Source organism: Podarcis bocagei (assembly GCF_964188305.1).
Source record: "Podarcis bocagei genome assembly, chromosome: 8".
Taxonomy (NCBI): domain Eukaryota; kingdom Metazoa; phylum Chordata; class Lepidosauria; order Squamata; family Lacertidae; genus Podarcis; species Podarcis bocagei.
In genome coordinates this window covers 90,905,258-90,977,346 of record NC_138133.1, presented here as the reverse complement: position 1 = coordinate 90,977,346, position 72,089 = coordinate 90,905,258, and the positions used below count along the sequence as shown (strand labels likewise).

The window sequence follows — 72,089 nt, the reverse complement described above, 5'->3', positions numbered from 1 at the left end:
CAGTAGGTGAACTCTCAAAACTTTCAAGCCATGGGGAGCAGGGCTTCCCTCTGTGTTATGTACTGTGTTGAATAGGATCCAAACTGCAGCAGTCTGATTGGTCCTAGAACAATAGGATTCAGAATGCAGCAGTCTGATTGGTCCTAGAACAATGCAGCAGTATGATTGGTTGGCAGGAACCACCCAATCCTGCTCCAGATAGAAGTGAATCCACAACCTGATTGGCTTACAGTAGAATTCCGGAATTAGCCAATCATGTGCAGCCCATTGTGTAAATAATGTATATAAAGCAGATACTGTGAGGGGACTTCCATTCATTCTTCCTCACCACTATGAGCTGAATAAAGAGCATGAAATCACTTTGCGACTCTGAGTATATTTCACTCTGCCTGGATTTTGGGGAGGCAGTTATGGAAACAAGATGGGTTTATTTATTTCTTTAATACTTTTATATCCCACCTTTCCCCCCAAGGAGCTCAAGGCAGTGCACATGGCTCCTCTTCCTCCCCATTTTCTCCTCACCTGTGAGGTAAAGGTAAAGGGACCGACTCTGGGGTTGAGGCGCTCATCTCGCTTTATTGGCCGAGGGAGCCGGCGTACAGCATCCTGGTCATGTGGCCAGCATGACTAAGCCGCTTCTAAGCAGCGCACGGAAACACCGTTTACCTTCCCGCCCGAGTGGTACCTATTTATCTACTTGCACTTCGTGCTTTCGAACTGCTAGGTGGGCAGGAGCAGGGACCGAGCAACGGGAGCTCACCCCGTCGCGGGGATTCGAACTGCCAACCTTCCGATCGGCAAGTCCTAGGCTCTGTGGTTTAATCCACAGCGCCACCCGCGTCCCCACCTGTGAGGTAGGTTAGTCCAAAAGCAAATTACAGTGGTACCTCAGGTTACAAACGCTTCCGGTTACAAGCGCTTCAGGTTACAGACTCCGCTAACCTGGAAGTAGTACCTCGGGTTAAGAACTTTACCTCAGGATGTGAACAAAAATTGTGCGGCGGCGCGGCGGCAACGGTAGGCCCCATTAGCTAAAGTGGTACCTCAGGTTAAGAACAGTTTCAGGTTAAGAACGGACCTCCGGAACAAATTAAGTTCTTAACCAGAGGTACCACTGTACTGGCCTGAGGTCACTCAGTGAACTTCATGGCTGAGGGGCGATTCGAACCCTGGTCTCCCATGTTTTGGTCCAACACTCTAACCACTACATCCCCTGTCTGTTGAATATTTCCGCTGCAATCTCGCAGCCGTTCCAAATTCTGAGTCTAGAAATTCAGCGAATTTCTCCGAATTCTTCTCTGGGTCAGTCAAAATCTAACCCTCCGTATCTCCACCATATTGGCCTGGTTTCCTAACTTCTTGATTCCCTTCCTCCTTTCCTTTGGGAGATGGATGGTTCAGTCAAGGAGACTACAAGCATCTCTCCCGAGCGCAAAATAAACACACAAACACATCTGCATCCCTCATTTCCCCAAGGGAATTCCGTCAAGGGAGGGGAGGAGGTGGACCGGTTCCCATCTCTCCCTCCGCCAAGCCAAATTGCTTTGTTTGACAGAGATGGGTCAGTCAGTCACCACTAATCTTCGGACACTTTTAGTGTCACTCTAATGACAGCCAGGCTCCCGGCGGCGATAGCAATAAAAGCCTCTTAAATCTGGCTGCCCTGAGCCGGGGCTCTTCCTTCCCTCAGGAAATGACATCCTGACAAGAATCGGACGTGAACTCTCCCATCTCTGAGGCACATTAAGACCTTCTCAGGAAGCTCTCTGAAGGCTTCGCTTCCCCCTCAATTTCCCCACCGCTGGCGCTGCCCATCAAAGGCCATTTTAGACAGGAACCAAAGAGATCCTCTCAGGAATGGGTCAGTCGGATTCGAAACCTGCTGGATCAGAGATTCCCAGAGGACCGGAGTAAATATATGAACTATTTGAAAAGCAATTGTAATCAACGCTAGCAGGATTGCGAGAAGTTTTGTAAGGAGGGCTATGCGAAATATTGGAGAGAAACCTACGATAAGATTCGTGAAGGAGTATTAAATGTAATACTGAAAAGAATGAAATGCAGATTAAGTGATAAAGACTGGAAAGTCTTCAGATGCAGTTGATGGAAGTCCAACAAATTGTATAAGATAAGAAAGTATGTTACAGTGGTACCTCGGGTTGCATACGCTCAGCGGCGTAGCGTGGGTTATCAGCACCCGGGGCAAGGCAAGTAATTTGCGCCCCCAACCCGGGGCAAGGCAAGTAATTTGCGCCCCCTAACCATGGTCATTAATACTGACGGTGACTACTGCCCTCCGTGGTGTTGTTTTTGCAATTAAAGGACCCCCTGCCTCAAATAAAGCATCTTGGGGATTGGGGACTGGGATTTGCCAAGGGAGCTGTAAATTGCAGTTCAGTGGCGGGTCAGGGGGAGAGGGTCCCTTCCGCGTCTGGGTGCCGTGGCCCCTTTGCGCCAAGACGCGCGTCTTTGGGCGTCGCGGCGCAGCCTTCTCGGTCTCCCTCCCCGGGCCGGCTAGTCCTCACGCGGCTTCTTTCTGGCGCAGGGAGGGGGCTTCTTTCTGGCGCGGGGAGGGGGCGGCTCTGGGGCCAGTGCGTCGGCCGGCCTCCGGTGCGGGTGGGGGTGGGGGCCGTCGGGGCGGGTGGGCGGTCTTGGCGCGCAGGCACTAGAGCGCCGCCGATGGCGCGTTTGGCGGGCTGCGCGCGTCCAGACAGCGACCCGAGCCTGGGCGGTGTGGCGCTTGGTGCCGGAGCCTCCGCCCGCAGCGCCCCGTCGGGAGACCCGGCCGGAAGGAGCCTCGAGCCGGCTGTTGGACGCAGTTGAAGCTTCCTCGAGGAGGGCCGGCCAAACGCGCCCCTCCAAATGTCGCGCCCAGTGCGGCCGGCACCCCTGGCACCCCCCACGCTACGCCACTGCATACGCTTCAGGTTACATACGCTTCAGGTTACAGACTCCGCTAACCCAGAAATAGTACCTCAGGTTAAGAACTTTGCTTCAGGATGAGAACAGAAATCGCACAGTGGTGGCGCAGCGGCAGTAGGAGGCCCCATTAGCTAAAGTGGTGCTTCAGGTTAAGAACAGTTTCAGGTTAAGTACGGACCTCCGGAACGAATTAAGTACTTAACCCGAGGTACCACTTTATATGATTTTTGGAAATTATTTGTAAAAATCAATAAAAATATTAATAAAAAAAGGAAAGGATCAGCCGCGAGACTTTGCTTGCCATTCACGTTCCTGACTCCACTGCTTCCTCCCTTGCCCAGAACCAAGGCGCCATTTCATTTTCCTGGTCACAAGCTGCGCCCGCATGTATGACCTTTGCTCCTCTCCATGCCTGGCCTGCAACATGAAGCGCAGAGGGGCCCCAAAGGCAGGGCTGTACCAGTTGGATTTCAGCGTCTTGTGCCGTGGAATGTCTTCGAATCTACCTGCCAGCTCCAGGCTTCCTCTGGTCTCCAATCCAGGCTGATGTTCACTTCTGGGTTTCCAGGTGTGACAGCCAACATCTCATTAAACAATATTCTCTACTCACATTTTCAAAAGTCAGTATTTATATTCGTACAGTCGTTGTTGTTTAGTTGTTTAGTCGTGTCCGACTCTTCATGACCCCATGGACACCAGGCACTCCTGTCTTCCACTGCCTCCCGCAGTTTGGTCAAACTCATGGTGGTAGCTTCCAGAACACTGTCCCACCATCTCGTCCTCTGTCGTCCCCTTCTCCTTGCGCCCTCCATCTTTCCCAACATCAGGGTCTTTTCCAGGGAGTCTTCTCTTCTCATGAGATGGCCAAAGTTTTGGAGCCTCAGCTTCAGGATCTGTCCAGCCATACCTCGGGTTAAAGACACTTCAGGTTGAGCGTTTTCAGGTTGCGTTCCTCAGTGACCCAGAAGTAACAGAACAGGTTACTTCCGGGTTTTGCCGCTCGTGCATGCACAGATGCTCAAAATGACATCATGCGCATGTGCAGAAGCGACAAATCGTGATCTGCGCACGTGCAGACATGGATTGCGTTCTGCTCAGGATGCAAATGGGGCTCCGGAACGAATCCTGTTCATATCCAGAGGTACCACTGTATTTCATATAATCAGATAGAATCATTAGTTGTTGAAGGGGGCTGAATCTGTGGTTAGAATGTTGGACTAGGACTTGAGAGACAAGGGTTCAGATCACCACTTGACCATGAAGTTCACTGGGTGAAGGTAAACGGCGTTTCCGTGCGCTGCTCTGGTTCGCCAGAAGCAGCTTAGTCCTGCTGGCCACATACCGTATTTTTTGCTCTATAAGACTCACTTTTTCCCTCCTAAAAAGTAAGGGGAAATGTGTGTGCGTCTTATGGAGCGAATGCAGGCTGCGCAGCTATCCCAGAAGCCAGAACAGCAAGAGGGATTGCTGCTTTCACTGCGCAGTGATCCCTCTTGCTGTTCTGGCTTCTGAGATTCAAAATATTTTTTTCCTTGTTTTCCTCCTCCAAAAACTAGGTTCGTCTTGTGGTCTGGTGCGTCTTATAGAGCGAAAAATACGGTGCCTGGAAGCTGTACATCGGCTCCCTCGGCCAATAAAGCGAGATGAGCACCGCAACCCCAGAGTCATCTGCGAATGGACCTAACGGTCATGGGTCCCTTTACCATTTTAAGGTGCTTCTGGACAATTTTTAAAAAAATGTTTTATTGCAAATTTCAAATCATAGTGTTTTGGTTCAAGTACTGGTTTGGAAAGGTCTCCAACATCCTTAAATTTAGCTGTATAAATAAACCAAAAGAACTGCTCAAACAAGTTTCACAAGAGGACTTTATAAACATTCGGTTTGGATGGATTTATCACAGAGCGGGATTATAGTGACAGGCTCCATTCCTGACCTATGTATTTAGTTTGAGGATCCATAGAGACACATCTCACATGCAAGAGAGAGAGCAGGGAACTCTCTGCATGATCAGGAACCCTGAGGGGGAAAGCGGGAAATGTTGACAGTGGAGCATGAGATTGGCAGGTTGTTTTCTCCCTGCCTTCTCGATCCCTTGCAGGAAACTGACACATTCCAGAGCTAAAAAGGAAACTTGAGGAGATAATTTCCAGGTAAGGACAAACCCACAGAGTCTTTTTGGTGCTTGACGAAGGTAAGTTTTCCTTCCTTCGTCATGAAAGCGAGGGGGTGAGGATTCTTAATTTTATTTTGCTTGTACGGAATGGTGGAAATCACCAGAAAAAGAGGTCAGCTTCGCTCCTTTTGCCAGCCTAGCGGCAAGAAGCAGCTGTTTATGCTGAGCTGTGCAACTTTCCTACTGGTTCTGAGAATTCCATGTTTTTTTGGGGAAAGGGAACAAACACCCAAAAATAAATCTCTGGTAGAGATGTAAAAATGAAAGAAAACACAGTGCTCCCCTCCCAAATTCATTCCACCCATGAGAGGCACAAATACAAGATGTGTGACACCTGGCTTGAGAGCAGTACATGTGAAAAGGATCTAGGAGTCTTGGTTGACCACAAACTTGACATGAGCCAACAGTGTGACGCGGCAGCTAAAAAAGCCAATGCAATTCTGGGCTGCATCAATAGGAGTATAGCATCTAGATCAAGGGAAGTAATAGTGCCACTGTATTCTGCTCTGGTCAGACCTCACCTGGAGTACTGTGTCCAGTTCTGGGCACCACAATTCAAGAAGGACACTGACAAACTGGAACGTTTCCAGAGGAGGGCAACCAAAATGGTCAAAGGCCTGGAAACGATGCCTTATGAGGAATGGCTAAGGGAGCTGGGCATGTTTAGCCTGGAGAAGAGGAGGTTAAGGGGTGATATGATAGCCATGTTCAAATATATAAAAGGATGTCACATAGAGGAGGGAGAAAGGTTGTTTTCTGCTGCTCCAGAGAAGCGGACACGGAGCAATGGATCCAAACTACAAGAAAGAAGATTCCACCTAAACATTAGGAAGAACTTCCTGACAGTAAGAGCTGTTTGACAGTGGAATTTGCTGCCCAGGAGTGTGGTGGAGTCTCCTACTTTGGAGGTCTTTAAGCAGAGGCTTGACAACCATATGTCAGGAGTGCTCTGATGGTGTTTCCTGCTTGGCAGGGGGTTGGACTCGATGGCCCTTGTGGTCTCTTCCAACTCTAGGATTCTATGATTCTATGATTCAGTCCCTTCATGCTGAGAATGCAGGACTGACGTACAGCCTTGAGAAGAGCCTGCAGGATGAGGCCATCAGCCCATCTCATCAAGAATCCTGTTCTCACAGAGGCCAACCAGATGCCTGCGGGAAACCGGCAGGCAGGATTCGAACACAAGACCACTCTTTTCTCTTGCGTTTTCCAGCAACGGATATTCGGAACCAGCAGCAGACTATGGGATCTCAAATTTCAGTGGGGCCCCGTGAGATGCTAGAATTCGGTGCCCCTTGCCTCTTATGCTGCATTCTTTTTTTAAAAAAAATAATGTTTATTAAAGTTTCACAAACAATAAAAAGTTTCAAAATTTAAACATAAGAAAAACTTCAAGAATAAAAACATACAAGAACAAAACATATAAAAAATACACAATAAAAAACAATTAGCAAAAGAAAGGAAGGAAGAAAAGAAAGAAAAGAAAAACCAAAAAGCAGAACAGAAAATAGATTAATATTTTCATCTCTTATACTTCATTCACTAGTTTCTTGACCTCCTCACACCTCCCATTTTGTATTCCAGTTCAAATATTAAATTCAGCAAATCCTTACCCTCTAGCATTTATCCTTTATCAGTCCCCATTTACATTTTCTTAAAAATCTTTTTACCAATACCACTTCTTTTCAATCAAACATCATTTTAACATTCCTTAATTTTACAGTGCTTCTGCAAGTAGTCTTTAAATTTCTTCCTGTATTCCTCCACCGACTCTTCTCCCTGGTCACGAATTCTTCCGGTCATTTCTGCCAATTCCATGTAGTCCATCACTTTCTTTCTTTTTTTTTTTTTTTTGCAAGTAAATTTTTATTCAGAATTTGTAAAAGAAAAAAGAAAAAAGGACAAACAAATACAAAAATAAACATTTTAACATAAATTATTCATCCTATTTTCATGCTATACATGTAGTCCATCACTTTCATCTGCCATTCTTCCAGTGTGGGTAGCTCCTGGGTCTTCCAATACTTCGCGATGAGTAGTCTTGCTGCTGTTGTTGCACTTATGCTGCATTCTAAATCACTGCAGCACTGGCACCCAGTGTGGCAAAACCAGTTGCGCTGCCCTAAAACTGCCCCTGTCAGAACCATCGCCGCCTCCAGCTGTGGAGGCGGAGAATAGCCATCATGTCTAGTAGGCATCGATAGCCCTCTCCTTCAAGAATTTTGAAGCCATCTAGGTTGGTGGCATTGCAACTCCAGTGTGGGAGACAATATGCCGCTGAACGGAGCCGGCTCTGTCATCAGGCAAACTGAGGTGGCTGCCTCAGGCGGCAGAAGCCACCAAGGCGGCAGACCTGTGGCTGTCCAGCTGTCTCTGCCACCGGCACAGAATCACCACCGATTTTGGTCGAAATCATGCCAGAAATCATGGAAGCGGCAGGGTGGGCAGAGAAGCAATGCCAGTGGCAACAGGCCTGGTGACTGTGATGGCCTGGGACTCAGAACCAGAGGAGTCTCAGTCCGCACCAGATCCTTTGCCTCAGGCGGCATCGGAACCAAGTCTGGGGCCTGATCCTGAAGAGTCCCAGTCTGTGCAGGTTCCGCTGCAACAAACACCAGCTGGGCCGAGGAGTCAGGGGCCTGATCCTGCCCTGGCTCCAGATGTGGGGATGACCTCGTTGCCTTCAGCTGGGCCATCACTTACAGCTGCTCCACTACCGGTTAGGTCAGGGGAGACTGAGGCGGCCTCTGGGTCTAGTAACCCAGGCTTCCTCAACCTCGGCTCTCCAGATGTTTTTGGCCTACAACTCCCATGATCCCTAGCTAGCAGGACCAGTGGTCAGGGATGATGGGAATTGTAGTCTCAAAACATCTGGAGGGCCGAGGTTGAGGAAGCCTGTAATAACCCACCGACGTCTCCCAAGCTGCAGAGACTGAGGTCTGAGAGAAAGAGAGACCTGAGTACTCGCAGGAGTAGTGCTCGCCTTCGGGTGAAACAGGGAGGTGAGCAGCCGGGGGATCAGGACCGGCCGTTACCCCGCTGTGGGACCCCGCCCCCGGTTGCAGGAGCAACATTGCTGTTTACCAGAACCTGCCTGAGACCTTGTGCCTGACCTTGCCTGGTTTCCTGCCTTGGCCCTGTCGGACTGACTCCTCGCAGAACCCTTGAATACGGGACCGGATCTGGACCGCATTGCTCAGGTCCAGCACAGTGACACCAGCAGGAGCAGCAGGGCAAGGAAAGGCAGTACTCGAGATAAGGGAGAAGAGGTGGTGGAAGAAGACTGGAAGAAATTTAAAGACTACTTGCAGAAATACTGTAAAATTAATGAATGTTAAAGGGATGTTGGATTGAAAATAAGCGGTATTGGTAAAAAGATCAACAAGAATATGTAAATACGGATTGACAATGGTTGAAAATATATAGTTATAATAGGTTAATATATTGAGTAAAGATAAATGACAGAGGGTAAGGATTTGCTGAATTAACCATGTGAACTGGAATACAAAAAAGGGGGGTGTTATGAGGTCAGGAAACAAGTAAATGAAATATAAGATATGAAAATATTGATTTCTTTTTAACTTTTTTTACTTTTTATGTATTTTGTCTTTGTATTTTTGTATCTCTTTTTCTTTTATTATTGCTATTCTTTTTTATTTCCTATTTTTAATTTTGTAACCTTTTATTGTCTGTAAAATTTCAATAAATATCATTTTTTTTAAAAAAAAAAAAGGAAAGGCAGTACTTCCTGATTTCCCTCGAGTAGCAAAACAGGATGCCTCTGAATACGAGTTCCTGGGAATTTCCGGGGAGAGGGGTCTTGTGTTCGAATCCTGCTTGCTGGTTTCCCACAGGCACCTGGTTGGCCCATGTGAGAACAGAATGCTGGACTAGATAGGCCATTGGCCTCATCCTGCAGGCTCATCTTAGGTTCTTATGCACCCGAGGTGGAGGTTTTATGGAGTCAATGTACCTCTGAATGCAGATCAAAAGGAGCAGATAACAGCCAAGCTTGCTAGGTTCATAGCTGGGGCAATCAGAATAAGGGCCACTAACTGACTGCTGATTCAGGACTTTAAATTGTGCATTTATACAGTGGTGCCTCGCAAGACGAAAAGAATCCGTTCCGCGAGTCTCTTTGTCTTGCGGTTTTTTCGTCTTGCGAAGCAAGCCCATTAGCGGATTAGCGGATTAGCGCTATTAGCGTCTTAGCGGGCTTAGCGGATCAGCTGATAAGCGGTTTAGCGGCTTAACAGATCAGCTGATAAGTGGCTTAGCGGATCAGCTGATAAGTGGCTTAGCGGATCAGCTGATAAGCGGCTTAGCGGCTTAGGATCAGCTGATAAGCGGCTTAGCGGCTTGGGAAAAGGGGGGGGGAACCCGCAGGAACTCGCAAGACATTTTCGTCTTGCGAAGCAAGCCCATAGGAAATTCGTTTTGCGAAGCACCTCCAAAACGGAAAACCCTTTTGTCTAGCGGGTTTTCCGTCTTGCGAAGCATTCGTCTTGCGGGGCACCACTGTATCATATTTCCCTTTCTGCGTATTCTGTTTCATTGTTGCTATGGCCATTGGCTAATGCAAATAAAGTTTTTATCTATCTACCTACCTCTGAATGGCAGGTGCAGGGAACAAGAGTTTCCCTGAGGTGTGTGGTTGGCCTTGCGGGAAGGCTTTGGCCCTGATCCATGAGGACTTTTCTTGCCAACTTAAATCAGAGCTCTTTGCATTGGGCTGCAGCCTCCCCAAGTTCCTTCCCCCCCTCCCAGCCAGATTCAAAAGCGCTTCGCTCTCCTTCCTTCCCTTCTTATATTTCTCTTTCTTAGGCAGCCAGTAAAAAGAGAGAGAGAGAAAGAAAAGGGACGCCATCAAACCCTCTTCCTATTAGAGGGAAGTAAAGGAACGAAGGAAGTTTAAAGGCAGAGCCAAGGAGTTTAAATTGGAGTTTTATGGATATTTCTCTCCTCCTTTTGCAAGCGCATTAAACTTTTCTTTTGTCGAGAAATAGTGAGAGGACATAAGTAGGAGCGCACAGAGGGAGCGGGAGAGATTGGCAAGGGGGGAAAATCCATATAAACTCTCAGATATTCATGTGTGACATACGACTCGGGGGAGGCGAGACGCGGCTCTGATTTGCTTAATGCTGACAGTTCTTTCTTCTTATTGGAAAGAAAACACAGCAGGGGAGCCAAAACGTGCCGTGGAAAGGTCCGCGGCAGGTGCATTTTCAGTCGGTGGCAGTAACGCCGCAGGGCAGGCATTTGCAAAAGGCACATATTTTGGGGTGGGGGTGGGGAATTGGGAGGGGAAAGGGGTGATCTCAATCTCTCGCCCGTACCTGCACACTCACACAGAGTTCTTTGCCAGTCCCCCAGAAACCGCAGCTGCAAATCAGTGCAAATCACTTTCGGGTGGAAAGTGCAACAAGATGGCACGGAAGGGCACATTGTTGTTCTTTAGTCGTTTAGTCATGTCCGACTCTTCGTGACCCCCTGGACCAGAGCACGCCAGGCCCTCCTGTCTTCCACTGCCTCCCGCAGTTTGGTCAAACTCATGCTGGTAGCTTCAAGAACACTGTCCCACCATCTTGTCCTCTGTCGTCCCCTTCGCCTTGTGCCATCCATCTTTCCCAACACCAGGGTCTTTTCCAGGGTGTCTTCTCTTCTCATGAGGTGGCCAAAGTCTTGGAGCCTCAGCTTCAGGATCTGTCCTTCCAGTGAGCACTCAGGGCTGATTTCCTTCAGAATGGAGAGGTTTGATCTTCTTGCAGTCCATGGGACTCTCAAGAGTCTCCTCCTGCACCAGAATTTAAAAGCATCCATTCTTCAGCAATCAGCCTTCTTTATGGTCCAGCTCTCACTTCCATACATCACTACTGGGAAAACCATGGCTTGAACTACACGGACTTTTGTTGGCAAGGTGATGTCTCTGCTTTTTAAGATGCTGTCTAGGTTTGTCATTGCTTTTCTACCAAGAAGCAGTGATCCATGAAGGGGAAGGGCACATTACCTGTTGGTAAGGGCTAGAAAAGCTGAGAGGCAGTAAGGGAGAGGATACAGTACTGAAAAGGGGGGCAACGGCCACCCTCAGCTTCCCCACAGCCTCTCTTCTCGCCCTCTGCCCATTCGGGATTTGCAGACTGCTGGGCCCAAATAATTCAGGCTTCTTCACACAGCACATAGTTAAAACGATGAAACTCTCTCCCATAAGGTAAAGGGACCCCTGACCATTAGGTCCACTTGTGGCCGACTCTGGGGTTGTGGCGCTCATCTCGCTTTACTGGCCGAGGGAGCCGGCATACAGCTTCCGGGTCTTGTGGCCTGCATGACTAAGCCGCTTCTGGCGAACCAGAGCAGCGCACGGAAACGCCGTTTACCTTCCCGCCGGAGCGGTACCTATTTATCTACTTGTACCTTGACGTGCTTTCGAACTGCTAGGTTGGCAGGAACAGGGACCGAGCAACGGGAGTTCACCCTGTCATGGGGATTCGAACCGCCGAACTTCTGATTGGCAAGCCCTAGGCTCTGTGGTTAGACCACAGCGCCACCTGCGTCCCTTTGAGACTCCTTAGGGTAGTGATAAAGCGGGATATCAAATCCAAACTCCTCCTCTTCCTCCTCCTCCTCTTCTTGCTTGCTGCTGCTCCAGAGGGCAGGACCCGAACCGATGGACTCAAATCGCAAGAAAGGAGATTCTGAGTAACCACTAGGAAGTGCTTTCTGTTCTGCAGTGAAACCGACGCCCTTGGCTCTCCTTCGCTGGAGGTTTTCCAACAGAGTTGGGATGGCCATCTGTCAGGGATTCTTCAGCTGCGACTCCTCCATTACAGCGGGTTGGGCTAGATGACCTCTGAGGGTCCCTTTCCACCTCTACAATTCTGTGATTCTAAGTATTCCAGCAGATCACGAGGAGCCCTGGCCTGATTATGTCAAGGGCCTGCATCCTATGCTTTGCACCGGGCAAGCGTGAGTATTTCCTCCACGCGGCTGAGCCAAGCCAGCCTCTCAAAAGGCCTTCGGGCTTTTTCTGGGAGCCTCTGTCCCACTGCCCCTCCTTCTCCCCCTCCCCAATTCCAGCTGAATGGCTAGAATTCCTGACCTGCGGCTGGCAATATCTCCCCCTCGGTTCATGGAGCTGCTGGGAAAGCTGCTGTCTCAGCAGAGCGCCACCTCGGGAGATGAGCACGGAGTGAGACCCAGTCTCTGCCAGGCCGAGAGCTGGCTGGTTAAGTTAGTTAATCACATCTGTGTATCCCCTTCCCCCAAGAGATGTTGAAGAGCCCTGGGGGGGGGGGAGGCTGGATCCTCTTGATTCTGCAAACTCAGGAGGCACTGCCAGTTTTGGGTTCCGTCAAGAAGAGGCAGCAAGAGAGAGAATGAGGTGGGTAGACAGAGCAGGCTTCGAAGTGTCACCGAGGGCTCTGCGAATCCTCCTGCAGCTGCCTGGCTGCCCCATAGAAACGTAGGAAGCTGCCTTATGCTGAGACTGCCTCCCACACTGACAGGCAGCACCTCTCCAGGGTTGCAGCCAGGGGGCTTTCCCCAGTCTTTCCTGGAGACGCCAGCATAGAACCTTCTGCATGTTCACGGAGAAATCTGAGGGCTCATTTGGACAAAAAATAAGGACCACAGCCAGGAATACCAGAGCAAAACAGCAGCCAGTAGGCTTGGTCTTTACTGAAGACTGTCTCGCGACAGGACTCCCACCTGCCACAAGATGGAAGCCCCGAACAAAAGAAGACCCCAACTTTTATTAGCTGCTAATCCCCATGTTAAGGTAAAAGGTAAAGGGACCCCTGACCATTAGGTCCAGTCGTGACTGACTCTGGGGTTGTGGCGCTCATCTCACTTTATTGGCCGAGGGAGCCGGCGTACAGCTTCCGGGTCATGTGGCCAGCAGGACTAAGCCGCTTCTGGCGAACCAGAGCAGTGCACAGAAATGCCGTTTACCTACCCGCCGGAGTGGTACCTATTTATCTACTTGCACTTTGACGTGCTTTCGAACTGCTAGGTTGGCAGGAGCAGGGACCGAGCAACGGGAACTCGCCCCGTCGCGGGGATTCGAACCACCGACCTTCTGCTCGGCAAGTCCTAGGCTCTGTGGTTTAACCCACAGCGCCGCCTGTGTCCTTTTAAAACTTAAAAACTACATGGGCGCTAAACCCACCACCCTCACCCCACCAGGCCTCCTGTCCCCAGAGCCCCCAGATGTGGTTTGTCACCGTACAACAAGTTCCTGCTCCTGTGAAAGGGAAGGATTTGAACAAGCAATAGAGAGAGAGACAGAGAGAGTCATTCTTGTCAAAGAGAATAAAGGGGGAAAGTTGCAAGAGTTTTCGCCACAGGATTTGGCCAGCCTGTGTTCTTCTTTCAGTCTTCTCCAGCCTCTGGAACTGTTGTTTCTCCTTCATCTCTGCGGCATCGACCCTCCCGTTTCCCACAATGCCTCCTGAACGTCTCTCGTTGCCTCTCGACTGCACTTTCCAGGGCCACTCTTGGTTTGATCCTCTATTGACAGATTGCTTTCTCCCTTTGCTTCCCTTTCAAAAAAAAAGAGGGGGGGGGTCCTCTCTTCTCCTTTGCTTAGCTTTCATTGCACCCCACCCCACCCTCCCACAAGGTCGCCGATGGTGGAACCGGGGCCCAATTATTATTATTAAGTCCCCTTGAAAGCGCATCCTTCGTTCATTGCAGCGGTTGGAGCTGTCGGAATATTAACGAGATCTTTTGCGGCGCTTAGGAATCCAGCCGGGATGGAGAAGGAAGTGTGGCTGTGTGTGTGTGTTTGTGTGAAAAGAGTCCTATGAATTATGAATGGCTTTTATAGACGAATGTGAGAAAGGAGCGTTCCTCCTCATCTCCTCCCTGAAATCGCAAATACGTAGGAGCATCGTGTGGGGAAAGGCGAGCCAAACAGAACAGGTGAGCATCTCCTGATTTCAAAGCCAGCTGGCATTTTGGAGGGCAGGCAGGGCTGGGCTGAGGCTGGTATGAATAATAATAATAATAATAATAATAATAATAATAATAATAATAATAATAATAATTTATTTGTACCCCGCCCATCTGGCTGGGTTTCCCCAGCCACTCTGGGCAGCTTCCAACAGAGATTAAAAAGACATTAAATACATTACAGTGGTATCTCAGGTTACATACGCTTCAGGTTACAGATTCCGCTAACCCAGAAATAGTGCTTCAGGTTAAGAACTTTGCTTCAGGACGCAAATTGGGCTCCGGTGGCGCGGCAGCATTAGGAGGCCCCATTAGCTAAAGCGGTGCTTCAGGTTAAGAACAGTTTCAGGTTAAGTATGGACCTCCGGAACAAATTAAGTACTTAACCTGAGGTACCACTGTAATGCCAATGAGCACCACTTTCCTTCATCTACAGAATTAATAGTAACAATACTTTATTGTTTATATTCCGCCCATCTGACTGGGTTGCCTCAGCTTCCCACAAATTCTTCTTCTTCTTCTTTGGCAATCCCTCGTGGCCAAGTAAGATTGTCTTCCATGAACACGATCTTAACAGTGAGTCTGTAAGTTCTGGATCCACACGTCCTTCCACATAGGTTTCTGGGCGGGAGTTGATCACGGTGTGGATTTGCCAAGCGTGCCTTCCTCTTAGCTGGTTTCTCCCTTTCGTCCTGAGTTCGAGTGTCTTCAAAGTCTGTGATACCTTTGCTAAAGGCTGTTCTCCAACTGGAGCACTCGCAGGCCAGTGTTTCCCAGTTGTCGGTGTTTAAAACCTCCAACATTAAGAACCTCCTTTTACAGGGCTGCCTTCGGATGTCTTCTAAAGGCCAGATCGTTGTTTATCTCCTTGACATCTGCTGGGAGGGCGTTCCACAGGGCGGGCGCCACCACCAAGAAGGCCCTCTGCCTGGTTCCCTGTAACCTCACTTCTTGCAGTGAGGGAACCGCCAAAAGGCCCTCAGACCTGGACCTCAGTGTCCGGGCAGAACGATGAGGGTGGAGACGCTCCTTCAGGTATACAGAGCTTATCCACACCTAACTTTCCTCTGCTCTTTCCAGGCACGGTCTGTGCTTTTAAGCTCTGTATCTGAGCACCCCCCACTTTTTGCTCCGTCTGTGGATTTCCCCACAAAACCCCACTCTTTAAACCTCAATTGGAGCAAAGGCCAGTCCATGGAGAACCCAAATTGACATTTGCTCCAATTGAGCACTAAAGAGCAGGTTTTTGTGGGGAAAGCTCAGTAGGGGAGAGGGACCACTAAGGCACGACATCTTTAAGGGCAGACCTGTGCCTGGAAAAAGTGGGGTGAAATAAGTGTGAAGTCCTTCTTTTCAGTGCTATATTTCTACAAAAAGAGGTGCCAGAATCCTCCGTGAATGCCTTCCCTGTTCTCTTAAAATGGCAGGATGAGAGCCACACACCCTGCCTCCAAGATGGAGCAATCTTGTTTTCTCCTGCTCTGTAAGACCCGATCCAATGGATCTGCGTTCCAAGAAAGGAGATTCCACCTCCAGGATAAGTTCACACTAATGTGCTGATGAATTTTCATGCAAACTGGTGTGGAGAACTGAGCTTGAGGGTGGAAAAAGGAGGAGAGAAACTGAAATTGACTGGGTCTCCTAAACCTGAAGGAAGCAGAGAGTCGTGAGGTCTAATAGCCACTGATGAAAGCTGCCCCTGGGAAGGTCGAGCAGCGCAACCAGCCTTGCCAAAGAACAAAGGGGAAGATGTGCTTGCCATGCTTTTTCTGGGCACTGGTCAGTGCTGAGAAGCCATCCCTTTGTCCTTTCAGTGAAGGAGATCACACCTGGGATACGTTCGGTGCCCAGAGGGGGAACCACAGTTGTCCTTCTTCAGGGAAATCAAGGGCCCACGGGACCTTCTGCTGCGTCAAGTGCTGAGAAGGAGAGACTCAGGTCAACCGCAAGGGATGCTGACACAGGCATGGCCAGGTGGTCAGGGGGCTGACCAGGTGCACTGGAAGGGGTGACACAGCAGTCCCTCGAAGGGCAGGCTGTCGTGTCCCACCAGTGAAGGTTCCAGTTACGAGCCATTTCACGGGATTCATCAACTGGATATCCGAATGAGGACTTCAAAGTCACCACTTTCTATCCCCAAAGGCCCCATGCAAAATATTAAGTGGCTGCATTTTTCAGCGCACTTATATTTAAGGCTGCTGCAATCTTATGTGCACACTCTAGGGGGACAAGTCCCTTTGAAATCCATGCCATTTAATCCTCTTTTGTCGTTTGGCATTTACACTGCCTTCACTTTATGCCTTAACGCTTCGCTGAATGGTCCTGAATCTGTTTCTCTCTTTTGGAAATGTTAGGTGCAATTTGTTTATTTGGAGCATTTGTGCCCTGTTCTTCTGCCAAAAAGGCTCCCAGAGTGGCTTATGTTGTTGTTGTTGTTTAGTCGTGTCCGCCTCTTCGTGACCCCCTGGACCAGAGCACGCCAGGCACTCCTGTCTTCCACTGCCTCCCGCAGTTTGGTCAGACTCATGCTGGTAGCTTTGAGAACACTGTCCCACCATCTCGTCCTCTGCCATCCCCTTCTCCTTGTGCCCTCCATCTTTCCCAACATCAGAGTCTTTTCCAGGGAGTCTTCTCTTCTCCTGAGGTGGCCAAAGTCTTGTAGCCTCAGCTTCAGGATCTGTCCTTCCAGTGAGCACTCAGGGCTGATTTCCTTCAGAATGGAGAAGTTTGATCTTCTTGCAGTCCATGGGAGTCTCCATGGGAGCATCCATTCTTCAGCGGTCAGACTTCTGTTGCTTATGTACAATCCATTAAAACAGGACCATCCCTGCCTGCGGGATTATGTTAAAAATAAAAAGCACAACATGCAAAGGAAAGGAGACAGGGAGGAAAGAGGAAAAACACAAACTCATGCACCAGTGCCTAAACAGTTGTTTTTATAATAACCACCTGCTATAGGCACTGTTCCGGAATAGGAGATGCCAGATGGAGCTGGTATTCACCAAAGCTGATGGAATGAGCCTTCCTCATATCTCCCAGATTACACAATTAATTACGCAATTTTAATTACACAAATGTACATTCCTGACCAGACTTTCCAAGTGATGTCAGGATTATTGTTCTGTGCATAGAGCTGAGGTTGGGGGCGGATCCCTCTCATTTCCTCTCCCAAAATTGTTCTCATCAAACAATGTCAAATATTTGATATTTAACATGCATATTATTTCATCCAATGCAGTATGATTTCAACACGATATATTTAGTATTATTTGACATTTGAAAGTATTAATGGACAGCTGATGTAATTGCATTTAGTATCTGACAGTATTTTATAGCTGACATGCTACAATATTTAGTATTTGACATTGTGCGATAGCTGATAGACAGTGGGGCTTGATATTTGACAATATTTGACATACAGTAAGTCTGTTATGCTTGACAGTTAATATGCAGTGATATAACACTGATAATATCTGATAGTTGACAATAGCTATGACACTTGATTTTTTAACAAATCAACCAGGAGACTTTCAACCGTTCTAAACCATGAACGTTTTAAGAATTGAAATTAAATTTCATTTTCAAATTCAACAATTCACGTTTCATTCTTGGAAAGGATGAATGGGTTCATATTTCCATATGTGGTGGGAATGCAAAAAAATATTTTGGAAAATAGTCTTTGAAGACGCTTCTGGAAGGTCCAGGCATCCCCCCCCCCGTTGTTGTTGTTTAGTCATGTCCGACTCTTCGTGACCCCCTGGACCAGAGCACGCCAGGAACTTCTGTCCTCCACTGCCTTCCGCAGTTTGGTCAAGCTCATGCTGGTAGCTTGGAGAACACTATCCAACCATCTCGTCCTCTGTCGTCCCCTTCTCCTTGTGCCCTCCGTCTTTCTTGCCACCTCATTTTTGACCACATCCAACTTACCCAGGTTCATGGTTCTTACATTCCAGGTTCCTATGCAATATTTTTCTTTACAGCATTGTACTTTCCTTTCGCTTCCAGGCATATCCGCAACTGAGCGTCCTTTCGGCTTTGGCCCAGCCGCTTCATCAGCTCTGGATCTACTTGTACTTGTCCTCCGCTCTTCCCCAGTAGCATGTTGGACACCTTCCGACCTGAGGGGCTCATCTTCCAGCGTCATAACTTTTATATGCCTGTTGTCTTTGTCCATGGAGTTTTCTTGGCAGGGATACTGGAGTGCCTTGCCGGTTCCTGCTCTAGGTGGATCACGTTTGGTCAAAACTCTCCATTATGACCTGTCCATCTTGGGTGGCCCTGCATGGCATAGCTCATAGCTTCTCTGAGTTATTCAAGCCCATTCGCCATGGCAAGGCAGTGATCCATGAAGGGCCCCCACCCACCCTACAGACCACCAAAATCCCATGAGTAATTAGACATGAGACTAGTGTTTGGGTCAAATCAGGCCACAACTTTTATTGGCTACAGATGTAAGAGGATGGGCAAAGGCATTGGGGAGAATCAACTACTTCTGGCCCACCTGCTGGAAGAACTTAAATTTTGGAAGTGGGGGAGTTTTTGACCTACATCAAGGAGTACCCCCCCTGCTGGATTGCATCTGGGGGGTGCTGTGGCCCTAGCCCCTGCCTTGGCATCCAGACAAAAGCACCTGCCCTAGATCCCTTTAAAGGGATACCCCACTTTCAGAGGGGCAGGTAGAGGCTACAACCTCCCCTCCATCCATCTAAACATCAGGAAGAACTTTCTGACAGTATGAGCTGTTCCCAGAGTGGAATCGTCTCCCTTGAGAGGTGGTGGGCTCCTTCCTTGGAGGTTTCTCAAGCAGAGGTGGGATGGCCATCTGTCATATGTGACCTGGATGAGACCCCTGCATTGCAAGGAGATGCCCTCGGAGTCCCTTCTAATAGAGTCATAGAACACAACTCTGCCTAGCTCAGTTTTGTACAGGGTATACACTGACTGGCTGCAACTCAGGTTAATTCTGTGTCCAGGGCAGCTGTTTATCAGCTCCATCTGGTACGCAGGCTGAGACCCTCCCTGTCCGCAGACTGTCTTGCCAGAGTGGTGCATGCTCTGCATGTTTGGACTACTGCAATGCGCTCTACGTGAGGCTGCCTTTGTAGGTGACCCAGAAACTGCAATTAATCCAGAATGCGGCAGCTAGACTGGTGACTGGGAGCGGCCGCCGAGACCACATAACACCGGTCTTGAAAGACCTACATTGGCTCCCAGTACATTTCTGATCACAATTCAAAGTGTTAGTGCTGACCTTTAAAGCCCTAAACAGCCTTGGCCCAGTATACCTGAAGGAGCATCTCCACCCCCATTGTCCAGCCAGGGCACTGAGGTTCAGCTCTGAGGGCTTTCTGGTGGTTCCCTCGCTGCGAGAAGTGAGGTTACAGGGAACCAGGCAGAGGGCCTTCTTGGTGGTGGCGCCCGCCCTGGGAACGCCCTCCTGTCAGATGTCAAGGCAATAAATAACTATCTGACTTTTAGAAGACATCTGAAGGCAGCCCTGTTTGTCTGCTGTTTTATCACATTATTATTATTATTATTATTATTATTATTATTATTATTATTATTATTTCTGTTGGGAGCCGCCCAGAGTGGCTAGGGAAACCCAGCCAGATGGGTGGGGTATAAATTGTTGTTGTTGTTGTTACTTCAGAGTTTCCACCTGGGATTGCCCAATACCTACCTGGGCTGGAGACCCCAGAATCAAACCAGATATCTTATCCATGCAAGGCAAATGCTGTACCACAGAGCTATAGCCCCCCTCCCCAGTAAGCCATTACATACATTGTAAGCAATGTCCATAGTAAAACTGCTGACATGCAGAATTAAGCAAATGCATCTTTAACATATGAAACCCTTTCTTTCTTTGGAATAAAACTCTAGACTTGGGAGACATGAAAGCCATGCATTTATCCAACTAGAAACCTCACCTCTTGGCATCCCACTAATGAAATATAAAAGCATGACCCTGCTAAGTAAACATCACATCATGGGGGAGAGATACAGTCCTGTTTCAAGCCATGCTCCTACTTAAATGCTAAAATAAATATTGATTTTTTCCTCCCCTCCCAGTCTATTCTCAGCTGGAAAGCTAGGAAAGAGGGCTAACTCACTTTCTCTCTCTGCTTCCTCAACAAGATCATACCATCAAGCAGAAAGCAAATTTCATTCTCTCACTTCCACGAAAGCTTAAATTCTTGTCTTTGTTTCTATGATAACATTTATATCTCATCTTCCTTCCAACCTTTAGAAGGCATCTGAAGTCAGCCCTATATAGGGGAAGGTTTTGCTTTTTTAATGTGAATTATTTTAATGTGAATTATTATATATATATATATATATATATATATATATATATATATATATATATATATATGCTTTCGTAGATTTTCACGGGTACAGGAATGCAGGTTTTGGTGTCTTCGGGTGTCTTCCCGTGTAAGAGTTGGGGTGTCTAGGCGACGTTTCGACGAGGTCTCACTCGTCATCTTCAGGCTGGTGCTTTCGGCTTCTTGTTACTGGAACAGAGCAGGATCTCAGTGTTTGAGTTCCTATAAATACTGTTGAGGGGGTGTGGTGTATAGCCTCCAACGTTCTGGGCAGAGAGGAAGTTCCCAGGTTAGTGTGTCTTTTCTTCTTTTGTTCATTAATTACTTGAGGGATATCTTGAGTGATTTCTTGAGTGATATTCTGAGTACCACTTAGGAGGGTCATTAGGTGTGGATTAGTTGCTAAAGCTTTCGTGTCTTGACCTCTTGACCTTGTGAAGAGTTTTTTCTGAGAAGATGGCTGTACTGCACTTAGTTGTGCTCTGGCTTGGCTTCGTGTATAGGGGCGAGCTGTGGTTTTGTGCCCTGTGCCAGCCAGATCTGTGTAGGGATTGCAGGGGGGTGCAGCATCCGGAGGTGCCACTATGGTTTGGCTACTGGATGGTGTCTGTAATTTATCTGTGGAGAGGGTCTGGGTTTGGGTCTGGTGTGGTTGATTGGAGATGGCGTTCTGTGTGCCTCTGGTTCTGGTGTCGGTTTTTGTGGGGAGGGCTATTTTCCAGATGTCTGGCAGGCGGGACGTATCGTCACGCTTGTTCATGTTGTGAGGGTGTTTCTCTATCTCGATGGCTTCCATGATTATTCTCTTGTGGTGGTGTTCCATGTTAAAGAGCAATTTGGAATCTGAAAAATTAATTTCGTGTCCTGTTTCTTTACCAACACATGAAAGAAACAGGACACGAAATTAATTTTTCAGATTCCAAATTGCTCTTTAACATGGAACACCACCACAAGAGAATAATCATGGAAGCCATCGAGATAGAGAAACACCCTCACAACATGAACAAGCGTGACGATACGTCCCGCCTGCCAGACATCTGGAAAATAGCCCTCCCCACAAAAACCGACACCAGAACCAGAGGCACACAGAACGCCATCTCCAATCAACCACACCAGACCCAAACCCAGACCCTCTCCACAGATAAATTACAGACACCATCCAGTAGCCAAACCATAGTGGCACCTCCGGATGCTGCACCCCCCTGCAATCCCTACACAGATCTGGCTGGCACAGGGCACAAAACCACAGCTCGCCCCTATACACGAAGCCAAGCCAGAGCACAACTAAGTGCAGTACAGCCATCTTCTCAGAAAAAACTCTTCACAAGGTCAAGAGGTCAAGACACGAAAGCTTTAGCAACTAATCCACACCTAATGACCCTCCTAAGTGGTACTCAGAATATCACTCAAGAAATCACTCAAGATATCCCTCAAGTAATTAATGAACAAAAGAAGAAAAGACACACTAACCTGGGAACTTCCTCTCTGCCCAGAACGTTGGAGGCTATACACCACACCCCCTCAACAGTATTTATAGGAACTCAAACACTGAGATCCTGCTCTGTTCCAGTAACAAGAAGCCGAAAGCACCAGCCTGAAGATGACGAGTGAGACCTCGTCGAAACGTCGCCTAGACACCCCAACTCTTACACGGGAAGACACCCGAAGACACCAAAACCTGCATATATATATATATATATATATGCAGGTTTTGGTGTTTTCGGGTATCTTCCCGTGTAAGAGTTGGGGTGTCTAGGCGACGTTTCGACGAGGTCTCACTCGTCATCTTCAGGCTGGTGCTTTCGGCTTCTTGTTACTAGAACAGAGCAGGATCTCAGTGTTTGAGTTCCTATAAATACTGTTGAGGGGGTGTGGTGTATAGCCTCCAACGTTCTGGGCAGAGAGGAAGTTCCCAGGTTATTGTGCCTTTTCTTCTTTTGTTCATTAATTACTTGAGGGATATCTTGAGGGATTTCTTGAGTGATATTCTGAGTACCACTTAGGAGGGTCATTAGGTGTGGATTAGTTGCTAAAGCTTTCGTGTCTTGACCTCTTGAGCTTGTGAAGAGTTTTTCTGAGTTTTTCTGAGAAAAATACCCTGCAAAGTCTGCCCAGCCACGTACATTGGACAAACAAACAGACGAATAAATGCACGTATCGCAGAACACAAGAATGCCGTCAAAAAAGAAGAAAAAACTTCCTCTCTTTACCAACACATGAAAGAAACAGGACACGAAATTAATTTTGCAGATTCCAAATTGCTCTTTAACATGGAACATCACCACAAGAGAATAATCATGGAAGCCATCGAGATAGAGAAACACCCTCACAACATGAACAAGCGTGACGACACGTCCCGCCTGCCAGACATCTGGAAATTAGCCCTCCCCACAAAAACCGACACCAGAACCAGAGGCACACAGAACGCCATCTCCAATCAACCACACCAGACCCAAACCCAGACCCTCTCCACAGATAAATTACAGATACCATCCAGTAGCCAAACCATAGTGGCACCTCCGGATGCTGCACCCCCCTGCAATCCCTACACAGATCTGGCTGGCACAGGGCACAAAACCACAGCTCGCCCCTATACACGAAGCCAAGCCAGAGCACAACTAAGTGCAGTACAGCCATCTTCTCAGAAAAACTCTTCTCAGAAAAACTCAGAAAAACTCTTCACAAGCTCAAGAGGTCAAGACACGAAAGCTTTAGCAACTAATCCACACCTAATGACCCTCCTAAGTGGTACTCAGAATATCACTCAAGAAATCACTCAAGATATCCCTCAAGTAATTAATGAACAAAAGAAGAAAAGGCACAATAACCTGGGAACTTCCTCTCTGCCCAGAACGTTGGAGGCTATACACCACACCCCCTCAACAGTATTTATAGGAACTCAAACACTGAGATCCTGCTCTGTTCTAGTAACAAGAAGCCGAAAGCACCAGCCTGAAGATGACGAGTGAGACCTCGTCGAAACGTCGCCTAGACACCCCAACTCTTACACGGGAAGATACCCGAAAACACCAAAACCTGCATTCCTGTACCCGTGAAAATCTACGAAAGCAAATATATATATATATATATATATATATATATATATATATATATATATATATATATATGCAGGTTTTGGTGTCTTCGGGTGTCTTCCCGTGTAAGAGTTGGGGTGTCTAGGCGACGTTTCGACGAGGTCTCACTCGTCATCTTCAGGCTGGTGCTTTCGGCTTCTTGTTACTGGAACAGAGTATATATATATATATATATATATATATATATATATATGCAGGTTTTGGTGTCTTCGGGTATCTTCCCGTGTAAGAGTTGGGGTGTCTAGGCGACGTTTCGACGAGGTCTCAATCGTCATCTTCAGGCTGGTGCTTTCGGCTTCTTGTTACTAGAACAGAGCCGAAAGCACCAGCCTGAAGATGACGAGTGAGACCTCGTCGAAACGTCGCCTAGACACCCCAACTCTTACACGGGAAGATACCCGAAGACACCAAAACCTGCATTCCTGTACCCGTGAAAATCTACGAAAGCAAATATATATATATATATATATATATGAAGCTGCCCAGAGTGGCTGGGGCAACCCAGTCAAATGGGTGGGTTATATATAATAAAATTATTATTATTATTATTATTATTATTATTATTATTATTATTAGTCTTGAAAGACCTACATTGGCTCCCAGTACATTTCCGAGCACAATTCAAAGTGTTGGTGCTGACTTTTAAAGCCCTAAACGGCCTCGTTCCAGTATACCTGAAGGAGCGTCTCCACCCCCATCGTTCTACCCGGACACTGAGGTCCAGCTCCGAGGGCCTTCTGGTGGCTCCCTCACTGTGAGAAGCCAAGTTACCAGGAACCAGACAGAGGGCCTTCCTGGTAGTGGCACCCACCATGTGGAACGCCCTCCCACCAGATGTCAAAGAGAAGAACAACTACCAGACTTTTAGAAGACATCTGAAGGCAGCCCTGTTTAGGGAAGCTTTTAATGTTTGAGGCATTACTATATTTTAATATTGTGTTGGAAGCCGCCCAGAGTGGCTGGGGAAACTCAGCCAGATGGGTGGGGTATAAATAATAAATTATTATTATCATCATCATCATCATCATCATCATCATCGAATAAAGTAAAGGTAAAGGGACCCCTAGAAGGCTGATCGCCAAAGAATTGATGCTTTTGAACTCTGGTGCTGGAGGAGACTCTGGAGAGTCCCATGGACTGCAAGAAGATCAAACCTCTCCATTCTGAAGGAAATCAGCCCTGAGTGCTCACTGGAAGGACAGATCCTGAAGCTGAGGCTCCTAGACTTTGGCCACCTCATGAGAAGAGAAGACTCCCTGGAAAAGACCCTGATGTTGGGAAAGATGGAAGGCACAAGGAGAAGGGGACGACAGAGGACGAGATGGTGGGACAGTGTTCTCGAAGCTACCAGCATGAGTTTGACCAAACTGCGGGAGGCAGTGAAAGACAGGAGGGCCTGGCGTGCTCTGGTCCAGGGGGTCAAGAAGAGGCGGACACGACTAAATGACTAAACAACAACAAGAAGGTGCTACTGGACAATTTTTTATTTTTTTATTTTTAGTTTGACTGCATCAGACCAACACGGTTACCAACCTGAATCCATTGCCGAATGTTTCGGCTCCCGGACGTCAAAAACCCAGAAGTAAGTGTTCCGGTTTTCAAATGTTTCAGAAGCTGAATGTCTCATCTGGCAAACAGGCACCTTCCGATTGCAAGAGCCAATCAGAAGCTGTGCCTCAGAAATTGAATGTTTCGGAAGTGGAACAGATTATGTTCTACACGGGCAGGGTAGAAATAAGAAACTGTGGGAGTGAGTTCCACAAGTTAACTTTGCATTTCCATGAAGAAGCACTTTCTTTTACAGTATCTCTCCCGATCTTCCAACATTCAGTTCCATGGGACGTCTCTGCGTTCCAGTGTTGTGTGTCAGGGCCAGAGGCCGATTTAGGGGATCGCGACCAGTTTACACGCACGGGAGGGTGCGGCAACGATGATATAGAATGGAGTGTTACCATATTATTGTTATTTTGGTACACTGGACACCACTGAAATTTGAAAGCCCCAAACCTGCCACTGTCCCAGCATCCACCGAAAGATTAGGAAGAACTTCCTGACAGTAAGAGCTGTTTGACAGTGGAATTTGCTGCCAAGGAGTGTGGTGGAGTCTCCTTCTTTGGAGGTCTTTAAGCAGAGGCTTGACAACCATATGTCAGGAATGCTCTGATGGTGTTTCCTGCTTGGCAGGGGGTTGGACTCGATGGCCCTTGTGGTCTCTTCCAATTCTATGATTCTATGATTCTATCTAAATCCTTTAGCCAAAGACAGGGACCACCAGCTTGACTCACTGCAAGGCCCTTCCGTTGCTCGTGGGATGCAAAAGAGCTTTTTTTTACCCAAAGCGCCTCTTCCACCGAGGCCACGGAAGGGCCAGGCGTGGCTTGCGCTTCCTAGAGCAGCGAAATTGTCTTCGTTTGGGCAAAGAGCACCTGTTTTCTGCCGACTCGGCGCCTTTCCAGCTCCTTTCGCAGCTGCTCTTAGGCAGAAATCGAGGGCTCTCTCTAGCGAGTTTTCGTTTTCCTTTTGTTCCTGTTTTTGCGCTTGTTAATTTATTGTTCCGTTCTGAGAGCTTCGTTGCCTGAAATCCCATACCGCCGGTGCTTCTTAATAGCACTTTTTACCTCCTCTGCTGGCCCCCCACCCCAATACCTTTGGCTGGTTTATTTATTTATTTACCTCTCCTGCTCTTCCTCCCTCCTTCCTTTTCCTCCTCTTCCTCCTCCTCTTCTCTCCCTCCCCCCCTCCACCTAGTCTGCTGATCTCCCATTACTTTCAGCCCCTCAGGTCACAACAGGCCCTCTGCTCCCCACCCCCTTTTCCCAGTGACCCCCCCTTTTCAGTTATTATCAAGGCTCCTTAGCCATTTGCAAGGAACTCCAAAGCGAATCAATTATGCATCAAATAACTTTTTGATTTCTTACCTTGAGAGAGGAGCAGAGGAGGAAGAGGAGAGATCTTCTTTATTTTTTGCTCTTTTTGCTCTTATTTTGTTATTATTTTTATTATGGTTCCCCATGCTCCCCCCCCCCCCCAATGCACTTTTAAAGGTCTGCCCCCTGGTGCTGGGATTACGATCCCATCAAACGCCTCCTCCTTAATTGGCAGGAGTTTGGGGAAGCAAAAGAAGAGGAATGAAGTGAAATAAAAGGGGATTAAAATTACCGGAGTCATTGCTTTTGTGTGCAACTCTGAGAAGCTGGGGGGGGGGCAGCGGGGGGAGACATAATCAGCACAGACTCCTTGGAAGTTGTTGTGGCGTGGCTGCACATGCAAGATCCTTTTAACCTTGTATAAAGATACTGGTGTCAAAGTCCCCATTTGCACTCTCAGGTGCAGGGCTGATGTTGGATGTGAACTTTACTCTTACCTCTTCTCCGCAGTCGAGAGTATGAGCACCTTCTGCAAAGTACCTTGCTAAGGACCCGTCATTTTGCATACCCTCCAAAATTTCTCCCATGAAAATAGGGGCATCCTATTCCATAATAATGGGACGCAGGTAGCACTGTGGGTTAAACCACAGAGCCTAGGACTTGCCGATCAGAAGGTTGGCGGTTTGAATCCCCGCCAAGGGGTGAGCTCCCGTTGCTCAGGGGTCAGGGGTCCCATTGTTCTTTAGTCATTTAGTCGTGTCCGACTCTTCGTGACCCCCTGATTTCCTTAAGATTTCCTTAAGGATGGATAAGGCTGATTTCCTTAAGAATGGATAGGTTTGATCTTCTTGCACTCCCTGACCATTAGGTCCAGTTGTGGCCGACTCTGGGGTTGCGGCGCTCATCTTGCGTTATTGGCCGAGCGAGCTGGCGTACAGCTTCCGGGTCATGTGGCCAGCATGACTAAGCCGCTTCTGGCAAACCAGAGCAGTGCACAGAAACACCATTTACCGCCATTTACCTATTTATCTACTTGCACTTTGATGTGTTTCAAACTGCTAGGTTGGCAGGAGCAGGGACCGAGCAACGGGAGCTCACCCCATCGCGGGGATTCGAACCGCCGACCTTCTGATTGGCAAGCCCAAGAGGCTCAGTGGTTTAGACCACAGCGCCACCCGCCAACAAAGTTTGTTCTGGTATAAGCTTTTCATGTGCATGCACACTTCTTCAGATACACTGAATCAGAAGTCACCAGACCCTTATATATAGTGAGAGGGTGGGGTGGGGTATTTCTCAGAAGGGTAGTAAGAGATGGGCCATTGGCTCAATGGGTATGGTAAACCTGTTGATGACTGTTAATGACTGCAATTAGTCCTACAGGAAAAAGCAAGGGAGAAGATCAGCAATGGAGGAGATCAAAAACTGAGGTTTGACTGTACAGGGCTGCTATCAGTCAGATAGCGTCACGACTCATGGGCCAGCTGCCTGGTAAAATCAGAGGCTTTGAGAACTTCTTCCAGTTCTTTGATTTAAATCAACAGAATACACAGAGAGACTATGGATGATGTTGCCCTCAGCCTCGCGACATTGCTCAGAGTCCTCTCTCCACCCCACTTGTAGCACTTCCTAGCTTCCAAACCCCTCCTGGCTGCCTACGGGGACCAGCAACTGAATCTTTCTCTCTCTGTGTGGCCTTCTGCTCTAAGGTACCAAGGGAGCACCTGGTCATTGGAGAAGGAGGAGGTTCTACCAGGCTTTCACGTGACGTAGTGTCCACTGTCCACTGTCCTGTTTCTCCCACATCTGAGTCCTGTCAGGACCAGAGCATCTGCTAGCTTTCTCCTGTTCCTCATCCTCCATTATTTCCCAGCTCTTTGCTTCTTCTTTTTCTGGAGTGTGTCCTGTTTGCCACCACCACAAACAGAGTATGGGTCCATACTCTCATCCTCCTCCTCCTGCCCGGAAGCCTCTTGAGGTGGAAGTCTCCACCACTCCTCCTGATCCACCCCGTTCCCTGGCAGATAGTTCATTATCTCCTTGACATCTGATTGGTGGGTTTCTACAGGGAGGGTTCCACTGCTGAGAAGACCCTCTGCCTGCTTCCCTGTAACCTCACTTCTCTCAGTGAGGGAACTGCCAGAAGGCCCTTGGAGGTGGACTTCAGGGTCCGGGCTGGATGATGCGGGTGGAGACACTCATTCAGGGAGATAACTGTGTGTTATCTCTGTAGTGATTAGATGGCTGAGTGAGAACTGTAACACTCATTCAGTCCAGTAGCCTCTTTTAGTTTTTAGTTTGCAGTAGCTGTTAGAAAATAAAGAAGTTATGCTTCACAGCAATCTTCCGTGTTTGGTGCTCACAATGGATGGTTGTGGGTCCAGTGCACTTAGACCTGCTTTCCAGGAGTGGAAGGTCTCTGGAAGTGCTCTCCAGTCACCTAGCCCAGTTGGGGCAGAACCGGTTGAGCCCAGTCATTGGCGTCGGCTCAAAGGCATACCGACATCGCCACCATTGGGAGCACTCCCGCCCTGGGCAGCGTGGACATATGCTCTGCCGCTGGGTGGAAGCCTTGTTGCAACAATAAAGATCAGGCTCACAGGCTGCTGTTTTGCTCCTATATTATTGGCTGGTGTTATGTACTGAGTTGAATAGGATCCAAATTGCAGCAGTCTGATTGGTCCTAGAACAATAGGATCCAAATTGCAGCAGTCTGGTTGGTCCGCAGGAGCCACCCAATCCAACTCCAGGTGGAAGTGAATCCGCAACCTGATTGACCTACAGGAGAATCCCGGAATTAGCCAATCGTAGGGTCCATTGTGTAAAGAATGTATATAAAGCAGACATTTCGGGGGAACTTCCATTCCTCCTCACCACGATGAGAAGAATAAAGAGCATGAAATCCACACTCAACTCCAAGTAGATTTCAGCTGGTGTCTTTGTTTGGCCATCCAAGTGAGCCTGGAAGATTTTCCTATAACGAAGGTTGGCACTTACAGATTTGAAAATAAGGGACCAGTAGCCTCGAAAATAAGGGATCAGCAGCCAAAATAAGGGATTTTCCAAGCACAGGTATGTTCAACTTCTGAGCCCCTCCTACCCAAGGGCAGAAAACACAGCCAGCAGCCAAACGATGCCTCAAACATTGGTTCCCACAGCACAGCAACCCGGCAAAGGGGATGCAGCAAGGAAAACCACCGTCCCCTCTCCGCTGGGAAGCGCTGAGCAAAGGCGAGTCCCCAGGCAACGCGGCTGATTTGATTGGCACAAGGCATGCAAGCTCCACCCCCAGTCGTTCTTAGACTCCTTATTGGGTGAACAACGCAGCCAAGCAACACAGTTGGAGCCTCCCTCCTACCTGGCCGGCAGGGAGGGAGGGAGAGGAGCTGCTTCCTTTGAAACCTGGGAAATTTAAGGGACATCATCAATAAGGGACAGCAGCGGGACACGGCGCTGGGATAAGGGACTTTCCCGCCAAATAAGGGACGGTTGACAGCTATGGTCGGCACCAACACTTTGAATTGTGCTCCGACGTTCGGCTTCCTTGGACGTCCACGACTTCTAGTGTTAGGAGAGAGGGAGAACTTATCTCTGTCCACTTCCTCCATGCCAGCTTCTACCACGCCACCTTTTGCTTGCCTTTTCTCCGAACCCACAAGTCCCAAATACCAGCAACCTTTCCCGTGTGCTTTCTTCCCTGCAAAAAAAGGTGTGTGTGTGGGGGGGGGAGGGACTCACCAAAAAGTTTGTTTGTTTGTTTGTTTGTTACAAACCCAGTTGCAACGCCATGGATCCCGGGCACTGGTTAAATGCAGGGCTGCCATACGTTCGGGTTTCTCTGAATACATCTGGGAATTGGGCTGCAAAATGGCTGCCAAAAAAAAAATGGCTGCAAAAGATGGCTGCAAAATGGCATCTAGACAGATTTTTGTTGAATCAGCAAAATGTCTTTGGAAGCCCAGACCTACTGCAAGGGGGGCGGGGCGGTGGAGCTTTAAAAATCCAAGGAAAGCCCAAAAATGATGATCTGGATTAGAAATGGTCACAACATTATTGATATAGGTAGGTTTTTGGCTCAGGCATTGAGTGTATATCCATTCCTCTCCCCCGCCCCCCCGGACAAAGAAATCTGGTTACCATATTTTTCCGTGTATAAGATGCTCCCATGTATAAGATGACCCCTATTTTTTGATACCAAAATTAAGAAATAAATATTTCAAACATTCCATGTATAAGACGATCCCCCATTTTAAATTAAAAAAACGGGGGGGGGTATAGTCTTATACAAACCTAGACAGTATCTTAAAAGGCAGAGACATCACCTTGCCGACAAAGGTCCATATAGTTAAAGCTATGGTTTCCCAGTAGTGATGTATGGAAGTGAGAGCTGGACCATAAAGAAGGCTTGTCACCGAAGAACTGATGCTTTTGAATTCTGGTGCCGGAGGAGACTCTTGAGAGTCCCATGGACTGCAAGAAGATCAAACCTCTCCATTCTGAAGGAAATCAGCCCTGAGTGCTCACTGGAAGGACAGATCCTGAAGCTGAGGCTCCAAGACTTTGGCCACCTCATGAGAAGAGAAGACTCCCTGGAAAAGACCCTGATGCTGGGAAAGATGGAGGGCGCAAGGAGAAGGGGACAACAGAGGACGAGATGGTTGGACAGTGTTCTCGAAGCGACCAGCATGAGTTTGACCAAACTGTGGGAGGCAGTGGAAGACAGAAGTCCATGGGGTCATGAAGAGGCAGACACGACAAACGACTAAACAACAAATAGTCTTATACACGGAAAAATCCAAGTATGTAATTTTAAAGAGGTACGGGAACTCAGTTCCTTTGAGTTCCTGCTAAAAAAAACCCCTGCTTTCCCCAGTGGGGAGTTATGCCACCCCCTTGGTCATACGGTCTTCAAACAAAAACATCTTGGAGGTCCCAGGCCACAGAGAGGTTAGGCTGGCCTCAACTAGAGCCAGGGCTTTTTCGGCTGTGGCTCCGATCTGGTGGAACGCTCTGTCCCAAGAGACTAGGGCCCTGCGGGACTTGACATCTTTCCGCAGGGCCTGAAAGACAGAGCTGTTCCACCAGGCCTTTGGCCAGGACACAGCCTGACTCCCTCCTTTGGCAATCCTCACAGAACTTTAGTCTAATGGTTGCCACCAATTTGAGTTGAATTAATTTTATAATGAAATGATTTTAGAATGTTGTATTATTTTATTGTTGTTAGCTGCTGTGAGCCCGGCTTCAGCTGGGGAGGGCGGGATGTAAATAAAATTTATTATTATTATTATTATTATTATTATTATTATTATTATTATTATTATTATTCCGGCCGGCCTTTCCTCACCCTTCTGCAACTCTGACAGCAGCAAGAGCTTTGTAGCTGAGACGTTGGCTGCCCAGCACCCCACCCATAGCCGAACTGGCAGACTTCCCTGGGGCCTGGATGCAAATCCGTCCCGACAGCCGGCTGAAGATGCTGAGGTCCATAAATGCCACTCCATGTGATCTCCCGAGACGCAGCACCCTGCCATCTCTGCCAGGGGTGCTCCCGTCGCCTTGATTTCTCCTGGATTGACACAGGGCTGCAAAAGGCAAATGGTTTTTGAAGGTGGCGAAGGACGGGGAAGGCTGGTGCTCTTGAAATGGGGAGGGGACTCAGCTTGCAGGACGACACAAGTCCGCCTCGAAGGAAACTCAGCGGAAGTGATGGGGAGACGGACTCAGAAGGGGGGGGGGCAGTCATCACATTTCCTCTTGGGTTCATTTGCTTCTGCCGGTGGCTCTTCCACAAGGCGCTGCTCTGGAAAAAGGCTTCATTCAGCCCAGAGTTCCTGCAGGGAGGAAGAGATGAGGGGTTTCATTTGTTAAAGCGGCTAACAGATTGAGGTTGAATCCTGACAAGACAGAAGTACTGTTCTTGGGGGACAGGGGGCAGGCAGGTGTGGGGGATTCCCTGGTCCTGAATGGGGCAACTGTGCCCCTGAAGGACCAGGTGCGCAGCCTGGGAGTCATTTTGGACTCACAGCTGTCCATGGAGGCGCAGGTTAATTCTGTGTCCAAGGCAGCTGTTTATCAGCTCCATCTGGTATGCAGGATGAGACCCTCCCTGCCAGCAAACTGTCTTGCCAGAGTGGTGCATGCTCTGGTTATTTCTCGTTTTGACTATTGCAATGCGCTCAACGTGGGGCTACCTTTGAAGGTGACACGGAAACTACAACTAATCCAGAATGCGGCAGCTAGACTGGGGACTGGGAGCGGCTGCTGGGACCATAAAACACCTGAGACATCTGCATTGGCTCCCAGTATGGTTCCAAGCACAATTCAAGGTGTTGGTGCTGAACTTGAAAGCCCTAAGCGGCCTCGGTCCAGTATACCTGAAGGAGCATCTCCACTCTCAATGTTCAGCCCGGACACTGAGATCCAGTGCTGAGGGCCTTCTGGCGGTTCCCCTGCTGCGAGAAGCCAAGTTACAGGGAAACAGGCAGAGGGCCTTTTTGGATGTGGTCCCCCCCCCCCCGTGGAACGCCCTCCCATCAGATGTCAAGGAAATAAACAACTATCTGACTTTTAGAAGACATCTGAAGGCAGCCCTGTTCAGGGAAGCTTTTAATGTTTAATAGATTATTGTATTTTAATACTCTGTTGGAAGCTGCCCAGAGTGGCTGGGAAAACCCAGCCAGATGGGCGGGGTATAAATAATAAATTATTATTATTATTATTATTATTATTATTATTATTATTATTATTATTATTCAGTTCAGAGACTCTCTGCCTTTCTGTACGCTTCGACCAGAGCTCCTTACAAAAAGAGTGCAAGAGGCAACTTGTACGGGATCAAAAGGAACAAACAAAAGCAAGAAAGTTAATTGAACAAGTGCAAACTTCTTCTAATATACATATATCCAATGTAATTTTGCCTAATATACACAGTTTTGAAAGCAATTTCTGCTATTTAAAAAAATTAAATTCTTTCAACGTATAGCAATATCATACGGATATTTATTTGCGTAGCCAAAGCCATTAACAAAAGCAAAATGCATAAAGAAGAATAAAACACATTACACAGTTAAAATAATGACTAAAACCAGGCATTCTGTCAGATAAGAATTTGCTCCCCGGGATAATTTCATTTATCATTACAATAATTGCTTCTCCTTAAAATTGCTGCTCTGAAGGCAAAACAGGTCACTTTTTCATAGGTGTAGGAAAATGTATCTCCTAAAATAAGTTAATCGGATGGTCAGTTGACCTCTCAGCTGGGAGATCTCTGAACATCATACAGATAAATAGTGAACTATCCCACCCTAACCCAGAAGCCGGTGTTTAGGCAATACATGCAACATATCAATCAAATAATATAAGTTCTTAGGATGGTAAGGGTGCCACAAACAAGGGGATGTCAAGAGGTATAAGTCAAGTTAAACAGCTTACCTTTTGGGTTTCTTTTCTAAAAAAAATCATCTTATAGTGCAACAACACTATTACAAAACAAAGAAACAAACAAAAACAAACCAGATTTAGAGTAGCGGCACATTACGGTGCAACCCCAGTCAAGCATTTAGGGAGAACAATATGCAAAACTTTCATGTCAAAGTCATTGAAATTGAGTACTTAACTTGCTAAAATATTTACTGCATAAGAGACTTCCTTTTGCAAGCTTATAAAATGCTTGATCAACATGCAAGAAAACGCACCTTTTCAGAGACTTTTCAACACTTGCAGCTTTCGGTATTTCCCTAGAATTAAATGAACGTACAAATTTGTCAAAGTTAGCTGCCCTTTCTTTTTCAAATGCAAGACATACAAATTCGCTAAACAATTAAAAATAATAATACGGCTCCAGGAAGGAGAGGCAGTGCACCCACTTGCCCCACTCTGGCAACAAGGTTGAGTCTCATGTTGAGAAATCAGGAGAAGAGGCAACTTTTTCTTCTTTGGCGATCCCTCGTAGCCGAGTAAGATTGTCTTCCATAAACACGGTTTTAAAAGTGAGTCCTTAAGTAACTGTGGAGTCCAATTCTGGATCCACACGTCCTTCCACAGTGGGGACATTGGTTTCTGGATAGGAGTTGATCCCGGTGAGGGTTTGCCAATCATGCCTTCCTATTAGTGCGTTTCTCCCTTGTGTCCTGAGTTCGAGTGTCTTCAAAGCCCATGACACCTTTGGTAAAGGCTGTTCTCCAATTGGAGCACTCGCAGGCCACTGTTTCCCAGTTGTCAGCATTTATACTATATTTTAAAAGATTTGCCTTGCGAGAGTCTTTGAATCTCTTTTGTTGACCACCAGCATTACGCTTTCCATTTTTAAGTTTGGGATAGAGTAGCTGCTTTGGAAGACGATAATCAGGCATCCGCACAACATGACCAGTCCAATGAAGTTGATTTTTGAAGAATCATTGCTTCAACACTGGTGACCTTTGCTTCTTCCAGTACACTGGCATTAGTTCACCTGTCTTCCCAAGCAATCTGAAAAATTTAAGAGACACCGTTGATGGAATCTTTCAAGAAGTTGGAGATGGCGTTTGTAAGCGGCTCATGTTTCACAAGCATACAGTAAGGTTGGTAGTACAATAGCTTTGTGAACAAGCATTTTGGTTTCCGTGGTCAAACACTCTGCACTTCTATTGGGAAGCAACTAACACCAATAAGGGCTATAAGAAATAATCCTACCTAAAATTCATTTGCACATGACCGTCTCATTTTAGAATTAATATGATCTGTACTTTTTAGTTTAAAAATCTAAAGTAGACAAGTATCCTCCAAGAGCCAACTCCATGGGTTGGTGGCTAGAGTGTTGGACTAAGGTCTGGGAGACCAAAGCCTCACTTGGACACTGAGTGACCTTAGGTAAGTCTCCATCTCTCAGCCTAACCTGCCTTACAGGGTCGCTGTGATGATCAAACAAAGAGGGGGAGAACCATGGATGGCACCTTGAGCTCATTGAAGGAAAGTTGGGATATAAGTGTAATAATATAAAGAACACTTATATCCCAACTATAAGTGTAATAATATAAAGAAATCACTGCAGATGGTGACAGCAGTCACGAAAATAAAAGACGCCTGTTTCTTGGGAGAAAAGCAATGACAAACCTAGACAGCATCTTAAAAAGCAGAGACATCACCTTGCCAACAAAGGTCCCTATAGTAAAAGCTGTGGTTTTCCCAGTAGTGATGTATGGAAGTGAGAGCTGGACCATAAAGAAGGCTGATCGGTGAAGAATTGATGCTTTTGAATTCTGGTCTGGAGGAGACTCTTGAGAGTCCCATGGATTGCAAGAAGATCAAACCGATCCAACTTAAAAACAAGATCAAAATACAACTTAAAAACAAGATCAAAATACAACATTAAAATGCAGCCTCATTTCAGCAGAAACTCAAAAGCCTTTTGGGGGATGAAAACGTCGTCTTCACTAAGGTTAAACTATCCAGACTGGTCCTACATGGGCCAGAAAAAAGCCAGGTAGTCCCCAAGTAGGAGTTGCATCACAGAAGAAGAAAGGAAAAAGGAAAGAGGGGGAGGGGATCAAGTTGATTCCAAGCCAAAGGGCTGGCGGAACAACTCTGTCTTACAGGCCCTGCGGAAAGAAATCAGATCCTGCAGGGCCCTGGTCTCATGAGACAGAGTGTTCCACCAGGCCGGGGCCAGTGTTGAAAAGGCCCTGGCTCTGGCTGAGGCTAATCTGACTTCCTTAGGGTGCGGGACCTCTAGGGTGTTGCTATTTATGGACCTTAAGGTCCTCCGTGGGGCATACCGGGAGAGGCTGTCCCATAGGTATTCAAGTATTTAAGATCACTCCAGATCTTCAGAAAATGCAAAAGCCTTCCCTCTTTCAGGTCCATCTCATTTCCATTGACCTCTGTTGAGTCAGCGTCCAGGTTGGAGAGTCCACTGTGGTTTTGTCACATGGATGCTGTCATCTTCATGGGAGGAAGAAGCCCATTCTGTATCAAAAATGCTGCCTAGATCTTTCTCTGCACCATCCACAAGCCACAGGAGCAATGGGGGCAAGAATCTTGATCAGAGTCAGGAAACCCCATGTTGTCTCCAGTTTTTTCTTTTACTCTGCCATCACCCAACTTGTATATTCCTGGCCTTACCTGGCCTTATGTCTCTTGTGGAACAAAAGGGCATGTCAAACCTCTTTCGGAGGTCAAGCGCTGCTCTGTGGAAAGTACCTTGGGATTCAAAGAAGTCAATGTGCTTCTCCTATCAGAAGGCTGGCTTTACCTCAAGTGCTTTCTTCTATTTGGTTTTGGCTTTGTGTGTGGCCATGTCTTTACTAAAAGTGAATTAGTGTGATGTTCAGTTTTAAGCCTTTGGGGACATGATCAATGATGCCTCCTCTCTGTCCTTGGTTTTGTGACCATTGGTATCATGGAACTGTAGAGTTGAAAGAGACCCCAAAGGCTGATCTAGTCCAACTTTCCTGTCCTGCTGGATTCCCCAACAGATGACCACCCAACAGATGACCACCTCTGTTTAAAAATCTCCAATGAAGGAGAGTCCACCACCTTCTCAGGTCATCCATTCCACTGTGGAACAACTCTTACCTTCAGAAAGTTCTTCCTAATGTTGAGTTGGAATCTCCTTTCTTCTCACTTGAATCCATTGGTTCACACACCTCTGGAGAACCAGAAAACAAGCTTGCTCCATCTTCCATGGGACAGGCCTTCAGATATTTGAAGGCGGCTCTCAGATCACCTCGCCATCTTCTCCACTAAGGGCTGAACATACCCAACTCCCTAAAGTTCTCTATGTTTCCAAGATGCAATGACAAACTCTTGGGTTTTGTTCTCCTCGCCCTTTAAATTTTGAAGGGAAGAAAAGGGAGGAATGGGGGTGGGGGATATGAGCTTTTGCCAAGTTATCAGATCTAACAATCCACAAGCCATGCCTGCTTCTCCGGCAGATGGTAACAGAGATGACTGCTTAGCACTGCATGTTTGACATCTCCCAGAAATAGCAAGCCATGCTGAAGTGGTAGGCCTGTAGCCACTATCAGCTGCTACGGGTGCCTCGGCTGAAAGTGGAAGTCACATGCCTGGTTTCACACCTCCCTGATGCGAAAACGCTCTCGGGGGTGACTCACGGTACATCTGCTTGCCTCTGACTCCCCCCTCCTTCCTTCCTTCCTCCCACCCACCCCCAATCCCCCTTCAGCCCATGGTGGCGGTTGGCTGGTTGCGCTCTTCCTCTCTTGTCACCAGCTTGTGTGACAGGTGAAGTGACACAGAGTCGGCAGAGTTGCTAAGGAGGTTGCTCCGGGCTTTTCCCACATGGGGAGGTGAGGTCGCTCCAGCAGGAGGAGAGCAAATTGGAAAAAAACCTCACGTTCTAACATCTGTTCGCTTCTTTACTTTTTTTGTTCAGAGCAGAAGAACAAAAAGGTTAGGGGGGTGGGAGAAGAAGAGAAAGGACAGTGGCTGTCCCACTGCATGAGCGAGGATTTCTGGGTGAGTTTGAAGAGGCCACCTCTGCATCATTCATTCATTCAGCCAAGGTCCTACTTCGTTACAATGGTGAGGCCTCCAGTTGTGGTCATTATGGGGACAACTGCAAGAGGTGGATGCATAAATGGCTGCTCAGATGTCCAGCTTGGGTTTTTGATGCCCTTCATCTCCACCACAAGGTAGGTAAACGTTCTGGCTTCACTCCAAGATCCTACTTGGCTGCCATAATGTCCCAGTGGCCCAAGGGCTTAAGTTCTCTAAGGAGGCTTGGAAAGACACATGTCATACACACATCGTAGCCAATGAAAGGTAGATTCCACAGCCATTGTTTGATGGAAGGCCACTCCTTTCAGGAGGGCAAACTATGAATTCTCCTTCTCATTCTGTATTCTGAAGTTCTTGGGTCTCCACACCATCGGCCAGAGACTTTTCTGTCAAATGGTTCTGTGTTTCTCACACAACTCAAGAAGTGGTGGATTCCTCCTGGAGTGAGACCTTAAACTCTCTATCCATAGAATGAATTCGAGTCCATTTCTGCCCTAGCTTCCTGATATTTTGAAGGCTCTGTTTTATGGCTGACCAGTAGCTGCATTTGGTAACGTTCAGGAGGTGACATGATGCCTTCAAAATAAAGCTGGAAATATCAGCTGCAGCTCCTGAAAGAAGTAGATGTAGAATCTGCATTGAGAAAAGACTAGACCGTTCCTGATGGATGAATGGATGAAGTGAATTGCCCACAGATGTAAACATCTGTGCTGTGACTTCCATGTTCTTCTTAATACCCTGCTTTGCCTTTAGCTGATGTCATCCTAGGTCCCTTCCAACAAGACAGGAAGGAATGGGAAGCAAGAAGCAGATGGGAGGCACCATACTGACAAATATACTGGAAAAAAATAATTATTTTACTTACTGGAGAATAATTTGTACTTTTATTTCTTCCTTACCTTTCAACTCGTCTCCTCCTCCCATCATTCCAAATCCAGCATCTAATGTGGAGAAAGCAGCAATTTTTTTTTAATTAATTCAACTTCAGAAAAAATTAATGGAACTTCCAGCCCTAGATAATTTCAATTGCCTATCTCTACCTTCTAGGAAATGACTGACCCATTCATTGGGTGAACAAGATGCATCCCAACCCATTTTCAAGTTGCAATGGTGCACCAGACTCCCATTTTCCATCACCTTTGCAGTATGGAAAACTGGCAAACCCTTTCAGTGGTCTCCATTTGCAACCTGGTAATACTGAGATTCTCTTTTTGTTGTACCATCTTTAAGAATCTAAGGGCAGCCCTTCTAGATGTCCGTCTGCTTCAAAGGGTGGTCATGCAGATGTCTTTATGAATGTTTGGATGCTGTACCCAGAGCAGAATTGAGTACTTCCTGTCAGGACACCACATTACTTGGGATGTATTTCTTGGTAATGAGGAATATTGCATGATGAGAAAAACTAGAGAACCTTTGCCACACTCTCATGGCTTAGCAGCAAAAGTTTCACCAAGGAACATCCTCAACTAGAGATCTCCAGAGGGATATCTGGGTAGGCTCTTCTGATGAGAGCACAAAATACAACAGTGGCTAAGAGTCTTCAAAAACTTATTGGTTGGTTTTCTTCCATTTTGAGCTTGAATCCAGAGATGATCCACCACATTCCATCTATAGACCTTCCCAGAACCATTAGAAGCGGCATTATATTGAGTCATTGGGCAGCCAACATGGTGCCCCTCCAAGGTAGTTGGACAATATTTCTCATCATTTTCTTGACCAATGTGGCTGATGAGAGCTGGAGTTGCACAATATCTGGAAGACATCACTTTAGTTATCCCTGATGGAACCCAGTGCTGTCTATTCTGGTAGTAAGTCTCCAACATCTCAGACAGAGGTTTTGGCAACTCACCAAACTTTCCTAAGCAAACTTAGCAGTCAAGGAATGAGAGGTCCTCTTGTGGCTCAGGAACTGGTTAATTTTCAGGAAGCAAAGAGTGGGATTAAATGGGCAGTTCTCCAAATGGGGACGTGTAGAAAGCAGAGTCCCCAAGGACTCATATTGGGACCTGTGTTTTTTTGACTTGTTCATAAATGATCTAGAGTGAGCAGTGAGATTGCAAGGTTTGCTGATGACACTAAATTATCCAAGGTTGTTAAAACAAAAATAATATTTTGCCCAATCTAGGGCATGAACCCATAATCCTGATATTAAGAGTCTCATGCTCTGCTAACTGAGCTACTCTAAAAATAATAATCTTAATTACACACCTGCACTCTTGGGGTCTGAAATGAAGGTGCCTGACCAGGAACGAGAACTTGGGGCCATAGTAGATAGATCAGGGGTCTGCAACCTTTAAGACAAAAAAAGCCACTTGGACCCGTTTCCGAAGGGAAAAAAACCTGGGAGCCGCAAAACTCGTCATTATAAACAGAACTTTTTTGTCACTTTTTAAAAATTATTTCTTTGTTTGACCCCTCAGAATTACTCCTCCTCATAGAAATGAACGTTAAATTAACAAGTTACCTTTTTTGTGTGTGTGTTCTTCACTCCCCTTCGAAACAGTGACCAGCGTACATGCCCCCTTTCAATGCAGTGACCAGAGTACATGCCCCTTACAATGTAGCGGGCGGGCGGGCAGGAAGGTGACGTCGGGACGGTGCGTGACTAACGCACGCACTGCCCCCATGCGATGTCACAGCCAGTACAGCGCCTGCCACAGTGGGGAGTGTCGGGGCGCACAATGCTCCCCTCGCTAGTATCCGCCCTGGAGCCACAGCAAAGGTGTAAAAGAGCCACATGCGGCTCCGGAGCCGCGGGTTGCAGACCCCTGAGATAGATCAATGAAACATTGACTCAGTGTGCAGCAGCTGTGAAAAAAGGCTAGGGATCATTCAAAAGGGAATTGAGAATAAAATGTCAGTGCTAGGGACTGAACCTGGAACTTTAATGCAAAGCAAGTTCTCTGCCACCGAGCTATATCCTACCCATATATTTTAGGGGACTAAAACATCTTGAAAAGCAGAGACATCACCTTGCCAACAAAGGTCCGTATTGTTAAAGCTATGGTTTTCCCAGTAGTGATGTATGGAAGTGAGAGCTGGACCGTAAAGAAGGCGGATCGCCAGAGAATAGATGCTTTTGAATTCTGGTGCTGGAGGAGACTCTTGAGAGTCCCATGGACTGCAAGAAGATCAAACCTCTCCATTCTGAAGGAAATCAGCCCTGAGTGCTCACTGGAAGGACAGATCCTGAAGCTGAGGCTCCAAGACTTTGGCCACCTCATGAGAAGAGAAGACTCCCTGGAAAAGACCCTGATGTTGGGAGGGCACAAGGAGAAGGGGACGACAGAGGACGAGATGGTGGGACAGTGTTCTCGAAGCTACCAGCATGAGTTTGACCAAACTGTGTGAGGCAGTGGAAGACAGGAGGGCCTGGCGTGCTCTGGTCCAGGGGGTCATGAAGAGGCGGACACGACTAAACGACTAAACAACAACAACAAAACATATCTGTCCAACAATGGCCACATAGAAATCACGTGAGCTGCCACTTCCTATCACGAATCCACATTCGTGGGCAGAAGAGGGCAGAAGAGGAACCCTGCAGAGATTTGGATAATCTTTCAGGAAAATCATATCTATTGATGAACCAAAAGTGCAGCGCTCTGCATGCCTGTCTATCAGCCCGAGTGATTCATCCGGCCCTCTCGATAGAACGGTCCCATTCGCCCTGATTTACAGCAAAAGAGCCACAGACATCCATTTCGTAAATCTGCTGTGGATTCAGTCAGTCAGCAAATTTCTTCCCTGATGGGGATGACAGCTTTGTTACATTTTGGACAGGGTCCCTGAGCAAAGGCCTTGACTCAGAAGGCTCTTGAAGGATAAGGCGGATTTCCATAGAAGTTTGGGCACCTGGAAACAAATGGGAATCTAGGTGGTGTATTTCCTGACAACAGATTGAAATTCCACATTCCCCAAAATTGGCTTAGAGGGGTTCAGCGGAACCTCCAGAACAGGGCACCATAGGGGCAGAGGGCGGGGGGAAACCACTGTGTTAGGCAAACTGCATACAAATACATTAAAAAATTGAAAAATTGTCCAGTAGCACCTTAGAGAACAGCTAAGATTGTTCTGGGTATAAGCTTTCGTGTGCATGCACACTTCTTCAGATGCACACAAAAGCTGATGGGTTTTCTTGAGAACTTCTAATAAAAAATAATAATCTGAAAATAATAATAATCTGAAAAATGATGTGGAAAAGTAGAGACTTGAATTGCAGATTAGAAAGATGAGGAACAGAGACATCTGAAGGCAGCCCTGTATCGGGAGGTTTTTAACGCTTTATGTTTTAAATAATAATAATAATAATAATAATAATAATAATAATAATAATTTATTATTTATACCCCGCCCATCTGGCTGGGCTTCCCCAGCCACTCTGGGCGGCTTCCAAAAGAATATTAAAATACTATAATACATCAAACATTAAAAAATTCCCGAAACAGGGCTGCCTTCAGATGTCTTCTAAAAGCCTGGTAGTTGTTGTTCTCTTTGACATCTGGTGGGAGGGCGTTCCACAGGGCGGGCGCCACCACCGAGAAGGCCCTCTGCCTGGTTCCCTATAACTTGGCTTCTTGCAGGGAGGGAACCGCCAGAAGGCCCTCGGCGCTGGACCTCAGTGTCCGGGCAGAACGATGGGGGGTGGAGACGCTCCTTCAGGTATACTGGACCAAGATTTACTGTTAGCTGACCAGAGTGAATGGGGAAACGCAGCCAAATGGGTGGGGTATAAATGATAAAATTATTACTATTACTATTATTATTAGTAGTAGTAACCCCATGACAGATTCACTATCCCTGGACCTGTTCTGAGAAACATCCAGGGACAGGTGGATCCCCATTGGGCCCCCATTGCCACAGAAATGTTTAGGCTGTTTAATACTACTACTACTACTACTACTACTACTACTAATAATAATAATAATAATAATAATAATTTGTATTTATACCCCACCCTCCCCAGCCAAGGCCAGGCTTAGGGCAGCTAACAAGCAATAATAAAAACAAGTTTAGCCTATTGTTTAGAAATTTATCTCGATTTAAAAGGATTTCTAAGCTGCCAGATATTCGAAAACCTCTGGCAGTACAATGTTAAGCAATACAGCAGCGTCATCAGTACAGAAATCCAGTAATAACAGGCTCCATTTCTTAAGGGTCAGAGAAATCCTGGGCCAAAAGTGACGCCTTTACAAGATGTCTGAGGCGACTGATGGGCGATGCATCCCACAGGGCCACTGCAGTGGCAGAAAATGCCTGTTTTTGAGTCACTACCTCCTTAATTAGACTCTCAAGGAAATAGGTCTCTGTGGCTGGGTCATCCACTGGGGCCAGAAGGGGTTTTTTGGTGAGGGTCCGGGCGCTGTCTCTGTCCCACCCCACTTTCCCCACCAGCGAGCTCTCAAATGGCTGCCTTGAAATACGGGCAGCCTGGGCAGCCACTGCACGAATTCCCCTGTCTCTCTTTAATTGGAGCCTTAATCTCCCTCCTGATATAATAATAATGCAATTGGTACCACCAGGCAGTTTTCGAACAGTTAACTACCCATGCCGTCCACAGCCCATTAGCCACACAGATTCTGCCAAGTGCTCGCATTAGTTCCATCCAGAGGAGTTTTCAGAGCTGTTGGGGAGTGAGCAGGCTGCGCGGGGATTTTCTGTGTTGGTTAAGCAAGATTCTAGAGTGGGCTATATCTGGACCCGTCATACAGTTATCATCAAGAGGGCGGCTGTTAAGTTGTGGGTGAACATATCAGACGACACAGCGATTCTTCAAACAGCTCTTGTTTATTCACAGGCTAGGACAGAACTGAACTGAAGGGTTCAGTCAGCCTGCTTATATAGAGCTCCAGTACAACGTAACTGTAACAACTTTCTAAAACTATCCAATCACTGAATGTCACTTTCAATCCCTTATTTGCATAACTATCTACAGTATCCCCCTGCTGGCCCAGGGTGAGAACTTCAGTACATAAAAGCGGCCTCTTCTCGCTCTCCCTGTTTGATACTCCATCGTGGCTTTTTCACGGCCCAGGACTGTGTTGCAACTGCAAAAGGCACTCCAGCCATGCATGTTTCCCATGTTGCAGGGTCATCGAATTATCGAATCTTCGCATTGGAAGGGACCCTGACGATCATCTAGTTGTTGTAAACAAAATCTGCCCTTTTCCCCTTATGGGGTACCCAAGAGTCCGTATAGAGTCCTTATGTGAGTTCCTTATTGATAGGAGAAAGTAACAGAGGCCAACCAGAGAATATTGAGAAGCAAAGCAGCTAGTAAGCCTGATCTTTATTGATCTGTTGCAACAGGGTGCTCTCCTCACATGCAGGAAAGGAGGAGGCACCCAGAACAATAGCGCACAAGGCCTTATATAGACATTTTAAATTCCCTGCCCTGGAGCTCAAGACCACCCCTCCATACACCATACATACATCACAAAAGGGGTGTAGCTCAAGACCACCACCCCCACAAACATCATACCTACATCACAGAAAAGGTGGTCTACAACAGAAACTTGAGTGTTGTTGTTTTTCCTGTCTGCCGGGTTATCTGATAACACCTTATCTGATTGCCTTTCCTGGTAGTCTGGCCATTCCTTTGAAATGGTGATTTCCCAATTCCTGAGACAATGGGAAGGTTCCCTCACCCCCTCCCTGCTTGCAGAGAAAACATTTGATCAGTTTGGGAGTCAAAATGGTTTCAGGTCGGTCTTCCTGTGCTGATCTATGGATGTGCTTGGTTGGAGCATTTATGAACATTTATTATATATATAAGACCTTAAATTTTATTATTACATAGTCATGGAGGAGAAAGGTCTATCGGTAGCTACTAGCCATAATAATAATAATAATAATAATAATAATAATAATAATAATAATAATTTATTACTTGTACCCCACCCATCTGGCCGGGCCTCCCTAGCCACTTTGGGCAGCTTCCAACAGAATAGTAAGAACACAATAAAACATCCAGCATTAAAAATTTCCCTAAACAGGGCTGCCTTCAGATGTCTTCTAAAAGTGGTCGCCTGAGGAGGAGGAGGGGGAGGCGACACTTGCCGGCTGAGGGAGTTTGTGAGAAGCCGACGGAGCCAACCTTCACAATGCCTGGCCCCAATCCCAGCACCACCAACATGGCTGCCTCCGGCCGCTCGCCCAGCAAAGCCGTCGCCTCACAGGCCAAAAGGATCCACCGTCAGGCAGAGGAAAAGTGCTAGCTGTGGAACAAGGAGTGCAAGCCGTACAATTTCTGCAGGCACTGGAGGGATGTGGAGATTTTATACAGAGGATTCCCCTGGCTTCAAAGTTGGCCCTGTTCCAGTTCTTGTTATGAGTCTCCTCTTTATTGCATCTGTATTCATGTTGCACATCTGGGGCAAATGCACTCGGTCATAGACTTCACTATATCCCACCTGCCAACTTAAAAACTATGATTTGGACCAAAGTATGGTAGCTTTCAGAGTTTACTTGGAGTAAAGTCATTTGAGCTGTTTCTCTAGATAAAACTCTCGATCTTTTCCTTAATTGGTTTTTCTGTTGTAAGGTAAAGGGACCCCTGACTGTTAGGTCCAGTCGTGGCCGACTCTGGGGTTGCGGCGCTCATCTCGCCTTATTGGCCGAGGGAGCCGGAGTTATTTTCCACTTCCATGTACAATTAAACAATTACAGTCATACCTCGGGTTAAAGACGCTTCGGGTTAAATCTTTCCAGGTTGCGTCCCGCGGCAACCTGGAAGTACCGGAAAGGGTTACTTCCGGGTTTCGCCACTCGTGCATGCGCAGACGCTCAAAATGACATCACGCGCATGCGCAGAAGCAGCAAATCGCGACCCACGCACATGCAGACATGGGTTGTGTTCTGCTCAGGTTACAAACAGGTTATTCATTGGGAATATCTGGTCGGCCCCTGGCCTGATCCATCACGCTCTCCTTACGTTCGTATGTTCTTATGGTGATGTTAATGATAAGAATATTCCATCAATCCAAACTTAAAAGTACAAATTGATTTAAGCAGATCATACGTCCAAATAGGTGGCTGAGTGAGATGGATGATTATAAGCCACACATTCAAGGGCAGAAAGGGCAGCGACCTCTGGGAGGTGGGGGCTTATTCTTCCAGCCTTGGAACCAGAAAGTTTTGCAGGACCCACTGCTTTTGTTGTTGTTGTTGTTGTTACAAGTCCTCTTGCAGCCTTGCACCCACCTTTCTTTCCCTGGTCATTTGGGGGAAGAATAATAATAATAATAATAATAATAATAATAATAATAATAATAATAATTTATTATTTATACCCCACCCATCTGGCTGGGTTTCCCCAGCCACTCTGGCGGTTTCCGATAAAGTATTAAAATACAGTGGTCTGTTAAACATTAAAAGCTTCCCTAAACAGTGCTGCCTTCAGATGTCTTCTAAAAGTCCCGTAGTTGTTCTTCTCTTTGACATCAGCTGGGAGGGCATTCCACAGGGCGGGTGACACCACCGAGAAGGCCCTCTGCCTGGTTCCCTGTAACTTGGCTTCTTGCAGTGAGAGAACCGCCAGAAGGCCCTCGGCGCTGGACCTCAGTGTCCGGGCAGAACGATGGGGGTGGAGACGCTCCTTCAGGTATACTGGACCGAGGCCGTTTAGGGCTTTAAAGGTCAGCACCAATGTAAGCTGCACCTTAACTTTTCACAGTCAGAATTGGGGGGGGGGGGAGTTCTGCTTATATTCAGGCCAATACAGTATTTTCTTCACAGCATGTTCTGACAGTTGCCAACCAGGTGCCTCTATTGGGAAACCAGCAAGCAAGCAGAAGATCACTTTCCCTTCCTCCTGTGCTTTCCAGCACCTGGTGTGCAGGATCGCTGCTGCTTCCAATTGCGATATCCCTTCCTAGCCCTCTCCTCCCTCCCTGGGTTGGACTGTCTTGAGTTTCTCCTGCACAGTTGCAAACTCAGCCGCGCTGCTTGTGCCATCATCACTGCTGCTTCCCGTTTCCCTGCAGGTAGCTCTGACCCGCAGGTGAAGGAGGTCGGAGGCCAGAGAGACCGGGTAGCGTGCCAATTTGCCCTGCTGCTCTCCGGCTCCCTATCTGCCTCGGCCACTCCAGATCCGCTGGCTCCCTTTAAATGACCATAAGGCTTCTTGTCACTCGAGCCGCCAAAACCAGCCCCCTTCCCTCATCAAATCCCTAATCAGCTGGAACAGCACTGCAAGCCATGTGAAATTGACTCCTCTCGTCTCCCAGAGCTGACCGTCCGCCTGCTCTCTCCTGGCCCCTCTCTGGCTTGGAGGGCAACATCCTGCCTGATTATATAGGTTGAGTTCAGTGCTTGTTGTTGCTGGGTTTCTCTCTCTCTTTCCCCCCATGCCTGCCTCTCAAACCCTCCCCGATGCCTGGACAGGACTCAGGCACTGGGCAGGGAGAATTAGAGCAAGGCACGGATGAGTTGAGGCGCAGCCCGAGGAAGGGAAGGGAGCAAAATGAGAAAGTCGCTTTTGTGGCTTCCTACCCACAAAAGTAGGGACGCGGGTGGAGCTGTGGGTTAAACCACAGAGCCTAGGACTTGCTGATCAGAAGGTCGGCGGTTCGAATCCCTGCGACAGGGTGAGCTCCCGTTGCTCGGTCCCTGCTCCTGCCAACCTAGCAGTTCGAAAGCACGTCAAAGTGCAAGTAGATAAATAGGTACCACTCTGGCGGGAAGGTAAACGGTGTTTCCGTGCGCTGCTCTGGTTCACCAGAAGCGGCTTAGTCATGCTGGCCACATCACCTGGAAGCTGTACGCCGACTCCCTCGGCCAGTAAAGCGAAATGAGCGCCGCAACCCCAGAGTCGGTCACGACTGGACCTAATGGTCAGGGGTCCCTTTACCTTTTATCCACAGAAGTAGGGACACGGGTAGCACTATGGGTTAAAACACAGAGCCTAGGACTTGCCGATCAGAAGGTTGGCGGTTCGAATCCCCGCGACAGGGTGAGCTCCCGTTGCTCGGTCCCTGCTCCTGCCAACCTAACAGTTCAAAAGCACCTCAAAGTGCAAGTAGATAAATAGGTACCACTCTGGCGGGAAGGTAAACAGTGTTTCCGTGCGCTGCTCTGGGTCACCACATGACCCGAAGCTGTACACCAGCTCCCTCAGCCAATAAAGCGAGATGAATGCCGCAACCCCAGAGTCGGCCACAACTGGACCTAATGGTCAGGGGTACCTTTACCCACAGAGTGGGTCCTTGGGAGCAGCAAGATTTTTGTAGATTTTGGTACCCAGTGCCTGATCTGATCTGGCCGGCCTTTGGGATAGCGCTGACATCTCTCTTGAACCGGAAATGGGCCAGCGTCATCCAAGATGAACCAGTTTGTGCTGGTTTCATGATGGCACTTCAGCTATCGGGGGGAAAACCTTGATTGTTGTTTAAAGCGTAGCCAGCCAGCCTGTGTCATGTGGCCGTGAGTAGGAACTGCTCCAAGGTAGGAGCTCTCTGAGCCCGCAAAGGTAATTGCTTGGCTGGCATCAGGCCCCACGGAGATGTGCTTCCCTGCCAAACTCCGAGAAGCTTTGTCCGGTCGTGACAAATCGCCACGGAGAAAATCCTGCTGGGTTGTAATGCAGCGATTTGGAGGAAGATGGATTTGAGAAAGATGGCAGGTCCCCCACAGCTATTTAATACACTTAAATAGGCTTGGAAGAGAGAGGTGGCTAAGGAGGAAAACGCTTAGCAGTTGCCGGGAGGGAGGGAGGCAGGAAGGGAGGGAGGGAAGGAAGGAGCCACTCTGTGATTTCTGCTTTGCAGGGGGGGGGTTGGTCTAGATGACCCACTGGAACCCTTTCCAACAGTTCTGTGATTCTGTATGGCTGAGATTCAGGCTGGCAGCCCATTCATCTGTTTATTCATTGATACGTTACGATAATCTTTATTGTCATTGTCCCATACAGAACAACGAAATTGGAAAGGGGAAAAAAATCTACATAAGACATTCAAAACCAACAAGCCTGCTGTCCCAGCTATCCCAACCTGGTTTGCCCCCTAAAAACTCTGACACCCCATAATTAAATACAATATACTCCCACAGAGACTACCTTACACTGTGTTTAAAACCAAAATCGCATTGGGGTAGAAACTGTTTCTCAGACGGCTAGTCCTAGTCTTTAGAACCCTGTACCTTCTTCCAGAAGGCAGAAGCTGAAAGAGATAATTTCCGGGGTGCACACTATCCTGCGCTATCTCTGCAGCTTTCTTGTGACACCTGGAAGCGTAGATTTGATCCAAGGTAGGGTATTCTCTCCGCAGTCTTTACAACCCTGGACAGCATTGTTTTCCCCCTGACCGTGCAGCTCCCAAACCACACACACAGACCATAAGTTAATACACTCTCCACAGTACAATGGTAAAATGCCATCAACAGGTCCTTTGAGGCTCCAGTACTTTGGCCACCTCATGAGAAGAGAAGAGTTCCTGGAAAAGACCCTGATGTTGGGAAAGATGGAGGGCACAAGGAGAAGGGGACGACAGAGAATGAGATGGTTGGATAGTGTTCTCAAAGCAACCAACATGAGTTTGACCAAACTGCGGGGGGCAGTGGAAGACAGGAGGGCCTGGGGTGCTCTGGTCCAGGGGGTCACGAAGAGGCGGACATGACTAAACAACAAATATTTATAGATAAGTATATATGAAATTGTAATTGTCAATTTTTATAGTGATATTATATACCTTTATCTCCCTCTCCCCCCCCCCCTTTTCACAATTTCAAGCGTTAATGATGGTGATGATAATGGCAGGCCTTTTCCTGGGTAAATTGACACCCCACCCCATCCTTTGACTTCCCTCCTCCTCGGATGCAAGAAATTTGAAGCTGGCTGGGAATGAAACCAACCCGGATCAGGTTGCATTCAGAAAGGAGCCACAATATGGTCACCCTTTCCCAAGGAAGGGGAAAATTATTTATTTATTTGCAGTATTGACGGTCCCCTGTCCACTGAAGGTCTTCAGTCCAAGAGAAGGGAACAAGGTAAAGGAAAATAAAAACCAGGGATTCATTTTAGTTTACTTAGTTATTTATATATCACTTGATTATAACCAAGCCGCTAAGCAGTTAATAAGAAACATTAAAATTATCATTAAAGAACAGTTAACGAATTCAAAATGTTTAAAGAGATTAAGACGCACCAACGTACCCTATCTGTTTTGGGGTAGGTTTATCTAACCAAAAATGTTTTAGGTGCAGCCACACTGAAAGACCAATTCTCTATGATTACGGAGCAAGTTTTACATATCACTTGTCACAGCGGTGAGTTCCACAGATCAAAGCACCAAGTGGGCAGCTATGGGATAAGGTGATCCCACAGATAAACGGATTCTGAGCAGTTAAGGGCTTTATATAAAGGGGGGGAGCTATTGGGTTGTTCTTGTTTTTATTTTGATTATGTCTTTTGTGTTTCTATATTGTGATTGTATCCTGTGAACCGATCTGAGACCTGCGGTTATAGAGTGGTATACAAAATTTAATAATAATAATAATAATAATAATAATAATAATAATAATAATATACCAATAGTAACATCTTGACCTTGGCCCAGTAACAAATTGTCTGTTAGTTCTCTGAGCAGAGGGGTTATCTGCTAGCAGGGTCTCAGTTCTGTCAGCAACCGTAGTGCAGCATTCTGCAAACCCTCCAAATGTCCCTATTTTCCAGGAACAGTCGCAGATTTACAGAAGCCGTCCCGGTTTCTAATTTGATCCCGGAATGTCCTGCTTTTCCTTAGGACGTCCCTGTTTTCATTGGACAAATGTTGAAGGGTATGGAATTATGCGACCCCCAAACCAAGGAGGCAACTATATAATCTTTAGAAGACATCTGAAGCAGTGGCGTAGCGTGGGTTGTCAGCACCCGGGGCAAGGCAAGTAATTTGCGCCCCCTAACCCGTGGATATGCGCCCCCTAACCCTAACCCCCAGATGTTGCACCCGGTGCGGCCGGCCCCCCCTGCACCCCCCACGCTACGCCACTGATCTGAAGGCAGCTCTTATAGGGAAGTTTTTTAATGTTTAATTATGTTTTTATCTATGTTGGAAGCTGAACAGAGTGGCTGGGGCAACTCAGTCAGATGGCCACAGTATTATTATTATTAATCTAATAGGACATTCCTATTTTCATCAGAAAAATATTAGAGGGCAGGCATTCTGCACCGACTTCAGTTTCCAGGTCAAATCCCACATAGCGTGCATCACAATAATCCAATCTCTTAGGTGATCTTTTAGGTTTTTATAGGTATGGCAGTCCAAAGCTGCACAGTTATAGCTGATCCATTGACAAGTTAAATAAAGATATGGGTGCCAGCCACCCTCTCCTCACACAGCTGGCTAAATCGCTTGCTACCTTGGCGCTTTGTCAGTGGGACTGATATGTGTCACCAGCCGAGAGAGGAGATAAATAGGTACTGCTGTGGTGGGAAGGTAAACGGCGTTTCCAAGCACTCTGGCACTCGTCACAGTGTCCCGTTGCGCCAGAAGCGGTTTGGTCCTGCTGGCCACACGACCCAGAAAGCTGGAAACGAACGCCGGCTCCCTCAGCCTGAAAGCGAGATGAGCGCCACAACCCCATAGTTGCCTTTGACTGGACTGAACTGTCCAGGGGTCCTTTACCTCTACCCTTACCCTTATCCTCTAGCTCATTGATGCTCAGGGAAATATACTCGGAGTCAAGAATGGATTTCATGCTCTTTATTCAGCTCATAGTGGTGAGGAGGAATGGAAGTTCCCCCAGAATGTCTGCTTTATATACATTATTTACACAATGGGCTCCACATGATTGGCTAATTCCCGGATTCTCCTGTAGGCCAATCAGGTTGCAGATTCACTTCCACCTGGAGGTGGATAGGGTGGCTCCTGTGGACCAATCAGACTGCTGCATTCTTGATCCCATTGTTCTAGGACCAATCAGAGTGCTGCATTCTGAATCATATTGTTCTAGGACCAATCAGACTGCTGCATTCTGGATCCTATTGTTCTAGGACCAATCAGACTGCTGCATTCTGGATCCTATTGTTCTAGGACCAATCAGACTGCTGCATTCTGGATCCTATTGTTCTAGGACCAATCAGACTGCTGCATTCTGCATCCTATTGTTCTAGGACCAATCAGACTGCTGCATTCTGCATCCTATTGTTCTAGGACCAATCAGACTGCTGCATTCTGGATCCTATTGTTCTAGGACCAATCAGACTGCTGCTTTCTGAATCCTATTGTTCTAGGACCAATCAGACTGCTGCATTCTGGATCCTATTGTTCTAGGACCAATCAGACTGCTGCCTTTTGGATCCTATTCACCTCAGTACATAACAGATGGGTTTGGTCAGCCCAGCCGCTGTGTTGGTACCTTCCCTCAGCTATTAGTTTGTGGTCAACTCAAATGCTATTATGTAACCAGCAGAGTCAAAGCTCATCCATTAGCTTTCCAAAGGGATGGAGAAATCAAAGATGCCTGGCCACAAAACCACAGTCGCCTCGCCCTGGCAGTGGGGTCTACCCACCAACCATCTCACCTTGTGAACGAGGCACTTAGCAACCACATCATGCGCAGAGGCCCAAACCCTCAACAAATAGCTCAGGGTATCACTTAGCTTGTAAACTCCCAGGCAGTGGTGTGCGGTCAGTGGACTAAGGGGACTAGATTAGCCCCCTAAATGTTCCCCTGGAGCCTCCTTCCCACAGCCCAGGAAACTTCTGGCCAGCTTAGGGAGGGAGGCACATTGCTCATGCACATGACACACACCCCCAATCGCCCTCGCAAGCCTCTGGCCTCAAGTGTTCCCCTACAAACAATTTCACTGCACATCACTGACCCAGGCTTTAATACTAATATTATAATCATTTATTATTTGTACCCCGCCCATCTCTCCAACAAAGATTAAAAATACATTAAAACGTCCCACATTAAAAACTTCCCTGAACAGGGCTGCCTTCAGATGTCTTCTAAATGTCAGGTAGTTGTTTATCTCTTTGACATCTGAGAAAACCCAGCCAGATGGGTGGGGTACAAATAAATTATTATTATTATTATTATTATTATTATTATTATTATTATTATTATTATTATTATTATTTAACTTGGCTGGAGACTCCTTTTGCTGTCCAGAGAGACCCACGGGGAGCGGCACCCCAACTAGCTGGGTAGCGGGGTAAATTTGCACCCCAGGATTTTTCCTTATCCTATGAAATTAGACTGTGTTATTACTGAATTCCTGCAGGGTAGCATGTTGTTGTTGTTTAGTCGTTTAGTCGTGTCTGACTTTTCGTGGCCCCATGGACCAGAGCACGCCAGGCCCTCCTGTCTTCCACCGCCTCCCGCAGTTTGGTCAAACTCATGCTGGTAGCTTCGAGAACACTGTCCCACCATCTCGTCCTCTGTCGTCCCCTTCTCCTTGTGCGCTCCATCTTTCCCAACATCAGGGTCTTTTCCAGGGAGTCTTCTCTTCTCATGAGGTGGCCAAAGTCTTGGAGCCTCAGCTTCAGGATCTGTCCTTCCAGTGAGCACTCAGGGCTGATTTCCTTCAGAATGGAGAGGTTTGATCTTCTTGCAGTCCATGGGACTCTCAAGAGTCTCCTCCAGCACCAGAATTCAAAAATTCTGCAGGATGCAGGGTAGCATGTCAGGCCCCAAATAGGTGGTGTTGTTTTTTAAATATATATCCCACTTTTCACTGCGTGTCACTGGGTCCCAAAGCAGACTGACAGTTTATTCTTATGTTCTTGTGCCAGTCCTTCTCCTCAGCCTTTCTCTTCTCTCAGCAGTTGTCTGAGTCTGCCCGTCCGGCTTGGCTTGCAATGCCAGATAACTCCAGGAGGAGACTGGAAAACCTTCTGCCCACCTCCGTCTCCCAGGATGATGGGCAGTGCGTCAAGCACAGGCGGCCATGCCTCCGATTGATTTGCCCGCCGGGAAATGGGAAAGGGACTCTGATGCGAGCACCGCTGCTTTTCATGAGCTGCTGCGATGCCCTTCATCCTCCTCCAGTCTCAATAAACCTGGCTAATTAGCATCCTGACCACTCAATTAATTAGGCAGTACACTTAATTATGACAAACTACATTATCCAATATAGCCCTGAGTCCAATGGACATTAGTGTTGGGTTATGTTCGGTAACAATTTGATTTGAGAGGGAGTTTATTGACCAGAAAAGACATATGATGAGATTAAAATAATCAGTAGAACTAGCACAGTGCTATCGGCTTGTCGTAGCCAAGGGCTGGGGTTATAAAGAGAGGGAGCCTGATCAAATTAGCCGCTTCATTCTCATTAAGAGGCTTCTGCGTAAACGGAGAGGGACGGCGGATGGAGAAGGGGAGGCAGGGGCAGCCGAGCAAGGAGGGCGCTTTGGAAGGCGGCCCAGGGAAGGGGGGGGGCAAGTGGAGGGAGGCTCTCCCTGGCTCCCCGGGGCCTAAAGGAAACACTTTCTGTTAGGAAGAGCGGTGCAGGTACAGCGAGGAAGGGGCTGCTGGATCTTCAGAGCAAAGGTCCATCTGGTCTTGCAGCCTCCCTCCAAAGAGGTCAACAGTGGCTCCTCCCGACAATCTGTTTATTGCGCTTTTATCATGGTTCGTGTGTGCAGAGGTTAGATAGAATAGAATAGAATAGAATAGAATAGAATAGAATTGAATAGAATAGAATAGAATAGAATAGAATAGAATAGAATAGAATAGAATAGAATAGAATAGAATAGAATACAGTGGTACCTCAGGTTAAGTACTTAATTCGTTCCCGAGGTCCGTTCTTAACCTGAAACTGTTCTTAACCTGAAGCACCACTTTAGCTAACGGGGCCTCCTGCTGCTGTTGCGCCGCAGGAGCACAATTTCTGTTCTCATCCTGAAGCAAAGTTCTTAACCCGAGGTACTATTTCTGGGTTAGCGGAGTCTGTAACCTGAAGTGTATGTAACCCAAGGTACCACTATAATAAGAAGTTTACTCACACTCAGTTCACTGTTGGATCCCTGAAGGTAGGCTTTAGCTTAGAGTTGCAGAAGAGGGTTTGAGTTCATCCATATGTGAATGAGCCCATGTCCTGGTGGCTGAGGGCCAGCAGACAGCAAAATACATCAGGATCAAGAGACCATGTCATCAAGAGGAAGAAGAGTCAAAAGAGAAAGATGGCTGCGTGAACAGCCCTTCTTACCCCAGTAATAAGATCATTAAGTTTGCAGATGATACAACGGTGGTTGGTTTAATCACGGCTGGAGAGGGGAAGGCGGCCTATAGGAAGGAAGTTGAGCGGTTGGGGGAGTGGTGCAGGAAAAACAACTCACTCCTTAACTTAAAGAAAACAAAAGAGATTATTGTGGACTCTAGGAAATGTAAATTGAATATTCAGCCACTTATTATTGAGGAGAAGTGCGTGGAACAGGTCTTGGTGTTTCGATTTCTTGGAATGGAGTTGAGAGATGACCTAACCTGGGGAGAAAACAGTAAAGACCTGATGAAGAGAGCACAGCAGAGGTTATATTTTCTGAGAATCCTCCGGAAAAACAATCTCTCAAAGGACCTGTTGATGGCATTTTACCACTGTACTGTGGAGAGTGTATTAACTTATGGTCTGTGTGTGTGGTTTGGGAGCTGCACGGTCAGGGGAAAAACAACGCTGTCCAGGGTTGTAAAGGCTGCGGAGAGAATAATTGGGTGCACTTTTCCCACCTTGGATCAAATCTACGCTTCCAGGTGCCACAAGAAAGCTGCAGAGATAGCGCAGGATAGTGTGCACCCCGGAAATGATGTCTTTCAGCTTCTGCCTTCTGGAAGAAGGTACAGGGTTCTAAAGACTAGGACTAGCCGCCTGAGAAACCGTTTCTACCCAAATGCAATTTTGGTTTTAAACGCAGTGTAAGGTAGTCTCTGTGGGAGTATATTGTATTTAATTATGGGGTATCAGAGTTTTTAGGGGGCTAACCAGGCTGGGATAGCAGGCTTGTTGGTTTTTGAATGTCTCGTGTAGATTTTTTCGATTTCGTTGTTCTGTCTGGGACAATGACAATAAAGATTATCGTATCGTATCGTATCTTATGGGGTCTCCCAGGGTCACACACACCTACCTGGTCACATGTAGGGGGAAGAAGCTCCAGACCAGGTGTGACAGGAAGTCCTCCTGGAACTGGAGTAACACCCCCTGCATGTCCACTCTGGGCAAACAGGAAGGGTTGTACTTGACTGGGTTGTTTGTAACTGGCTGACTGACCGAACCCAAAGGGTGCTCATCAATGGTTCCTCTTCATCCTGGAGAAGAGTGACTAGTGGGGTGCCACAGGGTTCTGTCTTGGGCCCGGTCTTATTCAACATCTTTATCAACGACTTGGATGATGGACTCAAGGGCATCCTGATCAAATTTGAAGATGACACCAAACTGGGAGGGGTGGCTAACACCCCAGAGGACAGGATCACACTTCAAAACGACCTTGACAGATTAGAGAACTGGGCCAAAACAAACAAGATGAATTTTAACAGGGAGAAATGTAAAGTATTGCACTTGGGCAAAACAAATGAGAGGCACAAATACAAGAGGGTGACACCTGGCTTGAGAGCAGTACATGTGAAAAGGATCTAGGAGTCTTGGTTGACCACAAACTTGACATGAGCCAAGAGTGTGACGCGGCAGCTAAAAAAGCCAATGCAATTCTGGGCTGCATCAATAGGAGTATAGCATCTAGATCAAGGGAAGTAATAGTGCCACTGTATTCTGCTCTGGTCAGACCTCACCTGGAGTACTGTGTCCAGTTCTGGGCACCACAATTCAAGAAGGACACTGACAAACTGGAACGTGTCCAGAGGAGGGCAACCAAAATGGTCAAAGGCCTGGAAACGATGCCTTATGAGGAACGGCTAAGGGAGCTGGGCATGTTTAGCCTGGAGAAGAGGAGGTTAAGGGGTGATATGATAGCCATGTTCAAATATATAAAAGGATGTCACATTGAGGAGGGAGAAAGGTTGTTTTCTGCTGCTCCAGAGAAGCGGACACGGAGCAATGGATCCAAACTACAAGAAAGAAGATTCCACCTAAACATTAGGAAGAACTTCCTGACAGTAAGAGCTGTTCGACAGTGGAATTTGCTGCCAAGGAGTGTGGCGGAGTCTCCTGCTTTGGAGGTCTTTAAGCAGAGGCTTGACAACCATATGTCAGGAGTGCTCTGATGGTGTTTCCTGCTTGGCAGGGGGTTGGACTCGATGGCCCTTGTGGTCTCTTCCAACTCTAGGATTCTATGACTGCTTATGTTACATCCCACAGGATCCAGAGGAGGAGAGAGGGCTTTTGTGCTTGGCTAATGCTTGCAGGCTTCCCACATTCATCTGGTTGGCGCCTGTGAGAACAGGAGGCTAGATGGGCCTTTGACCTGATGCAGCAGGTTCTCCTTATGTTATTATGTTGTATAATCCCCCTGAAAATAGCTCAGTAAAGATCAGTTACAGATCTTTTGATACCCGTTTTGGACCTGAGTTCGAGTGTCTTCAAAACCCATGACACCTTTGGTTGTTCTCTAATTTGGCTGTTCTCTAATTGGAGTGCTTGCAAGCCAGTGTTTCCCAGTTGTCGGCATTTATACTATATTTTTAAAGATTTGCCTTGCAAGAGTCTTTGAACCTCTTTTGTTGACCACCAGCATTGTGCTTTTGGACCACAGTGCCACCCGCGTCCCTTTTAAATTATATTTATATACCGCTTAATCAACCAGAAATAGGGATTCAGAAAATGAACATTGGGGGGTGAAATTCCACAGAGCATAAATAAAGCCATACAGCAGTAAGTGGCTGGGCCATGAAACAGGGATTGCGTGCATGGACAGAAAGGTTTTCATCAAGCATCCAAGACCCACTCTTGTTGCTGCTTCCTAATATCAATGCGACACTCAAAGCCCAACTCTTGGTGATGGCGGAGCAGATCTCAGGGGTGGGGGAATTCCCCTTGCAGGGTTTAAGTACGGAGCTCAGTCTACATTCCCAGTTGGTCAGACATCATTCAGTAATACACTACAGAACAGAGCCTAAAGGGTATTCAAGTCTTTTTCTATTAGGATGCACACTCTCTCTCTTTGGCAATCCCTCGTAGCCAAGTAAGATTGTCCTCCATAAACACGGTTTTAACAGTGAGACCGTAAGTGGCTGTGGAGGCCAATTCTGGATCCACACATCCTTCCACAGTGGGGACATTGGTTTCCAGGCAGGAGTTGATCCTGGTGTGGATTTGCCAAGCGTGCCTTCCTCTTAGTACATTTCTCCCTTGCGTCCTGAGTTTGAGTGTCTTCAAAGTCCATGGCACCTTTGGTAAAGGCTGGTCTCCAATTAGAGCGCTCATAGCAAGTGTTTCCCAGTTGTCAGTGTTTATACTACATTTTTAAAGATTTGCCTTGAGACAGCCTTTTAACCTCTTTTGTTGACCACCAGCATTACGCTTTCCATTTTTAAGTTCGAAATGGAGTAGTTGCTTTGGAAGACGATCATCAGGCATCCGCACAACATGACCAGTCCAATGAAGTTGATGTTGAAGAATCTTTGCTTCAACACTGGGGATCTTTGCTTCTTCCAGTAAACTGGCATCACCTGTCTTCCCAAGTCTGTAGACAAATATGCGTCATCTTAGCTGTTCATCCTCCACCCAGATATCTTCTGGCATCCCAGCATTTCACCATCTCTCATCCAGCCGCAGTCCATGAAATGCAAATTACTCAATCCATTATTTTTTTACTCTTTTCAGAACCCTCTTTGTACCTTATATGGACTTATTTTTCACTTTAACAGCCAGCCATTAGTTCCCCCTTTAACTGTTTTTTACCAGTCGCGTTCTTGCTTACGTGACACTGGTCTCACTGATAACAACCTTCTTGATGACTGTAGTGTCTGGGTAGGAAGGCAAGTGACTAAAGCAGTCCTCCAGCAGAACAAGGGTCCCAGGTTGTTGGGGTTTTATATGCTAACACAATAACCTTAAACTTGGCCCAGAAGCAGGACTTTCTCCCAGCTGTGGCCACTCCAGGAAGCAGCCTAGCCATCCCTCACTGCAGCTTCCAGACCTGGGAATGGGGAAAACATTCCACTCGGATCAGATTCGAAGGCGGCCCTATCTCTTTTGTACTTTCTGAAACAACACACTAACAAAAACGCCAATAGCTGCACATCTCCAAATTTTGCAATCCAGAATTGCGGCCCATTAATGTGTGCAAAAGGGACGCGGGTGGCGCTGTGGGCTAAACCACAGAACCTAGGGCTTGCCGAGCAGAAGGTCGGCGGTTCGAATCCCTGCAACAGGGTGAGCTTCCGTTGCTTGGTGCCTGCTCCTGCCAACCTAGCAGTTTGAAAGCATGTCAAAGTGCAAGTAGATAAATAGGTACCACTCTGGCGGGAAGGTAAACGGCGTTTCCATGCTCTGCTCTGGTTTCGCCAGAAGTGGCTTAGTCATGCTGGCCACATGACCCAGAAAAACTCTGAGGACAAATGCCGGCTCCCTCGGCCAGTAAAGCAAGATGAGCACCGCAACCCCAGAGTCGTTCGCGCCTGGACTTAACTGTCGGGGATCCTTTACTTTTTTATGTGTGCGAAAAATGCAAATACTGCCTAAAACACATCTATTGGGGAATTCGACAGAATGCATCATTTTAGGGCTTTTTGAAACTGTCTGTATTAGGGGAAAATTGCATTCGGAAATTGGTGCGTCTTAGGAGAACTTTGCACTGAAACGCTGATCGATTTTCACCCGTGCTTTTAAAAAATAAATAAATCACTGGCGTGAAAAAGGAGAATTAGTGAAAGCGAATCTGTCACAGTGGGAACAAGATGGTGGACTAGATGGCCCTCCACATTCATGAGAGTGACTTTTTAAAAAATCAGCAAAATGAATGGGGGGTTTTTGTTGTTGTTTTTTTAAAGTAGAGCAGTCTTAAAAGTCATTTTTAGGAAATGTGCAAGGGGGGAACCCAAGGAGAACTGAAATCCAAGGATGGATAGATGGGAAGTTAGGCCAGGTCAGTGATGGGGCAGCACTGGTATGAATATGAAATGATGAATGAATGTAGGACTCTTCCCCCCCCCCCCCGCCTTCCACCCCTCTGAGAATCCAAGGGATTAAGTTTGCCCAGAGTTACATCTCAGGCATCAGGCGTCAGATACAATTACTCACCCGCTGCATCATAATTACTGCAAATGGTCCATTAAAGGAAAATTATCATCAATATGATATTATCAGACAGTGGGTAAATGAATAAAGGAAAGTGCTTATTCTCCCATTGTCCTGTTAATAGAGACATCTTTGAAATTGATAATGGGGAGAATGCGATAGGCTCTCTCGGATGCTGCAATCGAGGTTCTAGTGACACCTAGGGCAGAAAAGGGAGACAGGAAGCAGCTCTCCTACGGGGGCTCAGGGTGTCTCAGAAAGAAGGCAAGGGAAGTGCAGGCGGCCAGGAGGAATAAATGCAAAGGTCGTGCAAAAGGGCAACATGAACATGGTGTGTGTGAGCACAGTCCATGCTCCTCTTGGAGAAAAGTTAATTAGCCGGGAAAGCTCAAAGCATACATTATGAGGAAGTGCGCTGAGATTTCTTTCTCTGACCCAGCCAGACCAGAGCAGCCTGGAATACCTGAGTGGGAGATCATAGACTCGTAGAATTGCAGACTTGGAAGAGACCAGCTAGGGCCATCCAGTCCAATGCAATGCAGGAATCTCATCATCTAGATCATAAATGACAGGTGGTCACCCAACCATCTGGGCTAGTCCGTTCCACTGTCAAACAGCTCTTACTGTCAGAAAGTTCTTCCTGATGTTAGGTCGGAATCTCCTGCTTGGCAAATCCACATCGTGATCAACTCCCGTCTGGAAACCAATGTCCCCACTGTGGAAGGACGTGTGGATCCAGAATTGGCCTCCAATCATTTACGGACTCATTGTATAAAAAGTGTTTATGGAAGACCATCTTACTCGGCTACGAGTGATCGCCAAAGAAAGAAGAAGAGGAAATAACTTTTGAACATAGGAAACCTCCCTATGCTCATAGAATCATAGATTTGTAGAGCTGAAAGGGACCCTGTGGGTCATCCAGTCCAACCCCCTGCAAGGCAGGAATCTCAGCTAAAGCATCCCTGACAGATGGCCAACCAACCTCTGCTTAAAAACCTCCAAGGAAAGTGAGCCGACCACCTTCTGAGGGAGTCCGTTCCACTGTCAAACAGCTCTTACTTTCAAAAAGTTCTTCCTGATGCTTAGTTGGAATCTCCTTTCTTGCAACTTGAAGCCATTGGTTCGAGTCCTGCCCTCCAGAGCAGCAGAAAACAAGCTTGCTCCATCTTCCATATAACAACCCTTGAGATATTTGAAGATGGCTATGGTATCTCCTCAAGGGATGTGGGTGGCGCTGTGGGTTAAACCACAGAGCCAAGGGCTTGCTGATCAGAAGGTCGGTGGTTCGAATCCCCGCGACGGGGTGAGCTCCCGTTGCTCGGTCCCTGGTCCTGCCAACCTAGCAGTTCAAAAGCACTCCAAAGTGCAAGTAGATAAATAGGTACCGCTCCGGCGGAAGGTAAACGGTGTTTCCATGCGCTGCTCTGGTTCACCAGAAGCGGCTTAGTCCTGCTGGCCACATGACCCGGAAGCTGTACGCCGGCTCCCTCAGCCAGTAAAGCGAGATGAGCGCCACAAATCCAGAGTCGTCCGCGACTGGACCTAATGGTCAGGGGTCCCTTTACCTTTATGGTATCTTCTCCTGTTTTCCAGGCTAAACATACCCAGTTCCTTCAACCGTTCCTCATCAGGCTTGGCTTCTAGACCCTTGATCACCTTGGTTGCCCTCCTCTGAACATGTTCCAGCTTGTCAACACTCTTCTTAGATTGTGGTGCCCAGAACTGGACACAGTATTCCATGTGTGTGGTCTGACTGAGGCAGAATAGAGTGTTATATGACTTCCCTTGATCTGGACACTAGACTTCTGTTGATGCAGCCTAGAAGAGCATTGGATTTTTTTGCTGCTGCATCACACTGTTGACTCATGTTTAGCTTGTGGCCCACCAAGACCCCTAGATCCTTTTCACAGGTACTGCTAGTAAGCCAGGTGTCCCTCATCGTGTATTTGTGCATCTGGTTCTTCCTGCCTAAGTGTAGAGGTTGCTTAACGATTTCCTTGCTGTTCATTTCTCAGTTCAAAATACCGTATTTTTTGCACCATAACACTCACTTTTTCCCTCCTAGAAAGTAAGGGGAAATGTCTGTGCGTGTTACGGAGGGAATGCCTACGGGTGGCGGGGGGATCTGCTGCAGTCGTGAGCAGAGGATCCATGGTTCCCCTTCCTTCCCTCCTCCGTGGCTCGCTTTGAAACAGCAAAGCGGGAGAGGAGCCGCTTACACAAGTGTAAGCAACTCCTGTCTGGTTGGCTGCTTTAAACCGTGCTCTCTGTCCCTCTCTCCTCCCCACTCAGCTCGCTAAGTAGCAGCAAAACTTTTCAGCTCTCTAAGCCAGGGAGGAAGGAGAGAAGCAGAGCCTGCTTGTTTTAAAGGAGCAAAGCGGGAGAGGAGAGGAGCCTTCTCCCCCTCTTCTTCATTATTAGCAGCATCCTTCTCCACACACCCCACGCTGCTCCTTGTCCCTTGAGTGCTTTTCCTTCCCTCCCCACTTAAAATGTGGTTACAAAGCATGGATCCACATGGATCCTCAGGATTTTTGCACTGGGTCACCCCAAACTCACCGTCAGATCACACGTCTGTGGCCACAGCATGAACCACAAAAATCATACATCCACTGTTTCGTTTAGAATATTTTTTTTCTTGTTTTCCTCCTCTAAAAATTACGTGCGTGTTATGGTCAGGTGCGTGTTATAGAGCGAAAAATACGGTAACTTTTCATCCTCCCTGTCTTGGTTTCGAGGAAAGACGAGTAAAGAGGTGACATGATAGAAGTTTATAAAATTATGCCCAGCATGGAGAAGGTGGATAGAGAAAAGTTTTTCTCCCTCTCCCATATCGCTAGAACTCATGGACTTCCAATTAAACCAGGGTTACCAGACGTCCCCGGTTGCTGGGGACAGTCCCTGGATTTGCAAATCTGTCCCCGGACAAATTCCGTCCCTGGAATGTCCCCAGATTTGCAAATCTGTCCCTGGGATTCGTGACAGTGGCAGCCTCAGCAGCCCGGAACCAGCCTGGTAGCGCAGTTGGCTCCAGCTGGCTTCAGGAGCTGCTTGCTGCTGTGGCACTCACCATTTTTCCTTGCCGGAAGTCCCCATATGATGTGTTGCACACAAGACACATTATATGGGGACTTCCAGTGAGGAAAAATGGTGGGCGCCATGGCAGTGAGAAGCTCCTCAAACCAGCCAGACCAACTGCGCTACCAAGCTGGCTCCGGGCGGCTGACTGCCACCGCCACTGCCAAAGGGGAACAGGGGATGTCCGGTGGTACAGATCTCCTACCCCCTTCCCCCTTTGTTTTGACTGATCAGGGGAGGCACAAGAGTCGCGGCCGGCCGTTGCCCAGTTTTTAAAAAACTCACAGGTTGCGAAAGAAAGGCTTTGCACTTGCCTGGTAGAGAAACCACGTGCCTTGCGCCCCTCCTGGGCAATGGCCACCCACTCACAATCTCTCAAAAGGAAGGGGGAAGGCGGCAGGAGATCGGGGGAGGCTCGGGAGTCACGGGCGGCCGGTGCGCCATTGCCCAGTTATGCGCATTTTTAAATAAATGTGCAGTTTCACAGGGCGCAAAAGAAGGGTTTTGCATGTTTTCCTTGGACTACTGCAATGCACTCTACGTGGGGCTACCTTTGAAGGTGACTCGGAAACTACGACTAATCCAGAATGCGGCAGCTAGACTGGTGACTGGGGGCGGCCGCCGAGACCATGTAACACCGGTCTTGAAAGACCTACATTGGCTCCCAGTACATTTCCGAGCACAATTCAAAGTGTTGGTGCTGACCTTTAAAGCCCTAAACGGCCTCGGTCCAGTATACCTGAAGGAGCGTCTCCACCCCCATCATTCTGCCTGGACGCTGAGGTCCAGCGCCGAGGGCCTTCTGGCGGTTCCCTCACTGCGAGAAGCAAAGCTACAGGGAACCAGGCAGAGGGCCTTCTCGGTGGTGGCACCCGCCCTGTGGAACGCCCTCCCACCAGATATCAAAGCAATAAACAACTACCTGACATTCAGAAGACATCTTAAGGCAGCCCTGTTCAGGGAAGTTTTTAACATGTGATATTTTACTGTATTTTTGGTTTTTATGGAAGCCGCCCAGAGTGGCTGGGGAGGCCCAGCCAGATGGGTGGGGTATAAATAATAAATTATTATTATTATTATTATTATTATTATTATTATTATTATTATTATTATTATGTGTGCTTGGGCTCAGGGTCTTTTGCCTCACCATCCCCACTCCTGACTCCCTGTTGCTTCTCAGCTTCAAAAATAAAAAAATTTAAAAATAAAATGTCCCCGTGTTCATTGAAAAAAATCTGGTAACCATAAATTAAACTGAATATCTGACATTTTAGGGCAGATTTTAAAAAGTACTCCTTCACACAGCACATAGGCAAACTATGGAACTCACTGCTGCTGGAAGCCACAGGGGGAGAGAGTTGCTCTTGCACTTGCTTTCCCAGAGGCATGTGTCCAGCCACTGTGAGGACAAGATGGACCACTGGCTTGACCCAGAAGCCTTTGCTTGCCTTCTTATGTTCCTGAGCGCTTGCTGCCGCCAAGCCTGAGCCAGTCTCCTGGCCTCCAGCATCCTCAGCCTCAAGTTGTGTTTTTTATAAGGCAGTTTAGGAGAGTGAAGAAGGTGGCTGGCGATTCATTTCACAGCTGTAGTGGGATTAGCACAGCTGGCGTGATGGGGTAAGCCATCCCGTTTTATCTCTTTCAAACACTCTTGCTAATTCAGCAAAGAGCAACGGCCAGCAGGCCCTCCTGGCCTAATCGCTGTATCATTCGCACCGGAGGAAAGAAACAGGAACGTTCACCTGCCCCTCCTCTCCCGACTTGCGCTCACCTTCCTCCTTCCCAGCTGCCTGCCTGGCACCCTTCCTTGGGCAGATTCAGCCAGCCAGGCCTCCCTTGGTTTCGGATCAGGATGCCTTGCAAAACCTGCTCAGACATTTGGAATATTGATGTACATTTTGACCTGTCTTTAGTTGATTCCTGATTTTTTTAAAAAAAAATGTTTTAGAAAGTTGCTTTAAACTCTTTGTGCAAATATTCCAGCATTTTGTTCTCCATGAGTTTTTCTTTCTAACAGTCAAGCGGTGTATCCATGTGATGAAATAAAATAAATTTGGAGGATGGAGGGTGGCTAATGGACTGAGGTTGAATCCTGACAAGACAAAAGTACTGTTTTGGGGGGACAGGGGGAGGGCGGGTGTGGGGGATTCCCTGGTCCTGAATGGGGTAACTGTGCCCCTGAAGGACCAGGTGCGCAGCCTGGGAGTCATTCTGGACTCACAGCTGTGCATGGAGGCGCAGGTCAATTCTGTGTCCACAGCAGCTGTCTCCCAGCTCCATCTGGTACGCAGGATGAGACCCTCCCTGCCTGCTCCCTGTCTCACCAGAGTGGTGCATGCTCTAGTTATCTCCCACTTGGACTACTGCAATGCACTCTACGTGGGGCTACCTTTGAAGGTGACCCAGAAACTACAACTAATCCAGAATGCGGCAGCTAGACTGGTGACTGGGAGCAGCCGCCAAGACCACATAACACCGGTCTTGAAAGACCTACGGTACATTGGCTCCCAGTATGTTTCTGAGCACAATTCAAAGTGTTGGAGCTGACCTTTAAAGTCCTAAATGGCCTCGGTCCAGTAGACCTGAAGGAGCGTCTCCACCCCCACTGTTCTGCCCCGAGACTGAGGTCCAGTGCTGAGGGCCTTCTGGCGGTTCTCTCTCTGTGAGAAGCCAAGTTACAGGGAACCAGGCAGAGGGCCTTCTTGGTGGTGGCACCCACCCTGTGGAATGCCCTCCCACCAGATGTCAAAGAGAAAAACAACCACCAGACTTTTAGAAGACATCTGAAGGCAGCCCTCTTTAGGGAAACTTTTAATGTTTAACAGACTACTGTATTTTAATACTTTGTTGGAAGCCGCCCAGAGTGGCTGGGGAAACCCAGCCAGATGGGCAGGGTATAAATAATAAAGTAGTAGTAGTAGTAGTAGTAGTAGTAGTAGTAGTAGTACTCCCCTGATATTCTCTTCAACTTGTTGCTGGTCAGTAGAGATGAGCCAGAGTTCAGTGCAGTCCGGATTGCACTCTGATCCAGAATGCGCTGCTTTCAACATCCACCCAATAGGAATACTCCTCCAGATCTTTCTGATGGCTCTGTGAGATAGCCCTCTCACCCTGCCATTCCTGCAGCAACCTTCCTAGACTCACTGACGGCCCTCTCCGAGTCAAAATCCACCTGCCGAACTCCAGGATGTGGGCAGGGGAGCTGCCCATCTCAGCTGATGCGTCCCAGAACTCCCGTATTAAAGCCTTAAGAGGGATTGTCTCAGTTAGAAGCTGAGCGGGGTTTTTCGCGGGTGACTTGTTCGGCTGAGAAGCATCCTGCCTCTCCCACGTCAGTGAAGAATTGGGTCCCCCCTTCCTTGGCATAATTAGACGGAGGTAATTGAATAGTTTACAAAGAGCGTTGTTCATGCCTAGCAGGCTTCAGGCTTCGCTGCCCGAGGCTGGAGAGAGTGGATGGCATGCTCTCTGGTCCCGGGGGAAAGGCAGCCTTACCAATAGAACAATAAAAACATTGTTATTAACCCACTATCCTCCTTCCAGCCTCAACGGATCCTGGAACTGTAGCATTGGAAGGAGCCCAAAGGACCACCTAGACCTGTGGTTCCCAATGTGGGGCACGCGGCAATTTGATTTTTAAGGGGGGAAGTTAGAGAATGAGCTATTAACAGTGAATTGCCTTTTAGGCTTACTCCACGTGAACAGGAGTTCACTTTTTGAATAATAAGAATTATATGTCATGGGGGGGGGGGAATCAGGATTTTAGAGATGCTTAGGTGGGGCATGGCCAAAAAAAGGTTGGAAACCACTGATCTAGACCAATCCCCCTCCCTCAGCTCTGTTTGGAAGCACTGTCAAGTCCCCTTGGAACGGACCGGCCAAATAGATAAAATAATTCTCTGTCACTGGTTTAGAGTTCAACAAATGGACAACACTAGGCTACCAAAAAAATGCCTGGCTGAGCTCTCGAATGGATTACCCCTTAAAAACTGGGTACATCACGCTGCCCAACTGATGGGCAAATATGACCTCTCAGTGACTGAGATTAAAGAACTTCCCTTATATTCCCAGGAAAATATCTTTAAACGAACCATAAGGGCAGTGGCAACTAAAAACGATCTAAACTCTATGTACACATCTACATGCGTCCCCTTATATTTTAAACTTAGAGAGGCCAATGAACATACATCTTATTTTCATGAATTGACTTTTGCACAACTTCGGAAAGCTTTTACAGTTACGATTTAATACAATAAACTCTGCTTTTAGAGATGGGAGACAGTGACTGACTGACTTGAAGCGGACCATTTGCACCTTTTTAAACAGAGAGTGGCGCTGTGGGTTAAATCACAGAGCCTAGGACTTGCCGATCAGAAGGTTGGCGGTTCGAATCCCCGCAAAGGGGTGAGCTTCCGTTGCTCGGTCCCTGCTCCTGCCAACCTAGCAGTTTGAAAGCACGTCAAAGTGCAAGTAGATAAATAGGTACCGCTCTGGTGGGAAGGTAAACGGCGTTTCCGTGCGCTGCTCTGGTTTGCCAGAAGCGGCTTAGTCATGCTGGCCACATGACCCGGAAGCTGTATGCCGGCTCCCTCGGCCAATAAAGCGAGATGAGTGCCGCAACCCAGGAGTTGACCACAACTGGACCTAATGGTCAGGGGTCCCTTTTCCTTTACCTTAAACAGGGATTTGGGGATTGCTGCAGTGGACGGCAACACGTTTTTAAAAATACGAAACAGAAAAAGCAGTGCCGGATTGGCAAGCAGGCTGCATTAGCTGTGTGGCTTGGGGGGGGGGGGTTGGATTCTGTGAGAATCAAAGGCTGTGCCTGAGAGCCTTTCCTCTGATTCGAAGAAGGAATCTTAGAGATGGAAGGGACCCCGTGAGTCATCTATCCCAACCCCCTGCAATGCAGGAATCTCAGCTGAAGCATCCATGACCAATGGCCACCCAACCTCTGCTTAAACACCTCCAGGAAAGGAGAGCCCACCACCTCTCTCTCTCTTTTTAATTTTTTTTATTAGAAATTTCAACATAACAATTTATCAAAGATACATCATCCTCATCCCCCCCATTTTTCCCTCCCCCCTGCCCCAGAAAGAAAAGCCCACCCTCCCACCCACCCCCCAGACTTCCCTTAGCTCCTCTCTCTGGTTTTTCAGCACTTGTTATTCTCTGCATATTATAAAATTGTAAAGATCCTTAATTTATCTATATGTTGTTGTTTAGGTGTTTAGTCGTGTCCTCCTCTTCGTGACCCCCTGGACCAGAGCACGCCAGGCACTCCTGTCCTCCACTGCCTCCCGCAGTTTGGTCAAACTCATGCTGGTAGCTTCCAGAACACTGTCCCACCATCTCATCCTCTGTCATCCCCTTCTCCTTGTGCCCTCCATCTTTCCCAACATCAGGGTCTTTTCCAGGGAGTCTTCTCTTCTCATGAGGTGGCCAAAGTATTGGAGCCTCAGCTTCAGGATCTGTCCTTCCAACCCAGGGCTGATTTCCTTAAGAATGGATAGGTTTGATCTTCTTGCAGTCCATGGGACTCTCAAGAGTCTCCTCCAGCACCAGAATTCAGTTTCCCTGTTCGCCTTGTACAAAGGCAAAAAGGAGAGATGCCGGTCATAAAGTTATTTTATCAAGATGTTCAACAAAGTTTCCTCCTAAGAAAAGAAAAAAGCATGGAACTTGTTTTTCTTCACCAAAAAAGGGGGGGACATGCTAAAACCTTTAGGTTCCAGACATTCCCAGAAAAGGAAAGCAATGGTCTCTGCTTCATGCCAGTTTAGTTGTAGCAACGGTTAGGTTGTGATCAGGAGTGCTTTTAGTAGGACCTTCTAGGGCTTCTATGCTTTTCTCTGTCAACATCAGGACTAGAAACTTCTTAAAGAAATTTCAGAGAAATTAGCCTGCATTAGCCTGTCGCAGCAAAATCAGCAGAGACTCCTGCGGCCCTTTAAAGACCAACAATTATTACGAAGTTTTCGTAGGCTGGAGTCCGCATCATTCAGATGCAACATCAGCGGGGTGGAGTCAATCCATAATGCTGTTTGGGTGTCAGTGAAAAGCCATGTGATTTCAGAGGTGTCTCCTGGTATCTCTGGCAATGCTGCAAAGGTTTCTGGGGTGCAGTACACCACAGAGCCAGTGTGGTGTAGTGGTTAAGAGCAGTGGACTCGTAATCTGGTGAACCGGGTTCGCTTCCCCGCTCTTCCACCTGGAGCTGCTGGGTCACCTTGGGCTAGTCACACTTCTCTGAAGTCTCTCAGCCCCACTCACCTCACAGAGTGTTTGTTGTGGGGGAGGAAGGGAAAGGAGAATGTTAGCCGCTTTGAGACTCCTTCGGGTAGTGATAAAATCATAGAATCATAGAGTTGGAATAGACCACAAGGGCCATCGAGTCCAACCCCCTGCCAAGCAGGAAACACCATCAGAGCACTCCTGACATATGGTTGTCAAGCCTCTGCTTAAAGACCTCCAAAGGAGGAGACTCCACCACACTCCTTGGCAGCAAATTCCACTGTCGAACAGCTCTTACTGTCAGGAAGTTCTTCCTAATGTTTAGGTGGAATCTTCTTTCTTGTGGTTTGGATCCATTGCTCCGTGTCCGCTTCTCTGGAGCAGCAGAAAACAACCTTTCTCCCTCCTCTATGTGGCATCCTTTTATATATTTGAACATGGCTATCATATCACCCCTTAACCTCCTCTTCTCCAGGCTAAACATGCCCAGCTCCCTTAGCCGTTCCTCATAAGGCATCGTTTCCAAGCGCTTTCCAGGCGGGATATCAAATCCAAACTCTTCTTTTTCAGTAAAATATCTTGTGCTGACCCTGGGAAGCAGGCAGCCGGTGGGATGTGGGGCTATGTCAGCACAGCAGGAGAGCAGGGAGTTAACTGCTGCCAAAGGGTTTTCTTTGCAAAAAAAAAAAAAGGGAAGAGAAGGAGCTTAATGCTTCAGGAAAGCGCAGGAATTGCTGTCCCAGCTCCCCCTGTCCAATATCCTGTCTCTGAGAGTAGCCAGAACTAGCCACGGAGGAAGGTGTATAAAAAGAGTGCTTGTAATGGACACTTATCCAATATAACCTGCCAGTGGAGAGGAAGCCCTTTCCCAACCCCGGATAGTTCCTGGCTGGCTCATATCCTAAAGCACAAGAAAATAAAGGATTCCACTATTAATGCATCTCTGCAAACATCACAGAGGATCGGTCATTAGCGGAATCAGTCCAGAGCCCACAGGGCAGGCTGGCGTGCTACCCTGAGGGCTGCCCTGGGTCTCTGAAGCCGCTTGCGATTCCATCCTGCAAAGACTAGTGCCGGATAATAATAATAATAATAATAATAATAATAATAATAATAATAATAATTTATTTATACCCCGCCCATCTGGCTGGGTTTCCCCAGCCACTCGGGGCGGCTTCCAACAAAGTATTAAAATACAGTGGTCTGTTAAACATTAAAAGATTCCCTAAACAGGGCTGCCTTCAGATGTCTTCTAAAAGCTGCTGAATTGCAACTCATTACCAAACTTAAAACAATGGAGAGACCTGGTCTGAACAGAGACACTGGATTCTTATCTCATTATATATGGCTAAACCATTTCTCACCTTCTCACCCCTTGCCTTTTCCTGTAAGACCTATTACAGTCATTAAGAGTCGTCAACAGGCTCATCTCAGCTATCTGCCAATCTCCCATTCCCACCACCCTTCTGAGTAATACCCCTCCCCACCTTCTCACTATATAGAAGGATCTGGCAACTTCTGTTTCAGTGTATCTGAAGAAGTGTGCATGCACACGAAAGCTCATACCAAGAACTAACTTAGTTGGTCTTTAAGGTGCTACAGGAAGGAATTTTTTTATTTCCCCTTTAGGAGGATAGACTAAAGGATTCCGCCCAAGGCCTGAAACCGCCAAAGTTGTGATGTTTTGCTACGGGAAAGGCAAAACCTGCCAATGCAGGAAAATTCCTTTCCGGCCCTTCCACAGCAACCCTAACGTAGCAGTGCCTGCGTACCTGTGGAGAAAAGGTTAACCTGCAAAAGAAGTCTTAACTGAGGGAGGGCAGGGTGGGAGAAGCTCTGGAGCTGACTGCCGCTTTGCAGGTAAGATTCACCTTCTGTTTGGTGGGCAGGACAGTCCCACCCCTTACCTGGCCAATCCCCTGGCAACTCCTCCCCAGGCGGGATTGGGCGATTTTTGTATCATATTGGAAGTCACTTTGAGTTTTCATTTTTTTAACACTAACAATTTATTTGTACCCCGGTCATCTGACTGGGTTGCCCAATAAAAGTCCAGTAAATAATAAAGAATAATACCGTAATTGCATTCACTGGATTGATTTCTATTCTGGACATGGGGCGAGCAAGCCAACACGGGTCATTTCCATTTCCATTTCCAGTTCTTCCAATTAAATATTGCTCTCAAATGCTCTTGACCTGTAGAAGATGCCCTTGCCATTGGTTAACTGTATGCAAATCTTTATTCACATCCAATGGCCACAACGATTTGGAAATCTACAGGTGGAAATCTACAGCGCCGGTAATCTCTGAGATCCTCAATACGTTTCAAAAGCCTTCTCAAGAAATGCCATATTCACATGAGACAATAAATCTCTGAATTTCAGGCACCCTCCTCAAATGATATGTAATTGGGATTCCTCTTCCTTTGCACTGCGTTTCCTTTGCATCGGAATGAAAGGTGCGAAACGGCACAAGGGTTGTGTAAATAATTACGGTATGTCAATGACCGCTGCAAATGGCGAAGTTTTTAAGGGCAGCCGAGCTGCAGCGGAACGGAAACAGCACTGCGTAGGGCAAAGATGGGTCGGAACGGACACCTTCGTCTGACGCTGTGCATGTGGCTTCTATGGCCTGGATGCGAAGAGTCTCTGCGTGTGCTGAAGGGAGCCAGAGGCCCGGTCCAGCGTCCGTCCCCCACTTGCTCATTCAGCAGACTGCTCCTTCGGTGCTGAAGCCTCCACGTCAGCAAGTTCCAAAGCTGTCATCAATCATAGCAGCTCCCCTCCATCCTCCTGCTCCTGCCCCAGGCCTGACCAGGCCAGCAAAAGAACAAG

General features: G+C 47.4%; 1 pseudogene across 1 annotated transcript; it reads left to right on the top strand.

Annotated features, from left to right (window-relative positions):
* The first annotated feature begins 44,876 nt into the window (after nucleotides 1-44,876).
* Nucleotides 44,877-45,361, top strand: LOC308592672 (protein transport protein Sec61 subunit beta pseudogene; annotated as a pseudogene). The gene has a single exon. The product of its transcript is annotated as a protein transport protein Sec61 subunit beta pseudogene (transcript).
* Nucleotides 45,362-72,089: the final 26,728 nt, after the last annotated feature.